Consider the following 60,948-nt stretch of genomic DNA (forward strand, 5'->3'; position numbering starts at 1 on the left):
TTTAAACTGTGCACCTGCAAGTGGCTATCAGGAACAGTTGCCTCACATTGTGAATGTACATTTAATGCCATCAAGTTGTGCACTTGGAAGTGATTAAAGATGGGGCCTGGCATTTGAGGCACACACAGGCAGTGCAGGACTAAGCAGCCCCATGTGAGATTTTTCCCAGGACAGCCTCCAGGGGGTGCCACCGTCAACGCTGATCTTCCTGTGCCCATGTCCTACCACCATGGAGGGCAGAGCCAGGGTTGCTCTGCAGATGGAGTCCTGGCAACCCTGGCCCACCACAGGGGGCCCTCGCCTTCCCCCTTACAAAGGGGATCTAACTTCCATGGACTGCAACCTAGTGCCTAGGGTGTCCGCCTGGACATCAGGCAGAATTCAGCGGCTCCCTGCAGCTCAGGGCTGGCAGCCTGGCTCCTCCCAGGAGGAAGCAGGGACTTGGGTGGTGGTGTTGTCCAGTTGAGGAGTGTTCACGCAGTGCTGACCGCTGCCCTCTGCCTGAGCCCCTGCCCAACAGGCAGCCCCTGGAGGCAGAGACTGGGGGCCCTGCTCCCCCAACCACCCACCCTTCAGTGCCAGGGAGCTTGCCTGCACCCTGGCCTCACTCTCTACCCCTGGCATTTAGGCGGCAGGGGGTGTCCCATCCCATGTCCCTCCCTTCACAGGACCCTGCACTCAGCGTTATCCTGCTCTGAGCCTCTGAGGACGGCTTAGGCGTGGGCTACACAGCAAAGTCTGAGCAGTATCCCAGGAGGCCCCCTTGACTCCCGGGTGGGCTGGCATCACCCAGTTCACTAGAGGACCTCTCTCTCTCTCACTCCTGCACTGGCAGTCTCACCTGTGCCCTCATACGGCATACAACTGAGGCAGGGTGGAAACATACTCGTGTCTTTATTGGGCTCTCTGAAGACGACCCCAGTGCCTGAACTGCCCCCAGCTCCTCAGGCCCTCCCAGCCCCTTGCACCCATACACACCAGCCCATGTTCTGGGAGGCTCTGGCTGGAAGATGCCCACTGCCCACCATTCTCTCCCAAAGTTTGATCACCACTGGGTCCCCAGTCCCTGAGACAGTCGGCTTTCCCACTGCCTCCCTGGGCACCAGGCCTTGGTTGCCCATCTCTGGCCATGTGGTGTGGCATGGCGGGCTCTGACCTACAGCTTGGTGTTGAGGTGGAAGAAGTGTGGTGCCGCATAGGTTGGCCCAGGTGGCACAGACCAGGCGGCTGAGGCTGGGTTGAGTCTGTGGTTGAAGGATGCAGGCGGCAGGTGCATCAAGCCGGTGGCTAGGGGTGCAGGACCTGTCGTGGTCAGGAAGTGGGCCGGGAAGGCCGGGATGACCAAGGGGCTGAAGGGGAAAGCGACCTGGCCCTTCAAGGGGTCTGGGGTGCAGGCCAGGTTGAGCGGGCAGCGCAGTGCAGTGGCAGCCCTGTAAGCTTCTGGGGGTGCAGGCCCCAGCAGGCAGGAGACAGCCACACCAGGGCCCGTGGCCTGGGCCCCGCCCTCTTTCGAGTCTGGCTCCTTCTGGAAGGGAGACACGGCCCGTAGTTTTTTGCCGCCATGGGCAAAGCCCTCTTCGCCCAGGGCGCGCTTGCTGCTGAGGCCGGGGCTGCTGCTGTGAGGGGCAGCAGGTGGGGGCACGGAGCTCTCGGGGGGCACCTTGGCCATGGGGGACACCCAGCAGGCCTTGGGCTTTGGGTAGAAGCCGCTCCTTTGGGAGCTGCTCCTGTGGAAGGCTGAGGGCCGGCTTGCTTCCCCACCCCACGTCAGGGGGGGCTCCTTGGCTGGTGGCCCCTCAAGCATCCTATTGTGGAGGCTGGAGAAGAAGTCCCGGGGGTGCTGGCTGATGGGCTTCAGTACTTCGGCAGGGTAGGCATGGAAGCAGCCTGTAAAGACAGGGGTCGCCAGGCCCCGAGCCTCATCCGGGGGGCTGCCCCTTGGGGTCTGTGGTCCCTCCTGAGGGGTGCTTAGCCTGGACCCGGAGCTCTCGGCTGGCCTGCTGGGGCTCCGGGGACTCTCTGAGAGATGGGTGGCTGCCGGGGTCCCCCGGGGCGCCCCGCTCGGTCCACCCGCGCCGTGCCGACAGCCTTCCTCCTGGCATTGCAAGGCCCCTGCCTTGCTCACGTGGGCCAGGAGCTTCTTTTTGGCTAGTGGCGACATGATGCCATGGGTCCCCTTGCAGTAGAAGCTGGACAGGAGCCGCTGGTAGGCCTCAGGGCAGCTGCCGGCGCCCACCATGGGCAGAGAGGGCCCTGAGGCTGGGTGCAGCTCTTGCATGTTGTCCCTGGGGGGCTCCTGGCTGGGGAAGCGTGCCAGGTCGGTGGCATCGGCCTTGGTGGTCTTGCCCGGCATCATCTGATGGGAAAATAGCCAGGTTAGAGCTGGGGGCTCAGAAAGGACAGCCAGGAGCCTGTGCTGGCTCTGGGAGCACCTGTGTGCCCTGTGACCATTGCCTGAGTGCACACAGCAGTGTTGGGGTTGGGAACACAGGGCTGGTGGGTGGGATGTGGGACGCAGTGCGCAGTGCCGGGGGCCACAGCTTCTGCAGGGGTTGCTGGGGTTCCTAGTAGGGTGCTTTGCACAGCTCCCTCCACTAGGAGGCGCTTTGGAAGCAGGGTTCTTGGGCCGCCAGTGCTGGCTCAGGGCTCACCTGGTCCACCTGCTGGTCCACTGCGGTGGCTGCTGCCACGGCCTTCTTAGGCCTCTCGGGGGCCCTGTCATCCCCCCGTGGCTCTTTGGCCAGCTTGTACTGCTTCCTGGGCTTGGAGGGGGGCAGAGGCTTGTCCTCCTCCCCTTTCAGATGCCTCACATAGGGGAGCACCAACCTGGGGGAGGAGCAAGAAGAGTCTACCAGGAGGCCAGGCCTCCCCTCGCCTGACCTCCCCGAAGACTCCTGGCAGAGGGTAGCACTTGCTCCCCAACTGCACACAGTTCCTCTAGAGCACCCGTTCACCTTGGGCAGCAGGCCCAAGAAGGGTGGGTGCACACGCAGCTGACACCCTGCCCTTGGGCAGGGGATGGTGGGTAGGGGCATGGCATCTCCACCCACTGCCCTTTCCCAGCCACTCGGCGCGCTCTGCCTGTTCTGGGGGTCCCACAGCAGCTGCCCCTGCCCACCTCTCGTAGTGGCGGCGTGTGCATGTGGCAGCGCTGGTGCTGCCCGGGCTGCCCCCCAGTTCATCATACACGTTCTTCCAGAGGCGGCGGCCGGTCACCTGCAAGGGCGCCTGGTCAGGGTGCGGGAGGCGAGCATGCTCTGGCAGTGTGGTGCTCACAGCTCTGGCAGTGTGGTGGGCAAGGGCTGCAGCTTTGCACCTGCTTCTCTTGGTGGCTGCCCTGCCCACTCCCAGGGCCACCCGACTGACTGCTGGCCCAAGCAGTTACCCACGCACAGGACAGCAGAGCAGATGGGCCAAGGAGGGAAACTGGCTTGGAGCAGCCAATGTCGGTGGCAATCCATCTCCCCCTAGCAAGCAGGGGCATGGTATCTGGGATCCTGGCTCCTTCCTCCTTCTGCAAGCGAGATCAGCTCTACCGCCCCCAGCCAGCCTCCTTCCCCAACTGCCTGGGATGCAGCACGGGGCGGGGGGAGGTGAGCTGTGAGGCGCTTTCCTTACCAGCTCGTAGGCCCCCAGCTTCTCCACTGCCTTGTAGATCTTCCACAGGTTAACTGGAGGGAAGAGAAGGCCAAGGCGGGTCGGTATCTGCTGCAGGTGGGGAACAGCCTGCAGCCGTCCCTGTGCCCAGGTCGGGTCAGGCGGGCTTCTGCAATGCAGGGCATGGCTGGCAGAGGGCGCACAGCCAGGCCCTCCCAGGGTATGTCCCTTCTTAGCTGCAATTCCTGCACCTGAGGCCACCCAGGGTAGAGTTGCCTGCCCCAAGGGCCCTGCCCTGCCTGCAACCGTAGGAGGGAGGGTCTCTCTGCTGGGCACCCCCTCCCTCCCTGCCTGCACCCCAGGGACGCACTCTGCTTGAAGCCGAGATGGGGCACCCTCTCGATGGGCGTGTGTCGCTCCTTCATGAACTTGTAGAGGCTGACCAGGAAGGCCTGCTCCTCCTCCCGCTCCCCGCCTGTCTCGGGGGAGTCCTGGGGAAAGAACAGGAGGCAACGGGGTGGGCCTCAGCGGAGGGGTGGCTGGGGACAGGCAGAAATCACAGGCAGGCGGGGGGAGCGGATATGGTGCCCAGCCCTCAACTCTAGCTCTGGTGGGCAGAGATGTCACCAGCCTGTGTCCAGGGCCCTAGGTCAAAGCCTCCACAGAGGCCTGGCGGCCCAGGGCACCCAGGAAGGCCACGGAGTGGTCCCTGCCTTGCCCTCCCTCTGCTGGCCAGGATGACGTGCCCTTCCTAGGCCACATGTGCGTCTCACGGTGAGGTCCCGTAGCACCTCGGTGCTCGGTGCTTCCTGGCCCTGTAGCCTCAGTCCGGTCAGCCTCCCTGAGCCAGCAGCAGCCAGGCCTCGGTTATGTTCACCTGCAGGACCCAGGTGCAGTTCTCTGCTCTGAGAGCAGATGAGGGTCCTGGCCTTTGCATCAGAATAAGGGGCTTGGCTACAAAGACTAAACTTGAAAGTGACGGCTAAGTCCATGCTTGCCTTCTGCTGCGGGTCCCAGGCTGGCCTTGTAAGGTGGGGGGCCCCGGACTCCCTTCTGGGCAGTAGGAAGACGTCCCGGGAAGTCGCCCGACTCACCTCCAGGCCCACCGGGCTGTGGCTCCTGCTCTGCTCAGGACAGGGTTGAGGTGATGCAGGTGGGTCTTGGGGATCCCCCTCCTCTGATTGTTTCCTTTTCCCTTTCACAGGTGGTGCTGTCGGGGAGAGAGGGGGACAGGGAAGAGGAAGGAGAGAGCACATGAGGTGCACGTGGGGGCACAGGTGGCCCAGGAGAGTCTCCCCCAGCCCCTGCTGGCTGGGATGAGGGGCAGCCTCGCAGGGTGAGCTGTGCCCATTGTCCCTGGCTGCACGTGGGCTGTGCCTCTGAACACCACACACAATACACACACAGAGATAATACACACACAGGCTCACATATACATAGGAGCTCACACACACAAGTACACACAGGCTCACACACGCAGAGACTTATACACAGATACACACAGGCTCACACACACACAGGAGCTCTCACACACAGGTACACACAAGCTCACACACAGAGACACACAGGCTCACACATACACAGGAGCTCACACACACAGGTACATAAGGCTCATTCACACACACACAGGTACACACAGGTTCACACACAGAAGCTCTCACACAGATACACACAGGCTCACACACATAGGAGCTCACACACACAGACACACGCAGGCTCACACACAGAGACACACAGACTCACACACAGGAGCTCACACACACAGATACACACAGCTCACACACATAGGAGCTCACACACACAGACACACGCAGGCTCACACACAGAGACACACAGACTCACACACAGGAGCTCACACACACAGATACACACAGCTCACACACATAGGAGCTCACACACACAGACACACACAGGCTCACACACACAGACACACACAGGCTCACACACACAGGAGCTCACACACATAGGAGCTCACACACACAGACACACACAGGAGCTCACACACACAGACACACACAGGCTCACACACATAGAAGCTCACACACAGGCTCACACACACAGACTCACACACAGGTACACACAGGCTCATTCACACACACACAGGTACACACATGCTCACACATAAAGGTACATGTGAGCATATTTGCTCATATACACTCTCATATACCTCATCATACACACACATGCATACACTCCCACACATCCTCACACATTCACACACTCACTTACACTCATATACTCTCACAGGCCCCCATGGCCAGGGCACTCCTCTCTCCTCACCTCTGATCCCACCTGTCCTGGGGCTCAGCCCTCTTCCCACATCTTTGAAAGAAACCCTAAACCACCCAGTGGTCAAGCAGGCAGGGGTAGGGATTGGCAGGGGTGTCCAGGGAATGCCTGTCCCAGGCTTAGGGGGGCAGGGAGGCAGCTCCTCCCACAACCGTGAATCCTGGCTGGCTGTCAAACACCTGGCCGAACCCAGCATCCAGAGTTCTACCGGGCCCTATTTAGGCGGCATGCTCCTGTTACCTGCAGGGGCCTCTGAAGTCTCCACCGACAAGTCCCTTCGCTGGGTGGCTTTCGCTAGCCCCTTCCCTTGTGCTCTGGGCTACTGCACTGCCTGCAGCTTGAGCAGCTCCCACCCACACCAGAGCAGTCAGGTGGGCCGGCAGCTCTCCACACCCCAGCCCTACCCCACCCCACCCCGCAGAAGGCAGGAGCAACCACGGGCTCCATCTGGCTGACAAATGGCCCAGGGCTGCACTGAGGTGGGCAGTACACCTGAAATGGGGAACCGACCTCCTTCCACAACCATTGTCCCTCCTACGGCTGGCACCATCCCACACAGGAAAGCCTCCTGGTTGGGAACCTCTGAGCTGTCCCGTCTCCTCCATTTCAGCCACAAAGAGATCTGGCATGGACAGTGTCCAGGGGCCACTGCACCCAGGAGCCCAGCACAGCCATAAGCAAGCCGTGCTGGGCTCCTCAACTGTCCCTTGGGCAGGCTCCTGGCCTGTGCCCGAGCTCTTTCATGTATGTTCTCTGATTAGAAGCTCACACAGGAGTTCACACACCTGTCGACCCCCCACCTGCCACAAGACCTGTCTCAGACTGTCCGGAGGCTGACCCCAGCAGCCCCAGCAGCCTGCTGGGAAACACACCCCTGGGCTGTCTCAGAGCAGAAGTGCACACAGGCCATGCCTGCGGCTGGCTTCTGGCTACTTGTGACCTAGCCAATCTCCAGAAATGCTGAGCACAACTGACCCATCTCACTTTCCAACCAAGCTGGCTGCCTCAGTCTTTCCTTCTGTGAAATGGGAAGTCCCTGGGTCTTGGTGAACTGTGAATTCCTGAATTTTCCTGCCCTTGCCAGCTCTCCTTTGCCTGCCTGCCGGCCTGCATAGCCACTTTCTGTTGTCCTTGGCTTCTCTTGCTTTGGGGACCAGGGCCACATGCAAGGGCTGCTCTCATGGGGAGCCTCTGGGCCAACAGCCGCCAGCTGCTGCCCCTCAGCTTCAGAAAAGTCAGGCAGTTGAAGCAGGACCCAAGAGGAACACCTGGGGGGCAGCCAGAGTGAGGGGCATAAGGCCAGAGGATCTGGGGTCCTCTGCCCTCAGCCCCCGCAGCGTGTGAGCTGTGCCTGGGCCACACTGCGGCAAGCCTCCCGGAGTCCCAGTGACCTGAACTGGAGGTTGCTGTTGAACCCCAGCTGGGACCAGGATTGAAGCGCCCCGAGCCACAGCTCTCTCGGAGTTCCCAGATGAACCTGGCCTCCATTGGCCTCCTGGCCAGGACCACAGCTCTCTGTGCTGGCCGGCTGCTGGGCCTCACTGCCACAGTCTGCGGTGAGGACCACCTACTCTCCTCTTCTTTGGGGTGTGGAGGGTCCTCCCTCCATTCTGTCCCTTGCTGCCCTCAACCCTGACACCAGGAGACTTCGGAAAAGTACATGGAAAAGGGAATTCAGAGATCCCTTTATTTTTGGTACCCCAACAACCCACTTCGAAACCTGTGCAGGGTTTTTTCAGAATGTACATTTTTTATGAACTCTGAAATGCAAGGATTCCAAACATTTTTTTTTTAACAACAGAATAGACTAAGTTTTTAATCCTGTTTTGCATGAACATTTTGACATGCCCCTTTATACATCAGGGCTCCAGGCAACTCCAGCGCTAGCCATAACCCCATATGCCAAAATCCAAAAATGTGGAAATCCCCCAAAGTCAAATCCTTAAGCCTAAATTCACAACCCCAAGTGATGAAATCCCAAATGCAGGAATCCCCAAAGTCAAATGATCTTTTTAGGGTGTTTCCTTTTTGCTCTTAAATCCCCACTGTGTTAACTTGCCAGCATTATTATTATTTGTTTAGCATTCACTATGCTATATATTCCATCTTTGCATCGCTTCCAATACTGGAGGGAGAATCCTAATGTGATTTATGCAGGTTTTCTTTTGTTTTTCCAAAGCACATTATCGCAACACTGATCATGACATCTGTGCGTGTGGTGAGCCTCGGGCCAGAGGCTTGGCTTGGGATGCCTGCAGCCACCATCGGAAGGCCTGAAAGTCCCACTCCACTGTCCACCCAGCTTCCTACCAACATACACCCTGGGAGGCAGAACAAGTGCTAGTTGAAGTCTTTGGGTCCCTGTCATTCCCCCGAGGCACCTGAGTTGAATGACTCCTGACTGCTTTCCCAGGTCATAAGCAGGGAGCTGGACCAGAAGTGGAGCACCCAGGTCACGAACCAGCGCCCATATTGGGATCTCGGCTCTTGCAACGTGAGGATTTAGCCATTGCAGCATCATGCCAGGCCCACATATTTTTTTTCTTACACTGAAAAACTATATGTATTTATTTACAGAGAACTTTTCATTTATTGCTTCACTCCCCCAGGGCCTGAAGCTGGGAGTTAGGGACTCAGTCCAGCTCTCCCACGCTGCTGGCAGGGACACAACCGTTTCAGCCATCATTTCTGCCCGCCGCCCCACTCCACCAGGGTCAGCATCCGCAGGCAGCTGGAGCCAGGAGTCAGTGCCAGGTGCCAAACCCAGGTACTCTGACCTGATGCGTGGCTACCTTTCAGCTAAGTCAGATGCCTACCCTAGACTGTCCTTTCTAACCTTTTTCATTATGAATACTGTTTGTCCTCTACTATGCCCAGGCAGCCGTTGCAAGTACACATGCTTATGTTTATAAAAATATTCTATTATTGCCTTTATTATTGTATACTGACCTATAAAGTATTCTGTCATTTTTCTGTTTCTCAAATCTGGTCTAAAACTTATAAATAAATGTTTTTAAATTTTTTTCTGGAACTCTATTTTCAGGATTTTGATTTTCAGAATATCAGTCCTTAGGGATCTTGACATGGGGGTTTTCCATATTTAGAATTGTTCTTCTTGGGATTGTGGCCCAATCCCCAGGTAAATCTTCATTAGTAAAAAAGTGGTCCAACCATGAACAACCAGCTTGCAGCAGTATATATGGGGATTGGTCTTCCTGCCTGCCCAGCTCCCAGCTCTGCTGCTTCTTGGTGTGGGGTCCAAGTGGAAGGTCGGGCCCCCTCTCCTGGCTCTTCAGGGGAGGGGCTCATGCAGCTGCCTACCCCAGTGTCCCCACACCTTGGTCCACCTGGTTACTGGGCCCTGAGTTGCTATCATGCTCTGGCTGTGGGTCGCAGCCTTCCCACACACTGCCTCTGAAGTCCTGAGTCCCACATACCCCTTCTCCCCCGAATATCACTCAGACATGGACATTCTCATCGAGGAACTAGCAGCGATGAAAAAGTTGGGTGCTGGCCGGCTGCTGATTTCCCATCCCCGCCATCTGTTCTGCAGGAAGGCCTGGACTAGGGATCACCCAGAGGGCTCCCTGCTGGCCGAGGTGGCCTCCGTGTTTGACAGGTGACGTGTCATGGGAGCACACGTGAGTTCACTTTGGGACATTCTGCTGTGTTTGCTGGTGGAAGGCTGGGATCCCCTCCCACTGTTCCCTGTGTGTCAAACAACCCACTATTCAGAGGGTAGGTGACACCACTACTCCTCTTATTAAATGATTCTGCCTGAATTATCCTATAACTTTGTCACATGCTCTTTAAAAAAAAAAGTATTACTTGGTTCTGACTGAACTGCCTGTAAATTTAGAAAAGGATTAATACATTGTGGCATAGTAGTTTAAGCCTCCATCTGCGGGGTGGGGGCAGGGGGCTGCTGGATTCTCATACAGGCATTGGTTCATGTTCCAGCTGCTCCACTTCCCAACCAGCTCCCTGCTTGTGGCCTGGAAAATCTGTGGAGGAAGGCTCAAAGCCTTAGGACCCCACAGTTTCTTCTAGGGAGACCTAGAAGAAACTGCAAGCTCCTGGCTTTGGACTAGCCCAGCTCTGGCTGTTGCAGCGACTTGGAGAGTGAACCAGTGGAGAGAAGATCTCTGTCTCTCCCTCTCTCTTTGTAAATCTGCTTTTCCAATAAAAGTAAATAAATAAACCTCACAAAATAAACAGTTACTTATTAAAAAGAAAGAAAGAAAAAGACTCGGAGAGAAACAGCACCTTTACAGCCCTGCCCCTGTGGGGCCAGCATCACCTGACCTCAAGGATTCTGGTCTACCCTGTGTCCTCTGAAGTGCCTTCTGGAAGCCCTGGCTGGGCCTTTCCTAGTGTGCTCCGGGAGTCCCTGTGATTTCCCTTCCATTGTCCACACTGCAGGCGCCAGCAGCGGCTCCTCCTCCCGCTTCCCCAACCTGCTCAAAGCTGTGCTCTGGCTGGCCTCAGCCTAGCAGCTCATCTGCAGCCACCCAGTGGGTGCTATGTCCCTTTTGAATGCATGTCATGCCTGAAACTAATAAAGGCTCAGTAACTCGCCTGAGGTCACACAGCCCACCAGCACAGGGCTGGGATTTAGAACTGGAGCAGTCTGATGGTTTCAAGATACTGAACCCTGAAACCCTGGGCTGGTTTGGCATTTTCAATAGGAACAGTGATACCCCAAAGCCCTCAGGTAGCTCAGAGGCCAGACCCTTGGCTGCTGTCCCCAAGTGGATCTATATGGCATCACCCCTGTTCCTCTGCCAGTGACAGCGGGTGCGTGTTGACTGCTAAATCAGCCACATCCTGGCTGCAGCCAGGCCAGGACCTGCTCCACCGAGCCCCTTGGCCCCTGCCACCTTTGCATCAGAGGGATTCCTAGCTGAGATGTCTTTAACCACCTATCACCCTAAAGAGTGGGGGGGAGGGAAAAGAGGGGAGTGGCTGCCCCTGGCCAGAACCTAGGAGGAACCTGGGAGGAAGCTAAAGGTAGTGCAGTGAGGAGCGGCCAGCAGAGGAGCTCAGCCAGGGATAAGATGGTCAACCCAGGGCATGGGCTGGCATGGGGAGATCCATGCCTCCTTCTAGGGTGCCACACAACAGCTGGCATCCAGCAAGAGCAGGAAGAGGGATGTAGCGAGGGTTCCAGCACCACAGGGCTGCAACTGTTGCCGAATCAGATATAACTGTTGTGCTTCAGTTTCCCCATCTGTAAGCTGGGTGTGCTAGACTCCACAGGCCAACGTTCCAAGCAGAAGGCTGGCTAGCAACAAGGCTTTCAGGCAAGCACAGCCCCGCCCCCAGCCTGCACACACACACAGCCTTGGGTGAGAAGTACACCTGCTGCCCTGCTCCCCCCACCCCATCACAAGCTTGGCAGGTGCTGCTGGCCTGTGCCCAAATATCCTGGGTACCAGATTACTCCAGTACCCAAGGGAGGGCCACGACACAGCCGAGGGGCTGACACACCCCTGTCTCCTCGCCCCGTCTCTTGCCCGCCCCACTCACCCTCTGTGTGATGGGAAGGAAGTGCCACTTCCTTTCATGAAAAGTCACTGACTGGGAACACGCGTCAGTTGCTACCCATCATGGTAACAGCAGCAGCCTGGGGAACGCCAGGCACGCCCTGCCCCCTCACCCAGCCGAGGTTGTTGGCTTAAGTTACTCCCAGCTGAAGTCTGAGCCTGAGCTGAAACAAAGACGGCCTTTGAAGCGGCCAGTCAGCCCCCGTCCATGGCTGGGAGCCTGCTGCCTGGCAGTTGTTGCTGCCCGTGGGACTTTGAGTCAGTCGTGGGACCCCTGAGGATGGAGGGTGCAGCCCTCCCTACCTCCCCCCGCTACAGTTCCAGGTCCCAGGTCAGTCCCTAGAGCCAGGATGGGGCTCTACCTCTCTGTTCCAGCGACCCCCAACCTTTCTCAGCCTTGGCACCACCTGTAGGCACAGAGTTTCCCATACGTGGATTGGTTCCTAACAGCGGGGGACTCAGATGGACACAAAAAGCACCTGTTACTCTTTCCCTGCTGGCCCAAGACTTCACAAAGAGGAGCTGGCCCGGCCAGTACTGCATCTCACAAGCCCCGGACCCCTCGGGAGGGATCTGCGCCCGGGTGACGCCTCTGTCACCAGGCTAAGGGGAACCCTCTCCATCCATCGCCCGTGCGCTCCGCAGCCTGCACACCAGCCCTCTGTGCCGCACGCCTGCCCCTTCTGGGGACCCAAGGAAAGAGAAGGGCTGGGAAGAGAGCCCGAAGTCCAGAAGAGATCAGTAGGGACGGGGCGGAAGGCGGCGGCGGCGGCGCGCCCCTCGAGCAAGTTCTTGAAAACCCGCGCGGCCACTTTCAGGAACCGGCGGCCGCGCAGGACGCGCCTTTCTCGGCGGCGCGGGCGGTTCTGAGAACCGCGGGTCGTCGCGGGGGCGGAGGCGAGGGGCCGCGACGGCGCTGCTGACAGCTGTCACAACAAATGAGCGGACCCGTTCGAGATTGAAACCGCAGCAGGAAGTGGGACAGCAGAGCCCTCCGCGGCTGGTACATTTCGGTCCCGGAGACGGCGAAAAGAGTTTCGAGATCAACGCCCGGGAAGCCCCGGGCCGCCAAACTTTCAGCCTTGCCCTTGGTTCCAAGAGCGCGGGCGCACACAGCCAGCTTGCCCGGTGCCTTGCCTTGCGGGTCGGACTGGGGACGCCGGCGCCCCAGGCGCCCCAGGCTCAGGCTTTGCTCCCCGCGCCCTCGGCCCCGCAGCCGCCTCAGGCCCCGTGGCTCCCCCCGCTCCCCTCAGCCAGGAGTGACCCCGGCGGCGTCCACGCGAGCCGGGGCACAGCTGGCATCCTCCCCGCGGGGCCGCAGAGCCCCATCCCGACCGGGTGGCAGAGCCGCTTACCCATGGCAGGGCGAGTTCCCCAGGCACCCGCCCGGGACCCTCGGTGTCCCGCGCGGCTCTCCGCACCCCGCGCTCCTGCTCGACTGCCCGCGGCGCCGCTCGCCCGCCGCCTCCCCGCAGCCCCGCCCCGCCCGGGCAGCGCCTCCGCCCCGCTCCGAGTCCCCATTGGCGGGTCTGGTTACCCCGCGACGGGCAGGGACCGCCCACAGAGCCCGAGGGTCTCTGGGAGTTGTAGTGCGCGTTTCCCTCTCCTGGGCTTAGGGACCAGGATGCCTAGAATGCGATTCAGGCAGTCTCCCCCTCCCCGCTCCACCCCAGAGGAGCTGGGGCAGGAAACACTGAAATCATTGCCGCCTTGCGCCTTAATTGGAGCCTTGGAAAATCCTCCTGACTCTCAGACTGGTTGAGTCCGACTTTGACTTAAAGGTGGCTTTGGGTATTACCCCTGTCTGGCACAGGAGGGGCAGTGATTGGCATCAGCTCACAAGCCCTTGGCCTAGGATCTGAGATGGTGCCAGAAATGCCCAATGCCCCCAGCCTGCGCGCCATGGCCAATATCCACACGTGTCTCATGGACAGGGCGACAGGTCCTGGCTGAGCAGTCCAGAGTTGAGGGTGAGGCTTAAGGGTGAGTGGGGGGGGGGGGCAGGAGGGGCCACCGAGGCAGCAATCACTTGGATCTGCATAGACCACAGAGAGTAGCTAGCTAGCGAGGAAGAGACAGAGAGAAAGAGATCGCCTATCCACCAGTTCACTGCCAGCCAGAGCTGGACCTAGGCTCAAGCCAGGAGCTTTGGAATTCCATCTGGTTCACCTGCATGGGTGGCAGGGGCCCAAGTACTTGGCCCATCTTCCTCTGCCCTCCCATGCACATTAGTGGGGGCAACCGGGTCAGAAGCAGAGCCGCCGAATTTTGAGCTTGTTGACTCCCATGTAGGATGCCAGCATTGCAGACAGAGGCTTAACCTACTTCACCACAGCACTTTTCCTCCCCCACCAAACAATGAGTGGCGATGAAAACAGTGCACCCCAGTATCAGGTTTACAAGCCACACTCCTACCACCTGCAAGTCTTGATGTCTCTACCTGTCTCAGTTCAGAAAACCGGATCACCAGCACCAAACAAACATGCTCTTCCTGGGAAAACATTACAAATCAATCGTCTTCTCCAACATCAGTCCAAAGTCAGCTCCATCTCTGACACAGAGGTAACGGCTACTATAAGACTGGGTAGGGCCCAGCGGCGTGGCCTAGTGGCTAAAGTCCTCGCCTTGAAAGCGCCGGGATACCATTTGGGCACCGGTTCTAATCCCAGCAGCTCTACTTCCCATCCAGCTCCCTGCTTGTGGCCTGGGAAAAGCAGCTGAGGTCAGCCCAAAGCTTTGGGACCCTGCACCTGCGTGGGAGACCCGGAGGAGGTTCCAGGTTCCTGGCTTTGGATCAGCACAGCACCGGCCATTGTGCTCAGTTGGGGAGTGAATCATCGGATGGAGGATCTTCCTCTCTGCCTCTCCTCCTCTCTGCATATCTGACTTTGTAATAAAAAATAAATAAATCTTAAAAATAAAAACAATGTTAAAAAAAAAAAGACTAGGTAAAGACTTCTAGCACTTTCCCTATGCAGTGTGTGTTAGGAAAATATGTGGCTTTGCCTTACTGTTTTATTTTTTTAAGCAAATGCCACAATAATGATTGGTCCATTCCACAAGTCGTTGTTTTGATGGACAGCAGGGTTTGGAAATCATTTCATTAGAGCAGAGATTGTGGACTGCCATGACATCTCAATTAGCTATTCCTCCTCCTTGCAGCACTGGTGTCCCACAAGGGTGTCAGTTCATGTCCCTGCTGCTCCACTTCCCATCCAGCTCCCTGCTTGTGGCCTGGCAAAGCAGTAGAGGATGGCCCAAGCCCTTGAGACGCTGTATCCACCTGGGAGACCCAGAAGAAGCTCCTGGCTCCTGGTTTCAGATCAGTTCAGTTCTGGCCTTTGTGGGCTTTTGGGGAGTGAACCAGCAGATGGAAGGTCCTTCTCTCTGTCTCTCCTTCTCTGTAACTCTGCTTTTCCAATAAAATAAATAAATCTTTTTTAGAAATAATTTTTTACTTGTTTGATAGGCAGAGAGAGGTCCTGTTCACTGGTTGCTTCCCCCCAGCGTCTTTAATTGCCTCACCATAGCTCTTCGTCTTTTTTGAGATTATGTGAGTCCTGTTGAGAACTTTCTAAGCCCCATTTAGAACGCTTTCAAGGCCCAGGAGTTCACAACAGCTCCTCTAGGACTGAACTGAAAGCTGCCTCCTAGTGCACAGCCTCGCTTCCTGTGGGTCCCCATTCTGACATGGCAGCGGGGCCATCTTCCACCAACATCTAGGAGTCCTTCAAGGGCCGCCCTTCCCTCCCTGTCCCCACACCCCTGCTACCTCGCTGAGGAGGCCATCAGGCCCAGAGAGGTTAAGCCAACTGCCCAAGGTCACACAGCAAAGTTAGAGCTGTTACTTCCTTTGGGACTGGCACATCCATCCAGCACGCTCAGGAAACAGAGCACAGCCTAGTGTTCTGTCGGGAGGAGCTCTGATCCCAGGCTCAGCAGTTGCAAAAGGCTCCCTGGGGCTTTGTTTTCGTAGGAGGAGCGGTCTTAGTGTTGGCTGGCTCTGCTTTGCTGCCTAGCTCCTCCCGGCCTCTCCCGGGCCCCCTCTCCAGCTCCATCCCACCCATTCACACCCGCTGTCCAGGAAAGGCCAGTTTCACAGTGGCATTTGGAACTCATGGAAAACAACAAGTGTCCGAAAATAGAAGACACCCCTGCTCAGGAATGGAAAAAATCGGCTCAGGCATTCAAATGCCTCTTTTAGAAAAAGACGAGAATAGCTCTGGTCTTCGGGAAGCTGCTGGGGGTGAGGGGCGTGGGGTAGTGGTGGTGCCAGCTCAGAGGCAGAGTTCCAGATGACCAAGGGCCAACTTCCTACAAACAAGGAGGCCCCACTGCTGCTCCCCCAACACCGGGCAGCTGAACCCCCAGCTCCAAAGCCTTGGCCACGCTTGGCCCTGCATCTACGCTGGCTCAAGGAGGTTCTCTCTGAGACCACCCCCCTGCCTTGGTCTTGCCCTCCAGTGCACCTGGAGAGCTTCCTTATCTGGACTCGGGCTAGGTTGGCACCCTTTCCTACACCCCACTTCCCAGACAGCTGCAGCAGGTGCAGGTCCATGGATGCTGAGCTTGCTGAACTATAAGGGTGAGAGAAGGACTCCCCTGGAAAGGGCCAGGAGGTGATCAAGTTTGGGTTGTCACCTGCACTTGGACCAACCCAGCTTGTGGCCTTGGCTCCAGTGCCTTGACTGGACAACAGTCAAAGCTTTCTTTATTCACCTTGCATGCAATTTACGCAGTCTTACTGCATGCCAATGCCAAGCTGGACACTGGGACATAGCCAGTGCCAGAGCACCATCTGAAAGCTTAGGGAACAGGAGTTTGAGACCTTGCCAGTGTCAAAGGGTGCTGAGAAACACACTCTGTTGGAAGAAAGGAAGGAAGGAAGGAAGAGAAAACGAAACACATTCTGTTATGTGTTATGAAGCCAAGGTCAGGGCTGAGGGTTGACCATGCCTGTCATGGTCCATCATACACCGCCCAAGCCTCTCACATAGATTAGCTAACTTAATGCCACCCCAGGGTAAACACTGAAACCCATATACAGCAAAGAACACTGAGGATCAAGGAGTGAATACTGGGTAGGTGCACACAGTAGGGCCTAGGAAGGAATGCCTGTGGGCCAGGGTGTTGGTGAGTTCAAGATAAACACAGATTGAAAGAAGCTTAGACTTGGGGGTTCAGTGGGGAGGGCGGGTCTCCCAAGGCCAGCCCCGAACTACATCTCCCAGGTTGCTGTGCGGAGGGGGGTGTGTAGGGGCGGGCTGCTGCATAAGCCAGGCGGTAATTTCTTGGTATTAGAAAAAAAGAAAGAGAGCCTCGAGCGTCACATCTAGGAATAGCCTTGGAGCCCAGCCAAGTCATTATAGACGATGAGTAATCCGGTTAAGTCATTTCTCTAAACACCATTCCTTGTAAGAGAATTAAAATATCAGCTTACATCAAAGGGGGAGGCAGGCTCCAGGGACTGGGCAGGACTGGACCAGGAGGGGTGGGGGTGGGGAGAGGTTGGCAGTTGGCCAACAAAGGAAGAGTTGCAGCTCCTGGGCCACAGTTTACCCAGTTATTAGGGGTCTCCCCGGGTGCGGCAGTTTTGGCGCTGCCTCCTTTGGGGACGATCCGTGTCCCATGTGAGGGTGGAGGGTTCACCCCCTGGAGCCCAAGAAGCGGGAGGGCCCTTCTCTTGGTGTCAGCCAGGGAAGGCAGGGCTAAGAACACAGGGAGGGTAGAGGGGTCCCCAAACCTTCACCGAGGTGTTGATTTCCCTCTAGATGTTTCTAGACAGACAGGAGAGGGAGTTCTCAATTTCCATTCACTTTTTGAGTCCTTTAGCTGCTGTGTTGTTGAGATGGCGTGCAGCCAGCCATGTGGAGTGGGACGGGGCGGGTAGGAGGGGGGTGATGCCAGCACTTGTGTTACTTTGCAAAGGGCAAGACTGAGAGGACATGGCGGAAAGTAGGTTGGACAAGAAGTGGACCCTTGCTCGTCCAAGGAGGGGTGGGGACATCTCCTAACCTGGACCCTTGGTAGGTAAGGCTGCACAAGGCGGGGGCTGGACCCCCTGTGGCAGGCCAGGGACACTCCAGGCCTGAATTGCTATGTTGACATTTCCCCCAACCCCTAAGCTTGGAGATGCAGGCTGCTGCTCACAGGCACAGCAGTGTGCCAGAACAAAAGACTCCCCGGGCTCTGGAACCACTTCCCAGTCTTCCCTGGGACCTTGGACCAACAAGCCACTTTCTCCAGGCCTCAGTCTTTCCATGGGTTAAAATGGACTCGGTCAGATCCAGCGTACCGCATTCCTGGGGGGGTTAAGCAGCCTGTAACAAAGGCTTGCTCCCTGGAGGTGGTGTCTGGAGGAGAGTGAAAAAGCAAGGATGAGGCTCAGCATGATGGCTCGACTGGCTAAATCCTTGCATTGCAAGCTTTGGGATCCCACAGGGGCACCAGTTTGTGTCCTGGCTGCTCTGCTTCCCACCTAGATCCCTGCCTATGGCCTGGGAAAGCAGTGCAGGATGGCCTAAAGCCTTGGGACCCTGTATCCACCTGGGAGACCTGGAGGAAGTTCCTGACTCCTGTCTTAGGATCAGCTCAGCTCCAGCTGTTGAGGCAATTTGAGGAGTGAAGCAGCAGACAGACCTCTCTGTCTCTCCTTCTGTTCGTAAATCTGCCTTTCCAATCAAAATAAATTCAAAAAAGGACATAGACCCTCCATGGGGCCCCCAAATGTCTTACCCAGTGGGCCTCTTGCAGATACCAAAGTGGCCAACCGGGGCTGTATTACTGACCCTTCTGCACCAAGACCTGGCGTTGCTGACCTGGGTCTGGAATCTGGGACCACCGCTCCCTGTCTCCCAGCTTTTCCAGGTTTCAGATGGTATTTCTAGTCCACAGTCCCCTCTTTGGGAGATTCAGGCCAGGTTGTAGGAGTGCATGGTGAAGGTTCTGGAAAGAACCTTGACGGTCTGCATTAACCTCTTCAATCCTGGAAGCCTGGGTGCTGGTGGAGGGGCTGCTCTCATTCCCAAGAGCTTTAGGCTTGTGGGGCCTAAGAACTTAGCCTCCTGCACTCCCCCTACCCTCCCCAGAGCTAGAGGCCAGACCCACCTTCTTCCCCTCAGTCAGGGGCAGTCCCCCTCCCGCCACTGCTGTGAGGTTTGCTTGAGACAGAACTTAGCAGAAAGAGCCCACTGTGGCAAACCCAGACCCTCACAGCGCCCTGTACACCCAGATCCTGCTTCCTTCCCATGCTGACCCTGAAGCACTCCCACAGACCCCACACTGCTATAGTGTGCCTACCCAGGGGCACATCTATGTGCTCACACACGGGTCTCGCATCACAGCTTGCACACAGAATCACACACACACAGACACACTTGTTGTCACAAGTCAGTTGCTCGTCAGCCCCCCAAAATTTCCTTTACATCCAGAGCCTCACCCATCCAGCTGATGTATGGGAGTCATCACCACCCTGATGCCATCCAGCTGCCCACTCATGCTGTGGGATCTTCAGCCATGGCCTCGGTCTAGGGGTGGCAGCTGTCACCCCATTGACCCACACTCCACTCTTCACACTACGCATCTGTACTTTTCTGTGCCTGGCTCAGTAGTCCCTACCGTGTATACCTGGAGTACTTCTCCCCATCCGTCAAGGCTCCGCCTGATACCAGCCTGTGTCTCAGCCCTCCCAGCAGACACCTCTGATGTGCCATGGAACATACCAGTTTCCCTGAGGTCTGTCCCAAACCATAAGTGACTGGCTGATGGTTCCTGAGCCTCTGTCCCTTGCTGCCCCACCCCCAGGCTGGAGGTGGCCCTTCCTCACTGCTTCCCTCCTGCCACGGGTTGGCAGCTTGGGTCACAGGCTCTTTGCTGGGCGTACCTGCCATTGCCACTGCCGCCACTGTTGCTCCTGCATCCTGCCTGGGAGCCAGGGCAGGAGCTGGAGCTGTACTACTGAACTGCGCACAAGGCTGCTCACGAGGGAGGTGGTGAGCACAGCTTGGGGACTTGCCTTGGCAGAGCAAGCAAGCGATTGGGCATCTTTGTGAGAAAACCTGCCCTAGATCAGGGCAGGTTGTCCGTGCACCTGCTCCTCACCTGTAACATGGGAGAACAGCAGCTCCCAGCTTTTCCAGTGCAGCTTCATGCATTAAGTGCAGTAGCCCAACTGCTGCTATTAGCTTCTGTCCCTAGTTCAGGGCAAAGCAGGGGGCATGCAGGGAGCACAGCCCGGGGCAGAGGGCAGGGATGCAGACCCTAGTCCAGCAGTTAGACCCTTTGCCGGGGGTAGGCCCCTCCCCACGCCACCACCTCCCTCCTGCGGCCGGTAGCATGTGTCATGTTTTGTTGGCTCTGGGGCTTTTTAAATTTTAAATAAACAGAGCTGCCTGAAAGCCCTCATATTCTGGGTAAGTTCTGAAACAGCTCAGAAATTCCCACCTCCCCGTTGTGAGTCAGTGGCAGGGGCGACAAGCATAACCGCTTTGGCCCCCAGCCAGAGCAAGCAGAGTAGCAGCTGGGCAGCCCGGGGTGACCCCAGGGAATCGGGGTACGGGGGGATGGGAGTTGTCAGAAATATAAGGCTGTTTCGGGGAGCTCATGGGGCCCAGGGCCCCAGGGATCTGGGCGGAAGAGGAGCAAATAACCTCCACTTAAAAAAAAAAAGAACATAACGACCACGATGTCCTCCCTCCCACCAACTCTGCATCACTGGAAATAAAAAGCGCATGCACGAGACCTGCGCGCTTCCCGTAATGCACATCCGAAGGCCAATGGGAAAATTGGCTTTCCAAGCATTTTGCTGTTTTCCTTTGGGCTGTCTGAAGTCCGCGCTCGGTGGGCTGATCACCCTCCATCCGCCGGCCCTGCCCAGGCCTCAGCGACCCCCTTGTGGGTGCTCGCGGCAGGGCTGGTGCAGTGGGGAGCTGGCTGCGCCCCTCCTGACGCCTCCAAGCCCCGCACCCCCTGGCTCCGGCTCTGGCTGCGACTGGCACAGGGGCACGACGCGCTCACCTGCCGGCCCCAGCGTCTGCTCGCCCGGTCTCTCCCACCCTCCGCGGGGAGGACTAGGTGAGGGTTTCGGCAAGCGCTTTCCTCGCCCAACCGGATCTGAGTCAAAAAAACGGGAGCTGAGTCAAACCGAAAGAAAAATTCGGTTAGCCAACTCTGCTGATATTTCTCCGGGACCCAAGCGACTGCCAGGCAGGGAGCACCAGGGCCAGAGCATCGGCTGCCCCTCGGGCCCCTAGCAAAAGCCCCCCTTCCCTCCCCTTCCTCTCACCTCAAAAAGGGGGAGGGGGAAGGGACGGAGGGAGCTGATGGAGAGGAGGAGTCCTCTGCTAGCCGCGTAGCATCTGCTGGCTGCCCAGGGTGGTCCCTGCCCCTTGTCCTACTCAGCCCTCTGTCCCCACTTCTATCCCACAGCATAGGGATTCTTGAAGGGGCAGGGAAAGCTTTTCCAGAAATCTGGAGGTTCCACTCTGGGAACTGGCTTGGTGGATGGGGTGGGGACCAACTGCAACCAACTTGACCTAGTCCTAGGGTGCCCCACTTCTCAGGGTTCTCTAGAACTGGCATTCCTGCAGTTAAACACCCATCCATGCTTTTCACTTTTTAAGCTCAGCATTCTTGGAGCCTGACCTGCCAGGGTAGAGGAAGGGTGGAGTGGACTAGTTGAGGAACCCCACCCCCCAAGGGGAGGGAAAGGGTTTCCCCTGACCAGATCATCCAGCTTGAGATCACCTGAGTGGGATTCTAATCCTCAGCTGTGGACTGCAGGCCCCTAGACTCTGTAGATAACTTTCTGGCCCCGCTGGACTCAAGTTCATCCTGACCTCAGGACAGGTGTGGGGAAGGAGTGCTGGCTCATCTCCCTGAGCTGCCCAGAACACCTGGCCTGGGTCTGCTGGGTGGCTGCCCGGTGCCCAGCTTGCCGCTTCAGCACAAAATCTGCCCTGTAAGCAAGGCCGGGCACCCAGCTACTCGCACAGGGGCAAGTCCTACAGACGGCAAGATGGAGTATTGCCTACAGGGCCTGGCTAGTGCACACCACACACACGGGGTGAGGGGGACAAGGTCAGGGTCCAAGGAGTGTGTGAGGAGGACACCTGCCTTCAACCCATGCCCCCACACAGGACTGCAGGGCTGGGCAGCATAGTCACTGACCTTTTGGAAGAGCTGACATCAACCCCCTGCGAGTTGCTGTGTTATAGGGAGGAGTGGGCACCGAGGTGTAAGACCGTTCCGGGGATTTACTGATACTAAAATCTGCTCATATAGTGAGTGGCCGGGAGCAGGGTGGGGAGAGGGGAGGCCGGCCTCCTGGGAGGCCAAGCGCTTCTCTGCTTCTCCATCGTGGGATGCTAGATGTCAGCCTGCAGGGGGTGGGAGGAACAGGTGCTTGTGCCTCATCCTGTGGTACACTTGGGGGGTGGAACCTCTCCTAGACATGGGTCTGTCACAGAGGGTAGGTGACAAGCACTGTTCTAAACCTGGCCCCTGCAGGGTAGACACCTGGGGCGGGGGTTCTTGGAGCACATGCCGGTGGCTGGAGGAGGGGTGCACTTAACACGCTAGCAGGCGCACACACAAGTGCCGGCTGGCTTCTCCTCCATGTGAAAGAGCATCCTGTCTCTTTGCAGTTTTCGAATGACCTTCAACACCTCCCGCTTTTAAAGAAAAGTAAGGGAAACAAGGGGTGGCTGCCGCCTCAGGGAAGCCTTTCCGCTTCACCTGAATGCCACCACCTGGGGTTCCAGGGTCCAGAAGCCTCCAAGAGACAGTATGTTCTGGTGTCAACCAAAAGGATATCTCTTGCTGTCCCCCGTTACAGGGGAGAGTGGCCAGCTCCGGGCTCCCCTGCACTTGGCAGGTTCCTGGGCACCTTCTGAGGTTACACTGTTGCCTGGGTCTCCTTCAGTGCTGCAGGCAGTGGTGGGGAGGTGGGGAAACAAGGTTGGTTGACCCCAGGGGCCAGCTCCCCACAAGAGCCAGGGGTTGGCGGGGGATGCACTGCGCGGCCAGTTGGCCTGAACATTTGTTTTTGCTGTGTGGGGATCTCCAAGCACGCAGTAAATTCAGAGAAGAAGGTTGCTGATTTCTGTACACTCCCCCCCCCCCTTTTTCCTTCCTGTGATCTGGCTTGTTTATCAAGAGCTCTGTGAATGAAATCCTCAAGTGCGCACGTGCGCACGCGCACACACACACACACACACACACACACACACACAGGACGTTCTGGGGAATTCTCTTTTCTGAGTAATGGAGGCTTAACTGGAAGCCCGGGTTCTGAGGCCTTTCTTGAAAACTTATCTCCAAATGGTGAGCATTTCCCCGACTTAGTATTTTGCAAAGTTCCACCACTTTCTAAATATGTGATCTTGGTCAATGTCGCTAACCTCAGTAACCTCAGTTTCCTTATCTGTGAAATGTGCACAGCGATGCCTCTCTTTAGGGCGAGAAAAGAAACAGACTGGAGCGCTACCCAGCACACACAGGGGTGTCAGTGGCACTTCGGAAGCATCGCCGTGATGCCGCGTTCCCAGGTGCTGAGTGGACCCAGAAAGCAGGCAGGGTTCTAGGACGGTGGTTGGGAAGGCATCGCTGATTCTGCTGATGCTGTTGTGGGGCTTGGGCAGGACAGCCTCCATCCGCAGCCCTCTGTCCTGGTTAGGTCCTTCCAGGAGAGTTTGCTTGTGATTTGTTGCGATCTTGCTTGCTTGCAGCCCCTGGGTCTTCAGCCCTTGAATTTTCTGCTCAATCTCCCTGGGGAAATGCATGAGGACAGGGCTTGGGCTCTGCCTCCGGGCCCTGCAGGCCCACCCAAACCCAGGGTTGAGCTGTGCTGTAGCTTTGGTTGCTGGGATGCAGGACGGTGGTTTTCTCAAGTCTTCATCCTTAGCTGTCTCTTCTCAATCCCCCGCCACATCAGCCTGTCGCTCCTTCCTTCTCTCCTTCCCGCCCCCTGGCAACCCACCCCAGGCACCCCTAGTCTTCAGAGTTCTGTCAGCTGGGCCTGGGTGGGCCACGCAGCGAGATGAAGAAGTGCTTGTTAGGGGGGTCCCACCACCCCCTTCCACCCCTTCCACTTACTTGCATCTGCTAGGCACCAGGAGGCTCACTCTGGTGCCCAAGCTCTTTCACACGCAGCAGGAGCTGGAGGGGGCCGCTGCAGCCGTGTGGAGCACACGCAGAACACGTATGCGCTGAGCAGTGCTGTGCACAGAGCCCGTGCTGCAGGTGTGGAGGGCACAGGGGTAAGATTGCTCTAAAAGCCTTCTGGCTGTTGATAACAAAACTCCCACTTGGCATAGACAGGGTGTCCGCAGTCTCACAAGGCCGCTCCTGTGCTGCCTCGTGCTCATCCCAGCCACCAACGTGACCGATTTTAAACAGCTAATACTTTAGTCACTGGAGAAAGTTGTTGAAGGGCTGTGTGTGACTCAGGGCAGTGAAGGCGAGGGGAGCGGGGGAAATCCCCGACCTGGAGCTGGCCAGAGGTGCGGGTGCATGACAGGGCCCTGAAACCAGCTGCAGGCGCTTAACAGAGGTTAGTGGCTCTGAATGGAGTGGATGGCGGGACTCTATCTGGATGGGGTTAGCAAAAAAAAAAGAAAAAAAGATTTCCCAGCATCCCTTACAGCCACAGGGTGTCAACAGAAGCGGGCTGGTAACCTGGGAGAGTTGGACTTTCCTGTTACAAGCCCTGCCCCTTACTCTGTTTCAGTTTCTCCTTTCTTCCTGTTTGGGAAGTGCCATGAGGTTGAGGTAGAGTCAGAGTGCCAGGACTGAGAGTTTAAGGCTCTGGGAAACTCCTTTTTCTTCTCTAGATGTTTCCTTAGCTGTTAGCCAGAGGCTGAAGGAAACATCTTGGAAGTTTGTCTTGCTTTTAAAGATTGTTTTTATTTATTTGAAAGACAGAGTTACAAAGAGAGAGAATCTTCCATCTGCTGGTTCACCTGTCGAATCGCCGTGACGGCTGGAGTGAGAGATTCATCTGGGTCTCCCATGTGGCTGCAGGGGCCAAGGACTTGGGCCATCTTCCACTGTTCTTCCAGGCCGCAGCAGTGTGATGGAAGGGAAACAGAGCAGCTGGGATATGAACCGGTGTCCACATGGGATGCTGGCACAAGAGACCACAGTGTTCCCATGTCAGCACTTCTCCCCAGCCCCCAGGTTGTTTTGAAAATCCCAGTGGTCGTTATTGCTCTTCTCCCTAGGATTAATCAGTGATGACCTGGATTCATACCAAGATAAATTCTCCATTTCCTGTGGCAGGCCCAATAAAATATGTCTTTTTATAGGCAGAAATAATGGGGCCCGGTGCGGTAGCCTAGTGGCTGAAGTCCTCGCCTTGCGTGTACCAGAATCCCATATGGGTGTCAGTTCATGTCCTGGCTACTCCACTTCCATCCAGCTCCCTGCTTGTGGTCTGGGAAAGTGGTCGAGGACGGCCCAAAGCCTTGGGTCCCTGCACCCAAGTGGGAGACCCAGAAGAAGCTCCTGGCTTCAACTTAGCTCAGCTCCTGCCATTGCGACTATTTGGGGAGTGAACCAGTGGGTGGAAAATCTTTCTCTCTGTATCTCCTTTTCTCTGTAAATATGACTTACCAGTAAAAATAAACAAATAAATAAACCTTTATAAAACTTTATTAACTTTTTAAATAAGATTTATTTTATTTTTATCGCAAAGTCAGATGTACAGAGAGGAAGAGAGACAGAGAGGAAGATCTTCCATCCGATGATTCACTTTCCAAGTGACTGCAACGGCAGGTGCTTCTCTTATCCGAAGCCAGGAGCCAGGAATCTCTTCCAGGTCTCCCACGCAGGTGCAGGGTCCCAAGGCTTTGAGCCGTCCTTGACTGCTGTCCCAGGCCACAAGCAGGGAGCTGGATGGGAAGTGGAGCTGCTGGGATTGGAACCGGTGCCCATATGGAGCGTTCAAGGCCAGGACTTTAGCCATCAGGCCACAGCGCCGGACCCATGACTTAACCTTTAAAAAAAGTAAGAGGGCCGCTTTTCAGCAACTCCTTTAAAGAAAGACTTCATTTCTCAGATTCTATGACAACCAGCTGTGGCCATGTTATGTAATTTCAGTAAAGAAGTTGTAAATGAAGATGTTGCCTAAGCCTTCCAGCAAATTAGCTCCATAGGGCGACCAGTTGAGCTGAAACATGGGCCCTGTAAGTCTCTTCCTTCCTTATTCCCAACATTGTGATGTGCCAAGTGGGGCTTGCACAGCCCTTTGGGTGCATAAAGTGGCTGAGTATACAGGCCAGTGCTGGAGCTGGGCAACGGCCAGCCTAGGTGCCCCTGTGGCCATGGCTGCCTTGTTTGGCTTACCTCAGCTGAGTTTATGTGGAAAGTGAAATAATATCTGTCCCCTCCCAAACTGCTGTTCTCTGGAGTATCCTCTTGTGTGCAGCAGGGAGGTTCTGATACCACTGCACAGTGTGGCAGAAGACATGTGCGTGCCTGTCTTCGCATGCGCTGGCCCAGCTTCCTGGAATGCTTTCCTTTCCAAAGATTTTTTTTTCTTTCCAAAGATTTTTAAAAAATCTATTTGAAAGGTAGAGTTACACACACACACACACACACACACACACACACACAGATCTACCACCTGTTGGTTTTGTCCTCAAATGGCCACAATAACCAGGGATGAACTAACCTGAAGCTAGGAGCCTGGCACTCCATCTGGGTCTCCTATATAATTGTCAGGAGTCCAAACACAGATGAGATGCTAGTGTTGTGGTGGCAGTTTGATCTGCTACACCACAAACTGGCCCCTTTCTTGTCTGTTCGAATCCTAATTGTTTGTTTTTTAGTTTTCATTTTATTTGAGAGAGAGAAAATGAGACCATTTTCATCCATGGATTTAGTTCCACAAATGTATGCAAAACTGGGAGCTGGGAACTCAACTGAGGCATCCTACATGGGTTGAGGGGACCCAATCTCTTAAGCCATCACCACTGCCTCCCAGGGTCTCCGTCAGGTTAGCAGGAGTCAGGAGCCAGGGCTGGGTCTGGACGAGCCAGGACTATCCTTGCCTGAGAGGTGATCAGACTCACAGTCAGCTCTGCTTCCTGCCACTAGGGGGCAGTGCTAGCACAGCCCTGTGGGCTCCAGGATTGCCTCTCAGCGCCCTTTTGGCCGTGACAAGCCCTTGCTAGCTATGGACTGTACCTGCAGTCCTAGTCCCTCAAGGGACCTCGATGGACCTTCTGAAATTTCCTCACGATGGGGAACAGATACAATAGGGTCCCATCCCGGCATCCTGCAGTACTGACCGCAGTCAGCAGGGGCCGCCCCACCGCTTGCCACAGGCTGGAAACTGCACCTGTCTTGAGGGACCGGTCCTTTTTTTCCTGGAAGGAACATTAGCAACCTCAGTTGGCCAGTTACCAGCCAGGTATTGAATCATGTAATCTTCCCACGACATGGGAGCCCTCGGAAATGAAGACTGCAAGAAACAGGGAAGCATTTTCCTTCCTTTGGTTTGCTTGAAGAGCAGATAGCAGTGTGGACGGGTGATGGGATACAGGGCCCGGGGTAAAGGGTAGCGAGGGTGGGCACAGCTTGCCTGTTCAGTTTCTCTCTGTCTCCGTGTCTGAGTGTGGGCTTCTTGCTTCTGTTGTCTTCTCACACACCAAGAAGGTGCCTTCTTTGGGGGTGATACATCACATGAAACTCGGGAGTTGTAGAAGGAGGTCTTGCCCGCTAGTGCTTAGTTTCTGGGGAGCCTACCCCTGCTAGTTGAGATCTGCAGGAGGGCCCGGCCCACCTGGCCTCCTGGCCTTGGGCAGTTTGCTGGTCAGGTGGCCAGGAGGTAGCGACAGCATCTGGGAGCTGCTGTACATATCTCTGGGTTGGGAATATGGTTTATCCACAAAACACTGTGGGCTCAGCCTTCCAGAATCCACCTGAAATGACCAGCGCTGCAGGTAGAGCCAAAGGCTGGGAAACGTGAGGAGGAACTCACAGGTCCTGCAGCTCCCAGAGTCCAGGGAGACCTTTGGGGCACTGTGTAGGGTGCCGAGTTCCGTTTCTTCACCCTAAGAGGTCCTTTGCTGCAGTTCGGGTCAGCTGGAGCTGCTGACCCTGTGTTGATCCTCACACAGGGTTACTGGCCTTTGGAGCCTGAGTCTGGTGGAGACGCCGAGGCAGCCCAGCCAGGGGCTGTATTGGGAGCGCGGGAAGGTTCAGGCTTGCAGGAATGCCTTTGCCCATCAGCCAGGGAATGGCTATTACCCTCACTATCTGATCCAAGCCATGGAACATGAGGCCCCTCCCTTGGGCTTCCTGTGCCACACACTGAGGTGGGGGGCCTCTGGGGAAGGTAGGGGAGCCATCCCAGGTAACCTGAGGCAGAAACTGGGCCTCCAAACTGCCCGTCCTCTGCCACCCCAGCCAGAGCCCATGCATGAAGGCCAGCCCTCCCTGAGCTGCACCCAGGGCAGTAGCTGACAGTGACCTTGATCTGGGATTGTGGGAGGGACTCAGTCAGGAGGTTGACTTAGGGACCACAAGACCCTCATATCAGCCTCAGGCCTTGACACCCCCATGGGTGCGGGGAGGCTCCTGGAGCCACCCGCTCGGCCCATGCCTGTAGCACCTAGGTGGGGTCTATGACCTTGTCGCCATGTGAGAGCCAGATGGGTGCTGGTCATGACAGGCTAGGCCATGATACCTGCAGGGTCACATGAGAGCTAGGTCTGGAGGTAGACTAGGCTGGGCTAAGTTGTGGCACTCATCAGTAAGAGCTGGAATGCAGGCCAGTCTGACTAGGCTGCAGTACCTGCTAGTAAGTGACATGACTGGGAGCTGGCCATGTTAGGCTGGGCCACAGCACCTGCCAGCATGCACAAGACCTAAGCTGGGAGTTGGCCTGATAGGGGAACCTTGTGGACCTCCCTGCTGGGCTACTGCTTCCTGAGGTGAGTGTGAGAGCTGAGACTGGGGATAGGCTGGGCTGGGCAGAGTTACAACACCCATCAGCTGGCATTTGGGTTGGCCTGCTGATGTGAGAGAGAGAGCCATAAAAGAGGCGGGCCAGCAGCTCCAACTGGCAAGTTCCAGGACTGGGTGCAAGTCATGTAAGGTTGGACTACAGTACTCCCTGGCAGGTGCAAGGTCTGGGACTGGGTGCAGCCCTGTTAGGGGAACTGTGGGCACTACCCTGTGAGCAGCTGCAGCTCTGGTAAGTTGAGCTCACAGATGAGCATGAGAGCTGGGTCTGGAGGTGGGCCAGGCTGATCAAGACAGCAGCATCCATTGTCGTATGTGTGAGCTGGATCTGGGAGCATGTTAGGCTGATCTAAGCCGCAGCACCCATGAGTGTGCACAAGAGCCAGATGGGATATGAGATGGACTGGGCTAGGTCACATCAGAGGTTGGCATGCACAAAAATGGGGGCTGAAGGCAGGCCTGGCAAGAGTTATTGAGGGATACCCCAAATAGACCATGGCACTCATTGTTGTGGGTGAAGACTAGGTCTGTGGTGGACTGACCGGGGCTAGGCTGCAGCACCCATCAGTTGGCATGAGAGATGGGACTGGGGGCGGGGACAGAACTGACCAGGAAGATGCATCCACTGGTATGTGCATTAGCTGGTGCAGGTGATGAACTGAACCTAACCCTGCACTGACTGACACACAGGAATTAAGTCTGAAGTCACCCCAGGTGAGGGTTCCTGTGGGACTCCCCAAATAGATCACTGGATTCAAACCCTGGCCACAGGGAAAATCACAATATATGTGGTTCAGCCTTGGAGTACATGTACCAGCCTTGGGCCACCTCAGTTGCTGATGGACAGAGTGCCCTGGTGCACGTGGGGGACATCATAGCTAACTAACCTAGGGCAGCAGGGGATGTGGAGTTCCTTGTTGGAGGATGGAAAGCAGAACAGGTTGGACAACTCTCCTGGCCAAGTTTTACAACATGTTCCTGGGCTTTGTGGATACACTAAGGTGGACTTGGTCAGCCAATAGATCTTGGAAGGATTTTTCTCAGCCCTAGTGCTATAAGTCAGCAACATCTCAGAACTATTAAAACCACTTAAGTAACATCCTTGGAACATTCTTCCCCCACATAGGGGTCTCTAAGATGACATCAAATGTCTGTCCCTCATCCTTGGTGCTGATGTGGCTTGACAGTAAGGAACAGCCCCTTCCGCTTTTGCCCCAGCAGACCAGGAATAAAAAGAACTGCAACATTTGTCCCCCCACCGCTTCCTCCATAACTCAACCCTCCCCACTTTAATCGGAGGCCTACATGCTGTGTATCCCTCTCAACTATGCACACAATACTAAAAATAAAACTAAAAATTAAAAAAAGAAATTGGAGCAGTCAGGACTTGAACTGGTACCCATATGGATGACGGATGATGCTGTCATGGGTAGAGGCTTAACCTTACGATGGCACGGTGCCATCCCCAGATGCTTCTATTTTTAAAAAAAAAAAGATTTATTTATTTTATTACAAAGTCAGATGTACAGAGAGGAGGAGAGACAGAGAGGAAGATCTTCTGTCCGATGATTCACTCCCCAAGTGAGCCGCAATGGGCCGGTGCACGCCGATCTGAAGCCGGGAACCAGGAACCTCCTCCAGGTCTCCCACGCAGGTGCAGGGTCCCAATGCATTGGGCCGTCCTGCTTTCCCAGGCCACAAGCAGGGAGCTGGATGGGAAGTGGAGCTGCAGGACATGAACCGGCGCCCATATGGGATCCCGGGGTGTTCAAGGCGAGGACTTTAGCCACTAGGCCACGCCGCCGGACCCCCAGATGCTTCTTAAAATCACCAGGGCCCAACGTTGTGGCATAACAAGTTAGGTAGCTGCCTGTGGTGATGCCACTCACAAGGGTGCTGGTTCATTTCCTTGCTGCTCTGTTTGGGAGAGCAGAAAACGATGGCCTAAGTGCTTGGGAACCCCTGTGACCTCTAGCAGAAACCCAGATGAGAACTCCTGCCTTCAGCCTGGCCCAGCTCTGGCCATTTAGGGATTGAGCCAGCAGTTGAATGATCGCTCTTTCTCTTTCTCTACCTCTCACTGTAGCTCTACGTTTCAAATACAGAAAAATAAATCCAGAAAAACAAACAAACCACTGATGCCTGGGTTCCCCCCCCCCCTCGCAAGCCAATGGAAGCTTTGGGGGGACAGGGGACAGGGCTGGGCATGGCTACATATTAACATGCTTTTGGTAATTCCAAGGTGCAGCCCAGTTGGCCTTGGTCACCCAGGAGTGAAGGCTGCCCTGGAATCATCTCTGGCCTTGGATCGCAGTTTCCTCCTTGCAGGCTAGCCAGCTGCCACAGGGCGGGTCAGCGACAAGCTGTGAGAACTCATCAGGAAATTCCCTGGATATTGTAACTCGTGACAGCAACATCTCATTAATCATCAACCCTGTAACATGATCCTGGGACCATAAAAAAGAAACCTGCGGAATCTCTGGAAACCTGGTCACTGGCCCTCAACACACTTTTCCTCCCAGACCCAGACACCTGAGTCCAGATCCCAGGCTGATGGGCGCCCGAATCTGCACCCAGATCAGTGAGTAGAGCTGAATTGCTGCTTCCACCTCAAGGTGCATGCAGTGGGGGTGGGGAGTGGAGGGTGGGTATCACTGCCTGCTAGGGAGGGATGGGATGGGATGGGATGGGATGGGATGGGTTGGAGGTGTGGTAGGTGTCGTCTCACCCTGGTCTGGCTGCCCTACACAGGAGTCCAGCTGGGGCTAGGGACCTGGATCCAGGATCCTTGCAATGATAAAATGACTTGCACAATCCATTTGCGTTTCACATCCTTGTGGCTGGGTGGGTAACAGGGAAGATGGGAGGCTTGGAGAAAACAAGTGATCCCAGCTCCGCTGAGTTAAGCTGGGGATGAGGGAATGTCATGGGTCAGACACCTCTTGTTGGGCCCTCAGTCTCCTTATCTGTAGGGTGGGGTTAATGCAGCCCACCTGGGCAGCAGGCAGGGCTGCAGACGCACGGATCAAAAAGGCAATAGATGCCAAGGAAGTTCCCCAGGAGCCATGCCTGCGGCTGCTGCGATCCTCAATGCAAGACCCCCTGGCCCTGAGGGGCCCCTAAGTTTCAAACACTAGCTTGCACACTGAATTCCAGGCATGGCCATGGTGGGTCCTAAAGCAGCAGCCTGCCGGTACGTGAAGGGCGAAAAGCTGACCGGGACCACTCCTCACCACTTCTGGCCAAGAGAATGTGAACTACTCATGTCTGAGTGTCTGCCTACAAGGTGAGGGCGAGTACAAGACTGTGAGGAGGGCTTAGCAGGTGCCTGGTACCCCCCAAGCCTTGATAGCTGAAGGGGTGGTGATGATGATGATGCTCCAGCCAGGCCTTTGCCAAGCAGGAGGCTGGCCCCATGTCACCCCTATTCCCAGAATGTCACCACAAAGATCCTACAGCTTGGATGGGTCTATCTGTCCAGGGATAGAGATACACAAAAATCGGCACCAGCCTTCCCTAACACCTGGCAGTGAAGGTGTTATTATCCAGCTGGGCACATGGCCTCGCCGCAGCTGTAGCTGGAGCGCTGTAGGCAATGAGCTCATGAGGGAAGGTCCTCTGCGGACAGCCACTGTGCTTGTCTGCTGGGAAATGGGCCAGTGGTAGGAACTGCATCCATGGGTGTGAGGGTGCTCTGGCACCTGGCCCTCCTACCCCAGGGGCGGCCCCCTGAGCTGTACCTACTCCACCACTCCCCAGCCAAGGAGTCAGGTGTTCTGAGTTGACTGGGACAAAGGGTAAGGGGCCCTGAGGGAGTAGCAGGCCTTCAAGCAGGGTGGAGGAGGCAGATGTCCACACCTTTCACGCCACTGTGACCCAGCTCACAGCTCAGGTGCCAGCGCCCTGGGAGTGGGGCATGCTCGTGCGGGCTTGTTCAGGCCTGCAGGAGGAGGGAGGCTTCCAGACTCACTGGCCCTGGACCTTGTACAGTGACCAATCAACTCAACCATACAAGAAGATGTGGGTCCCTGGAGAGCGGACTTCCAGGAGCCTTGCAAGGCCATCTTCAGGCCTTGCTCAGGGGCCAGCTTGAGGCAGGAAGTAGAGTCCGGCTGGGCAATACAAGGAAGCTGCAAGAATGCCCTGACCGTTAGGAATCTGCACATTTATCCGTGTTCTCTTGACCCCCTCTGCTCCTCGCTGGGGTCATGGGGAACCAGCTCCCAGGGGCTGCTGGGATCACCAGCAATGGGGTGAGCTTTGTACATGCCCAAACTCCCATCCAGGGTCCCCTGGGGGTCTTGGGTCCTGCCAAGAGACTCATGTGCCTACTGGGGTCCTTCCCAGGGAGTTCCCCTCCTCCCCAGACCTCCTGGGAGCTATGTCTGCTCCTAGCAACTTCCTGTCCCCAAAATGGGTCCTTCCAGGAGTCAGCCTGTGTCCCAAGCACCTGCCCAGGGGACAGGCTGGAAAGCCCATCTATAGCCAGGCCAGGCTCATCTCTGCTGGCCCCTCTTCTAGGCCTCAGCAGCTGAGCATGGCCTGTCTCTGGTTGTCCAGGCCCTGGGAGACCCCTTTTTCTGTATGGGCTGCCCCCAGGGATGCGGAGGCAGCCCCTATTTGACCCCTAGGTCTGCCCCTGCTTGTGGTGGGATACGAGCCGGTTGCCTGCCTGCTGTCAAGAGGGGGTCTCTGCTACCTCTTGGATAGTGGTGGGGGTGCGAGAGGGCTTTGATATCATTACTGTCTCCAGGATCAGCTGCTCCACCACAGCCACTGCGCTGGTTCCTTGCCAGTCCTGCCCCCACTGTTTTTACCCAGTGACCCAGCCGAGGGAGGGGGTGGTCTCCCCGTCCCAGGGTTTGCTGGGCTATAGCCACCTGCCTTCAAGAAACCCCTGGCCTTGCATCCAGGACCCCAGGGCTACAGGCAGATCCTGCCATTGCTTTTTGTGGGTAAGGACAGGGTGAGCCTTTGCGGGCAGCAGCCAGATCAGGAGCAGGTGACACTGGGGTCAGGGGCATGAGCAAGGGGGCAGCCAGTGGACACGCCAGGCTTTGTAAGGGACCTATTCAGAGACCCCAAGACTGGGGCGCCATTTCAGGAAGTTGATGTACCCAGGGTCTGTGCTCCTGTGCCAGAACAGAGCCAGCCTGTCCCGGGGGGGAGGGGTGGTGGTGGTGGTGGTTGGTGTCTGGAGGGATGTGGCAGCCATGTGCAAAGTCAGGGGCTGTGCCAGTGGTGAATGACCAGGTCTGGGATAAGAGACATGCCTCACCCTTTGCAGCCTGGGGTCTGGCTCAAGTTTTGGATGAATTTCCCTGACTTTATTTTCAGCAGGAAACAGTCGGCCAGCTTCCGTCCCCTGACCCAGAAAGTACAGGACCTGAGGGGGTAGGGAGAGGCAGGGATGGGAGCTGAGGCCCAGAGCTTGCTCGGCTGGAGGCAGTTCTGGGCAAGGAAGCTGAACCTGCTTCCTCCAGTCCCTAGGGGGTAGGGTGGGGCAGAAAATACTGCCCAATTAGGAATTGCCCTGGTGACAGCTAACTGCAGGCATGGGGGAAGTTCCCTGCTCTCAAAGCCCACTCCAGCCCAAGACCCAACCCAGGCTTTTAAGGAGCTCATGTGGGACCCCCCCTTTCTTCCAGCCTATGAGGGAAGGTTGACAAGCTTTATTTTGCTCCCCATAATCAGGCTGTGACCATCATGGGGTGGTACAGGGGGACATCAGCATTGCAAGCATAGTGGGAGGAACATGGCCCCCAGTCAGGAACCGCTGGGGTGGGATGGACCACAGCCTGCGTGGAGGCCCTTCCACTCCCAGGCTGTGTTGGGGTGCATAGAGAGTGAGTGATATAACAGACATCGCATTTAAGTCCCCCCAAGCTGTTACTGGGAGCTAGGCGTGAGCAAAGCCAGAACAGTCACTGGAATCCCTAGGGAGGGATTCCCAAACACGATAATGTCCTCCTGGCTCCAAGCGAAGGTGGGGTAATTGCGGGGCGTAGGGATGGAGTGTTGTTGAGGTAGAAGCTGGGGAACATAGAAATGGTTCTCCCAGGGGAGGGCAAAATGAATGAACTAGGGTGCTAAGGAGTGTTGAGGGGGCTCCTGGGATACATGAAGACCCTAAGGTGCCAGGGTCCCTAGGCAGGTGGGAGTTCCCTGAGGAAATGGCGTCTTGCTTTCCCTGTCCCTGTCCCACAGGTGTCCCAGAACCCCAAGAGGCTCTTCGCTTCCACGACCAGGCCAAGGGCGAGCAGGTGTGTCTGGACGCGCAGGGCTGCACAGCGAGCAGGTGCGCCACGTTCCACGATGGCATCGTGTTCAGCCAGCGACCCGTGCGACCCGGCAAGTGCGTCGCGTTGCGTGTGCTGCAGCGCGAGGAAGGCTGGTACGGCGGCCTCCGCGTGGGCTTCACGCGCCTGGATCCCGCGTGCATCTCCTCCTCCAACCTGCCACCCTTCGTGTGCCCGGACCTGGTGGAGCAGAGCCCCACATGGGCGGCCATGCTGCCTGAAGGCAGCGCGCTAGTAGGGGACTTGATCCGCTTCTGGGTGGACCATCGGGGGCGGCTGTACGCCAAAATCAACAGGAGCCCGCGATTCCTGCTGCGCAGGGACGTGCTCCTGGGCGCGCCCCTCTGGGCTGTGATGGACATCTATGGGACCACCAAAGCCATCGAGATGCTGGGTGAGGCGGCTGCGGGGACCCAGACGGTTGAGGGTCAGGATTAGAGATGGAGGCTGGGGTGGCCCCCTCATGCACTCAGAGCCATGGGGAGACGCTTCATTTGTTTGTCAGTCCTTGCCCAGTGCCAGGAATGAGGATGGTGCTGGAGATATCAGCCCCGCCAGATCTGGTCATAGGGAGGACAGACTAGTTAGTCCCCTAAGAATTTATGAAGGGACCAGGGCATGGCAGGCTGGTACAGGTTAAGCCACGGCTTGCAACTCCAGCATCTGTTATTGGAGAGCTGATTGGAGTCCCAGTTGTTCTGCTTCCCACCCAGCTTCTGGGATAACAGCGGAGGTTGGTTCAAGTGTATGGACCCCTGCCACCCACACAGGAACTTCCAGCTTCCAGCTGCTAGCTTCAGCCTGGCCCTGGCCATTTGGGGAGTGAACCAGCAGATGGACAAGGTCTCTCTGCCTCTATTTCTGTTTCTTTCTTTATTCTGTTCTAATTTTCAAATGAATAAATTATCAATTTAAAAAGACATATTTGAAAGGCAGAATTAGCAGAGAGATCTTCCATCCGCTGGTTCACTCCCCAAATGGCCACAATGGCCAGCACTGTGCCAGGCCAAAGCCAGGAACTTCTCCTGTGATTCCCATGTGGACGCAGAGGCCCAAGCCCCTGGGCCATCTTCATCTGCTTTCCCAGGTGTGTTGGCAGGGCGCTGGATCAGAAGTGCAGCAGCCAGGTTTCAAACAACTGCCCACCTGGCCTACGGGCATCACCTGAGACATGACCAGCTGCCCCAGCAACTCTCAAAAGGCTGGTCATGTTTCACAGAGAGCAAAATATTTGGGCTAGGCTTTGCAGTCTTCATAGGAGTTCACTGGAGACAAAGGCAGTGATCTAGGGACCACAGGAGTCATTGTGAGGGCTACAGGTACACACCACGCCTGTCAATATAACAGCCCCGGGGCAACTAACCTGGGGAAAACGAGGGGCTCTGTTTGGAGGGCAGGGAGACCAGAGCCTTCTCTGGAGACAAGTGGGAGTACTGTTGCAGGGTGCAAGATGTATTAAAGTCCAGGATGTATTAGAGATTTTTTTTTATTAACCAAGTGTGGTGATGGCAGTGCCCACTAGAAATTGACAAATGAAAAGTCCATGTGGCAATCCAGTCTGAATCGAAACCCTGAGAGGAACAAGTGGTCATTACTGTGAAATCATCAGTTAAACTGAAGACCTACGTTCCAGCTTCCCCAACAATATAAATTATCCTAAGAGACGTGTTGCAAACAGGCTGGACACATTACAGAACTGCCAACATTCACCTTTCCCTGGCTTCTCTGCCCACATTCCATCACTGCTAGGCCTCACCTCTCCTGGAACTCTCAAAAGTACACACATTAGAAATACAAAGCATCATAACATTTGCATCTTCACTGTCTCACCCAAGCAGTGAACAGAGGGTAAGGAATATAGACAGACATTCAGGGGCCATGCTCAGGGAATACCTGTCCTTGGAGTCTGTCCGTGGGAAGCTGGAGAGCAAAGAGGTACTGGAGAGGCCAAGAGTCAGTGGCAGAGTGAAGCACATGACCAAGAGAGAGCCCCTCCCCCACCATGGGCACTTATGGGGGCTTGTGAGGGGAGTGGTTACCCAACAAAGCAATACTGCCCGCTCTCAGGTACCAGGTGATGCTAGGAGAACATTGCAGGTGGGCAGAACGGTGGCATAGTGGCTAAAGTCCTCGGCTTGAACACACCAGGATACCGGGTGCCAGTTCTAATCCTGGCAGCTCTACTTCCCATCCAGCTCTCTGCTTGTGGCTTGGGAAAGCAGTTGAGGACGGCCCAAAGCTTTGGGACCCCGCACCCGCATGGGAAACCTGAAAGAGATTCCTGGCTCCTGGCTTTGGATCGGCGCAGCACCAGCTGTTGTGGTCACTTGGGGAGTGAATCAATGGACGGAAGATCTTCCTCTCTGTCTCTCCTCCTCTCTGTATATATGACTTTGCAATAAAAATAAATCTGTTTAAAGAAAGCAGGAAAGAAAGAAGAAAGAAAAGAAAGAAAAGAAAGAAAAGAAAGAAAGAAAGAAAAAAAGAAAGAAAGAAAGAAAGAAAAGAACGGACCCTGTAAGTGGAGGAGGTGTGGTTTTCAAGCTCTTGACCCTGAACTAGCTGCCTAAGACCACCACAGTCCTGAGGAGACAGCAGTGTGCCCTGGTTCTGTTAGTCTATTCCCCCTTTCTGGTTCTGTAAATTTTATTTTCAGATGTGAATTAATTAACTATTTATTTGAGAGGCAGAGAAACAGACCGGAATCTCCCACCTACTGGGATTCACATCCGCAAATGGCTAGTACCTGGGCCGTCTGGAATTGAGACCCGGGAATGCCTCACAGGTGCCCCACACGGATGCAGGGGCCTGGCTATCTGAGCTGTCACCACCGTGGCCTTCCAGGGGTGTAGAGCAGGAGGCTGGTGTTGACATGGAGCCTGGACCCGAAGCCAGGCACCTTGAGATGGCAGACGCCAGCATCCCAAGTCATATCTCCTGTGAATTTATTTCTATGCAATGTTCTAAAAACATCCCTTAGGTGGTATGCAAGGTTTTTTTCTATATTTTTATTTATTAGTTTTAAAAAATATTTATTTTTATTGAAAAATCAAACATACAGAGAGGAAACTCTTCTGTCTGCTGGCTCATTCTCTAAGTGGCCGCAACAGCCAAAACTGAGCCATTTCAAAGCCAGGAGCCAGGAACTTCCTCTGGGTCTCCCATGCAGGTGCAGGGTCCCAAAGCTTTGGGTTTTCCTCGACTGCTTTCCCAGGCCACAAGTAGGGAGCTGGATGGAATTGAGGCTGTCAGAACACAAACTAGCGCCCACATGGGATCCCAGTGCTTGCAAGGCAAGGGCTTTAGCCACTAGGCTACTGTGCTGGGCCCTTTTCTTTCATTTTTATCTGAAATCTTTTTTATTATTTATTTATTTATTGGTTAAAAAAGGTGAAAGAAAGTAAAAATGTCATGGCCAGAAAGAGGACAGGATGGAGGGAAAAAAAGGCAAAAATAAAGAAAACATCAAATATGAAAATTCTCAGATAATGCATTTATAAACATAGAAATGGTTACAATGAAGATGGCTGTGATGAATGGGTATGAATATATGGGTGTGTGTATATATATATACTTATTTGTGTCCAGCGTCTGACCATGGCAGCTAGGGAGCTCAGTTTAGTCCTTGCTTGCCCTGATTCTTTCTCTGCAGCACTTTCTGGGCTTTGAGAGCACAACCCCTCAACGGTTCCTTGAAGGTCAGGATGGGGAGACTGAGTGTAGAGGGCTTTGGCTGGTACAGAAGGTGGAGAGGCTCCAAGGGACCCCCTAACCCACAGTTCTGTAAGCCACCCTTGACCAGCTCTGGCCCCTTGGGAACCACATCTCAGCCCCATCTCCTTTTACCAGAGGTAGGAAGTGTAACAAGGTCATGGACGGCAAAGGATGGCTCTCAGGGATTAGGGCCCGTGAGAAGCAGCTGTGCTTTTTGCTGGGAAGAATAGAACAGGAGACTGGCTGCAGTTTGGGCTCCCACATCTGTTAACAGAAAGGGCTGGTCTCTAGTCTACATCAGCCCACATTCTGAGGGTGAGGAGGGTGAGGAGAGGGCGTGTCCCATGACGGGCAGTTTCTTTGAGGTCATAGCAGATCCTTCCTGTGAGCTCCAACCCCCAATTTAGAAGCTGTGCCTGGGCAGGGGAGGCAGCTGGGTTCACCGTCAATTCAGTGTCCTTGGCCAGTTGGGAAGACTGACGTTCCTCCTGAAGAGGAGCCGAGAGTAAGAATGGCATCTCAGTGATGGAAAACCGCACCTGAGACCCAAGGAGGGGGGAGCTGAGGCTTGCCAAGGGACACTTAACCCCTGTGTCGAAATCCCCAGCCCTGGGCAGTTTGCACAGTCCTTCGGCACACAGTCCAGTCCTGGAGCACTGAGTGGGCTCAGCCCGGGTCTGTCCAGCCCACCGCAGCCTTGTACCTCTGGCTCCGGATGCAGGTGAGGCTGAGAGCCTGCCTTTGGGTGGTGGCAAGGAGAGGAAGGACTGAAGGCGGTGGGTGTAGGAGGAAGGTGGGCGTAAGAGGAAGGTCACACCGCAAGGTGTAACTGCCAGGGGGGATGGCCAGAAGCCCAGGCATCATGCTGCAGATGGAGAAGGAGATAGGCGCTTGGCTGCTGGCCTCAGGCTGCAAAGGGAGAGGGGAGGGCGAGTTCTCTCAGGGCTCTGAATTTTCCTTTCTGTCTTAGATCCCACAGCCAGCTGGTACCCCATAGCCATGCCACAGGCCCCGTGGGAGAAGGTGCTGCCTGAGCAATCAGGTAAGTAGCAGACGTTCCTAATGGCAGCCTCCCAGCTGTGTGGAGCAGGACCCTGGGCCGATTTCACAAGTGACCAGAGCACATGCATGAGCAGATAATGTGACTGTGTTCTTGCTTGCAAGAACAATCTCTATTCATTGGAAACGCTTTGCCAAATAGAAATAAAGATGAAACGATAAAGAAGTTTTTTTTTAAAAAAAAAACCATTACCTCTTGGATGGATTTTTTTTTCCCCTAGTGTTTTTGTGATTTCTTTTGTTTTTAAAGATTAATTTTTGTGGCAGGCAGAGTGACAGAGCAAGAGCAATCTTCAGTCTCTTGGCTCACTGGCCAAAGAGCCGAGCCAGGATCCAGGAACTCTGTCCAAGTCTCCCTCGTGGGTGCAAGGGCCCAAGCCTTTGGGCCAGATCAGAAGTAGAACAGCTGGGACACAAGCCATCCCCCCATATGGGATGATGTGTTGCGGGCAGTGGCTTAACACACTGTGCCACAAGGCTGGGCCTAGGGTTTTGTGTTTCTGTTTTTAGACAAAGAGACAAAAAGAGAGACAGAGAGAGCACTTCCATATTCTTGCTCATATCCAACATGCATGTGATGGCCAGGGTTAGTCCAGGAAGCCAAAGCTGAGAGCTTGCAACTCAACCCGGGTCTCCCGTACAGGTGACAGGGACCCAAGGCCTTGAGCCTTTACCTGCTGCCTGCCAAGGGTCTGCTTAGCAGGAAGCTGGCGTCAGGAGGTGGCGCTGGGGACAGGACCCAGGTGCTCTGACATGCGGTGTAGACGGTTCACCAGGTAGACCAAGGGCAGCGCCAATCCCTGTCCACACTGCGCTTCCATCCTATTTATCCAAACCTGCACCTGTGATCACTCACGCTATATCCAGGGCACAAGAAAGAGAAATAGTAGTTAAGAACCCGGAAAACAATTCCAACAGTATAGCCTGTCATTAAGAATGATTAGTTATTTCTAGAATGGGGGGGTTCACTGCCACTGTGGAAAGTGAAGGTGGGAGAAGGCTATAAAGGTAACGTCAAGAAGTTCATGGAAAGTGTAAACTGTGAATTAAAACAAATCAAAAGAGATATAAATTATTTTGAAATGCACGCAGATGGTATTTTTTCCCCATACATTTCCCCTGAACTGTTTGAAGACCCCCTAGCAGATACATCATGGATGTGACACTTGGTGACATCTTCAGGGTGTCTTTGAGGTCATGATTTTCGCGGGACTGCTCAGCGCTCTGCCCTGTGGCTGCATTCTGACCCCCAGTGTCTCTTCTTTCCCCCAGTCACACAGGCCGAGGAGTGTGTCATCTGCTTTCACCACGCCGTCAACAGCTGTCTGGTCCCCTGCGGACACACACACTTCTGCAGCCACTGTGCCTGGAAGGTCTTCAGAGACACAGCCAAGTGCCCCATGTGTCGCTGGCAGATCAGGGAAGTGGCCCCAGTGAGGGCCGTTCCTGCTCCTGGGACAGGGGAAGGCTCGTGAGAGAGAGAAGAAAGCTAGTGCCAACAGCCAGATGGGCCTAGCTTGAGCAGGGGTACCCTGCAGAGGGCCCAGCAGGGGCCTGCCCTGGCCAGCAGTGGGCAGTAGAGAGAGGAGTAGTGGGCCTAGCGGCTTCCCTGGGCCTTTCCCCAGCAGGGCTGGGGCCTGCTCACATGCCGAGCCTTGGGAAGGTGTGGCCTGGTCCCTGGTCTGGCTGCCTCCAGGAAGGCGTCCTTGAGTTGGCTGGCAGCCCTGCGTCTCTGTCTAGCCGTGAGGTTTACAGTCGATGAGGGCCAAGGCAGTGGTTGTGTGTCCGCCTCGTCCACCAGGCCTCCATCTGCAACTGAGTCAGCCCGGAAATTCAGCGCTATTGTTGCCGGTATTTTCTTTTCCGCTTCCGGGATGTGAAAATAAAGCTTATCCTTCAAGGAGGTTATTTTGTATACTACACTCTTCTCACTGTGGTTGCTGGGAGCAGGCAGTAGCAGGTTGGTCAGGATACCTGGGTGTTTGAGCACTTGTCTTCTTTCTTCCTCTGATCTTCCGTGCCTCCCAGGGGACTGGGTGAGGCTGTCCCCCATCCTCCACGCCTCGCAGGGGACTGGGTGGGGCTGTCTGGATGAACAGCAGGGAGGGTCCCCCTGTTCCCAGCCCTCATGACCCTCAAGTCAGAACCTGCCTTGCCCACAAGCTCTGGCAGGGATCCAGTGGGAGTCACACCTGTGACTTTGCTGTTGTCCCTGGCTTCATGACAAGGTTGAGGATTTATTAGCTTGAGGCATCTCCTTAGAGCAAGTTTAAACTGACTGTGCTTTGGGGTGTGACTGTGACCTCTATGCCTGGCCCACGGCCAACCAGGGGCCAGCAGGTCGGTCTGATGACAGTAGGGGGACACCCAGGTGTCGTGTACTCGGCAGTAGATTCTCCCCTCCACTACCCATATGTGCTGTGACTCTGGGCTCTGATCTCTCTCCGCTCCTGGCAGAGACACAAGGTCAAGGTAAGGTCAAGGTCATTCTCTTGCCAGGGTTGAAAGACCTTTTTCTAGAACATGGACCCAAGAGGGTGCCTAGACAGCTATCAGGGGCTTAGCTTGAGTCCTGGCAGCAGCTCACCAACCCAACACCGCTCCTTAAAATATATATATATTTGAAAGGTAGAATGACAGAGATCCTTCATCTGCTGGTTCATTCCCCAACGAGCTCAATGGCAGGGGCTGATTAGGCTGAAGCAAGGAGCCTGGGATTCCATCCATGTTTTCCAAGTATGTGCAGGGGCCCGAGCAAGCACTTGGGCCATTTTCCACTGCCTTCCCAGGCACAGGAGCAGGGAGCTGGATGAACTGTGAACAGCCAGGATTCAAACCAGCACTCGTATTGGCATCCGGCGTTGCAAGGCTGGCCCCATCCCACTGACGTTTGCCAGGAACCCTATATATCCAAAACACCTTGGAAGGATTTCTGTGACTCCTGAAATAGACTTTTTCATTCTCTAAGTGTCTTCTTGCTGTTGTCAGATTTCACAGTAACCCCCAGCCGGAGGTGGGGCTTCTGGAATGGGACAAAAGATGGGGTGGGGGAAGGGTCTCTGTGAACCATTCTTCTAAAACAGCAACAGGAAACTTGGAAATGAAACAAAGACTAATAGCAACCTGCAGAATGTTTATCCAAGAGGAAGTGCCCAGTGCCGGTTAGGACCACGGAAACTGCTAACTATGGTGCTCCTTCATGCTCCGCAGGTGCCTTACAGCCCCTGGGGTGGGGTGGAAGGGTAGGGAACAGATCCAAGCAAGGTCCCCACCTGGCCGGCCCCTCACGCGCCTTTGAGAGCTTCCTCTCGGGGTGGTATTACATAACCAGGTGTGCAGCTCTCCCCAGGGGAACACTCGACTTTCCCAGGACCCCTGTCAGGCATAATCAGATGCAACTATTCCGCATCACAGGTGTTGAAGGCGGTGAGATCACCTGTGATCCACGAGCTTAGGTAAACTTAAAAAAGGAAAAAAAGATGTCCACAGAGGGCTAAAAAGGCTCTGGATGTTCCTGTTTTGTTGATCTAAAAAAGCTGGGCTCATGCCCAGGCAAGAACTGAGAGCCCCAGTCTCACTTGTGACCCTTCTCGAGGCCCTGTGCAAGCAGGAAGTGGAGAGCAGGACAGAGGCGGTAAGCTGCCTACCAGAGACAGGCAAAGGGTGGGCAGTTCACCCGCTCAAGGTGCTGAAGGAAGCCTCTGGTGAGCCCCAGCTGACCGTTTCACTGAGCAGAAGTTTCATCCATCTGCATGTTACCAGGAATATACATGAACAGGGTTAGCCCCAGAAAGTCCCTAAACATAGCAACAACAACAAAAGCAAAACAATAACAAAGGGGCTGGTGTAGTGGCACAGAGGCTCAGCCTCTGCCTGCAGTGCTGGCATCCTACATGGGCATCCATTTGAGCCCTGGCTTCCCCACCTTCAATCCAGGCTCTCTGATAATGTCCCAGAGGAAGCAGTGGAGGATGGCTGGTTCAAATGCTGGGGTCCCTGGCACTCATACACAGGATGCAGATGAGATTCCAGGCTCCTGGCTTCAGCTTGGCCTACGCTGGCTGGTCTGGCCAGCAGGTGGAAGATCTTTCTGCCTCTCTCTTTTCTAGTCGCTTTGCCTTTCAAATAAATATTTCTTCTCCTTTTTTCTCCTTCTTCTTTCACTAAGGAAAGAAAGCAGATGTCTTCTTGGGCTTTATTGCTAAAATGTCTACAGATGGTTCAGTGAGAAATAGAAGACACAGAATTCAGTGTGTAATGTGCTACCATTTTGCACAGGAGTGAGAAATACTAAGATATGCTTCCATGTGGTTGACCTTTCATGCAGACTGTTTCGTGGGGATGCCCTGATGGTAGTGGGGGCAGGCGGCTCAGCGGACAAAGTGGTGCACTGGTCAGAGCCCAGGGAGCACTGCGCTACACTGCACGCCTTCTCTATCCCTATTTGAGTTTGAACCCTAAAATCTGTTTTTTTTTCCAAAGATTTATTTATTATCATTGAAGACTATTTATTTTCATTGGAGAAACAGATTTATAGAGAGAAGGAGAGACCGAGAGAAAGATCTTTCATCTGCTGGTTTACTCCCCAAATGTCCTCAATGGCCGGAGCTGAGCCCATGAGAAAACAGAAACTTCTTCCATGTCTCCCACATGGATACAGCGGCCCAAGGCTTTAGGCCATTCTTCAGTGCTTTCTCAGGTCACAAGCAGGAAAGCTGACTGGGAAGTGGAGCAGCTGGGACATGAACCAGCACCCATATGGGATCCTGGCGTTTGCAAGGGGGAGACTTAGCTAATTGAGCCATTGTGCTAGGCCCAAGATTTATTTATTATTAAGCTAGAATTACAGAGACAGAAGGACACACACACACCCCCCAATAAGAGATTTTCCATCTGCTGGTTCGCTCTCTAAATAGCTACAATAGCCTGGACTGGGCCAGGCTGAAGCTGGGTTTCCCACATAGCTGCAGGGGCGGCCCAAGTTTTTGTACCATCTTCTGATAACTTTCCACATGCATTAGCTGGGTGGTGTATTGGACATAGAGAAACCAGGATTCGAACTGGTGCCCACATAGGATGCTGCCATCTCCCCTTCCCACCTTTCAAAAGGAACACAGGTAATGCCTATTAAGAATTATTTAATACATTAATTCTGTACATATTTTTTTTAAAGATTTATTCATTTTATTACAAAGTCAGATATACAGAGAGGAAGAGAGACAGAGAGGAAGATCTTCCGTCCGATGATTCACTCCCCAAGTGAGCCGCAACGGCTGGTGCGCGCCGATCCGATGCCGGGAACCTGGAATCTCTTCTGGGTCTCCCACGCGGGTGCAGGTTCCCAAATCTTTGGGCCATCCTCGACTGCTTTCCCAGGCCACAGGCAGGGAGCTGAATGGGAAGTGGAGCCTCCAGGATTAGAACCGGCGCCCACATGGGATCCCGGGGCGTTCAAGGCGAGGACTTTAGCCGCTAGGCCATGCCGCCGGGCCCAGGCAAAGCAATCTTGAACAAGAAGAATAAAACTGTACTGTAGGTAACATACTTCCTGATTTCAAAATAGATTAAAATTGCTATAGTAATTAAAACAGTTTGGCAGTGGCATAAAAACAGACCAATAGGGGCCATCACGGTGGCACAGCACAATAATCCTCTGCCTGCAGTGCCAGCAATCCTAATGGGTGTCAATTTAAATCCCCAGCTGCTCCACTCCCCACCCAGCTCCTTCTCTCTGAGAAGGCAGTAGAGGATGGCCAAAGTCCTTGAGCCCCTGCACCCATGTGGGAGATCTGGCAAAAGCTCCTGGCCCTTGGCTCCTTGCTTCAAACCAGCCCAGCTCTGGCCGGCATGGCTATTTGGGGAGTGAACCCACAGATGGAAGATGTCTCTGTCTCTGTCTCTCCTTCTCTTTCTTTGTAACTCTGACTTTCAAGTTAAAAAAAAAAAAAGCAAAATACCTACTAGACCAATGGATCAGAGTAGAAAACCAAGAAATAAACTCTTGCAGCCAACTAATCTTCAACAAAAACAGCAAGAAAACACATGAGGCTAAAGATAATCTCTTCAATAAAGGATAGGGCAGGAAGTGGATACTGGCATGCAAATGAATTAAATTGAGCACGTATCTTATGCTACACAGCAACATCAAGGAAACATGCGTTAGACTTAAATGACTTGAAACTATAAAACCCCTAGATGAAATCATTTCTTTGGCAATGACCTCGGCAATGATATACTTGGATGTGGCACTAAACACACAGGCAATCAAAGCAACAATAAACCAGAGGTATGGCATCAAATTAAAAAGCTGCACAGTCAACCAAACGAAGATAACCTTTGAATAAAAGAAAGTGCTGACAAACCACACCTCCAGTAATGGGCTCCTGGATGATAAACTCACACTACTCAGTGGCAGGAAAAACTGTCTTATTTTAAAATGGGCAAGGATCCTGTTTTAGTTTAGTTTCTGTGGTTGTAACTGATTGTTCGAGACTGAGTAGTTTAGAAAAAATGGACAATCCAGAGACTAACAAGTTCAAGAGCATGGGGCCATGCCCTGGCAAGACCCTTCTTGGTGCATGCTGTCCTGGCAGGCAGTGTGCTTCCTGTGGCAAGGCAGCCAGTGTGCCAGTCAGGCCCCTCTGTTCTGGCAAGGCCACTAGCACCAGTCAGGGACATGGGTAGGACAAGAGGATGTCCCACTCCACGAGCTTATTTAGTGCTAGGCACTGCCTGCCAATACCACAAACATGCAACCTGAAATTCTGGGGAAAGACACTCAAACCCGAGTAGACCTGAGTAGACATTTTTCCAAAGAAAACTTACATATGGCCAACAGGGAGGCTACAGTTAAAACATCAGAAGGAGGAGTGGGTGTGTAGCCCAGTAGTTGAGATGTCCATGTCCCATATCAGAGTGCCTGGGTTTGACTCCAGCCCCTACCAATGCAGGTGCTGTGGTGGGAGAGGCAGCAGTGGTGGATCCAACGACTGGGTCACGTGGGGGATCTGGATGGCTGTCTGCACCCTGGTCCAACCCCAGCTCACTCCTTCAATGTGGTGAGCTTTGGGCTTTGGGAAACAAACCAGCATGTGGGAGCACTCTATCTCTGTCTCTACATCTCAAATCAATAAAATTCTGTTGAGATTATTCTTAATTTGAAAGGCAAAGCTACAGTGGCTAGAGTTGAGTCAGGATAGAAACCAGGTCTCTCATAAGAGTGGCAGGGGGCCCTAGTACTTGGACCATCTTCTGCTGCCTTCCCAGGCGTATTAGCAGGGATCTGGATTATAAGTGAGCCAGCTGAGACAGTCATATGGGATGTTGGCGTTGCAGGTGGCAGCTTAAAGTACTGTGCCACAACACCAGTCCCAAATAAATAAATTATTGAAAAATAATGTCTCCTTTATCTAAAAACAAAACCAAAAACAGTCAAAAGATAGCAAACATTTGTGAGAATGTAACATATCTTTGCTGGCAACGTAACCTGATACAGTCATTGTGGAAAACAGAACGGAAGTTCTTCAGAAATAGAACTAGTGCTGTCGTATAATCTTTTGATCTCATTTTTGGTGATTCAGAAAATCAGTGTAAGTACCATGCTCATTGCAGCACTGACCACAGTGTGGAAACAATTCAAGTATCTACCAGTGATGAATGGGTAAAGAAACTATAAGATATACTTAAAGCTACTTTGTATATATGTATATACTAGGACATTGTTCAGGGATTCAGGTGGAAGACATTACTCCAAGTGAAATAAACCAGACAGAGAAAGGAAATGCTACATGATTTCATTTCTTGGTGGAATCTAAAAAAAGTCAAATTCGAAGAAACAGAGAGCAGAGTGTATAGCAGGTGCTCACAGGTGGGGGAATGGGAGATGCTGGCCACAGGGCATGCACACACTTTCAGTTACAAGATGAATGAGCTCTGCAGAGATAATGACCCACAAAGAGATGATGGTTTATCGCAGTATGCTGCATGCTTGAAATTTGCCAAGAAAACAGATTTTTAAAAAAATTTTTAATGAAGCTGTCATTGCGGCATTGCAGGTAAATTCACTGCCCTGGGATGACAGCAACATTCTGCATGGGCACCGGTTCACGTTCCTGCTGCTCCGCTCTGTGTCCAGCTCTGCTCATATGCCTGAGAAGGCAGTGGAAGAAGGAACCAGTGCCTGGGCCCCTGCACCCACGGGGGAGACCCCGAAGGAGTGCTTGGCTCTCACCTTCAGCCTGACTATTGCCGTTATTTCGGGAGTAAACCAGCAGATGGAAGATTCTGTCTCTCCCTCTCTCTTTGCAACTCTTCCTTCAAATAAATAAATATATACATCTTTTTTAAAAAGCTACAGTAAATGGAAAAACAAACACCAAAACTAGAAAACACAGAATGTAACAAAGCAAAATAAAACAACATCTAGTCCTTTTGGAGGCTTTATTATACTTAGGCATTTAGTTTTGGGTATTTTCTTCAGCTTTTCCACGTTTCCCTGAGTTCTTATATTCTGTGGCTTTTTTTTTTTCTTCAAGTTTTTGTTTTTTTTTTTAATGTATTTGTGGGGCCGGTGCTATGGTTCAATGGCTAATCCTCCAACTTCAAGTGCTGGGATCCCCAGTGGGCACCAGTTCTTGTCCCGGCTGCTCCATTTCCAATCCTGCTCACTGCTGGTGGCCTGGGAAAGCAGCAGAGGAAGGCCCAAAGCCTTGGGAGCTGCATCTGAATAGCACACCTAGAAAGAAGTTCCTGGCTTCGGATCAGCTCTGACTTTTATAGTCATTTGGGGAGTAAACCAGATCTTCCCCTCTCTGTCAATTTGCCTTTCAAATAAAAACAAGTAAATATTTTATAGCAAGTATGTTTGTAGGACAGGGAGTCAGAGAAAGATCTTCCAACATCTGGTTCACTCCTCAACGACCAAAGCTGGCCCGATCTGAAGCCAGGAGCCCAAAACTGAACCTGGCTCTCTCATGTGCGTATCTGGGACTCATGCACATAGACTGCCTCCTGCTGCCTCCCATGGTTCACATCAGCAGGAGGCTGGATTGGAAGCAGAGGGGAGCCAGGACACAGACCAGGCACTCTGATACGGGATGTACTGTCCCACGCGGCAACTTCACTCCTGCCCCAAACATCTGCTCTCTTCCCAAGCTCTCCCTCATTCTCCATGAAGGTATTCCTTTGAGGAAGGAAGAAATTTGTTGAAGAAAAAATGGAGGAATCATCTGTTAAAATCGTTAATTATTCAGGGGACTGTATTGTGGTATAGTGGATTAAGCCACTGCCTGATTCAAGACCTAGCTGTTCCACTTACAATTCAGCTTCTGCTAATTTGCTTGAGAAAATCAGTGCATGACAGTAAAAGTACTTGCGCCCCTGTACCCATGTGGGAGACCTGGGTGAAGAAGGTTCAGGCTCTGTCTTTGTTCTGGCCCAGCTCTGACTGTTGTGATCATTTGAGGAGATAGCAGATCTCTCACTTCCAGCAGGCAGAAGTTCTCTCTCTCTCTCTCTCTCTCTCTCCTCCCTCCCTCTGTCTTTGTAACTGTCTTTCAAATAAATAAATAGGCCAGGCACAATGGCTCATTGGCTAACTTTGTGCCTTGTATCCACATGGATCCCATTTGAGGGTTAGTTTGTGTCCTGGCTTTTCCACTTCCCTTCCAGCTCCCTGCTTGTAGCCTGAGGCAGAGGAAGGACAGGAGAGGTTACCCTGGAGAGGACTGAGGTGGGGTTGGGGTGACCGGGTGAGCAAGAACCCTTACATGGAGTTGGGAGTGCTCTGCAATGAAAAACAGTTTTTTAATATTTGATTTAGAAAAAAAAATTGTTGCTTCGGAAAATAGTGTTGGTTGATCAAAGAGTTGAGTAGAGTTCATGAATGATTAGCAATTCCACTTTGTCTCTCTACTCAAGGCAACTGAAAGCATATGTTCATACTAAGCTGCTCTGTTGTTAGATTGTTCATAACAGCTCCAAAGAGGAAGCAACTCAAATGTGCACCAATTCAGGAATGGATAAAGAAACTATGGGGCCCTGTGTGGTAGCCTAGTGGCTAAAGTCTTCACCTTGCATGCCCGGGATCCCATATGGACACTGGTTTGTATCCTGGCTGCTCTGCTTCCCTTCCAGCTCCCTGCTTGTGGCTTGGAAAAGCAGTAGAGGACGGCCGAAAGCTTTGGTGTCCTGTACCCATATGGGAGACCCAGAAGAGGCTCCTGGCTCTGGCTTAGGAGCAGCTCAGTTACAGTGGTTGTGCTGCCTGGGGAGTGAATAAGCAGATGGAATGAAGGTCTTCCTCTGTCTCTCCTCCTCTCTGTATATCTGACTTTCCAATAAAAATAAATAGATCTTAAAAAACAAGAGAGACAGAAAGTATGGTATGTCCTTGCAATGCAGTATTATTTGATCATATAAAGGGAATAAAGCGGCAATACAGGTGGATTTTGAAAGCATTATGACAGCAGGCATTTGGCTTAGCAGTCAACACACCAGTGAAGACGCCTGCACTTCCCATCAGCCACTTGGCTCTAGCTCCTGATTCCAGCTTCATGTTGATGGGCATCCCTGGGGCAGCAGTGATGGTTCAGATATTGGATTCTAGCCACTCCCTCGGGCGACCTGGATTAAGCTCCTGGCTCCCAGCTTGGACTCAGCCCGCTCCTGGCTGCTGAGGGCAAGGGAATGGGAATGTTCTGTCTCAAATGAAAAGCAAACAAAAGACAAAGAAAGCAATAATGTTCAGGGAAGGAAGTGTGTTGTAAATAGCCACACTGCATGACTCATTCATATGAAATGTTCAAACAGACACATACAGAGAGATGGAAAGTAGATTAGCAGGTTTGGGGGCTGGGCAAGGGAGAAATGGAAAGTGGCAACTAAAGGATAAGGGATCTCCTTTTAGGGTGTGGAAAATTTTCTAGTGATGTCTGCACACCTTTGTGAATAGCCTAAAACCAGTGACCTGACATTACAAAAGATGAATACATCAGGTGTGTTTTACATCTCAGAAAAAATACACATTTTTAAGAAAATTCCAAAATCGATAAATAAAAAGGAGAAAGTGGGGAATGCGAGAGGAAGATGACCCTGGGAGCAGGGAAGAGAGAGGTGACATTTGCGCTGGACTTTTGGGCCAGCAGAGAAGAGGAAGATCACTTCAGAGAGCAGGCACAGAGTGCTCAAGGTGAAACAGCTGAGAGTGCGGTGGGGGTAGTCATGAGGCCAGAGAGGCAGGGCAGAGCGGCAAGTGGTGGGGCTGGATGGCGGGTGTGGCTGGCTGCTGGAGGACGAATGTGCCGGGGTGCCGACCCAGCCCGGCCCCTGCATCGGCTCACAAGTTTCCCTTTCCTGGAAGTCTGAGTTTGTAGGCTCACCACGAAGGTCTCAAGATGAAAATCAGCAGATCCCATGCCATGAATCACCTTCACGTGGCGCTCCCCGGCTGGGTAAAGGGAAAGCAAAACTGCAACCGGGGGTTGACAGAGGTTGTTATCAGCGGGAAGCTAGCCTGGACCGTGTCCAGCTAATGGGACTTTCCTGAAGGAGCTAAAATTCCCCGCATCCAGGTGACTTTAGATGAAGCTTCCGGTTAGGACGGCTTAGCCGATGACTCAAGTCTGGGGGATAAGGAGTTCTCTTCCAGGGAGCAGGTCCGCTTGGGCACCTGTCGGCCCCTCTTGATGCTTCTCACTTAGGGTCAGGCACCCAGCCCTGCGGGGCCATAAAGCGTAAAGGCTACCCGCCCCCCTGAAGCTCCCTGGCTCACAAGCTCTGGAAATTCCGCTTGGCAGAAGATGTGCAGCAAAGGTGACAAGCACAGTTCCCAAGGCGGGCGGCTGAGGAACTCCAGGGGCGGCTCTCCTGCTCGGCAGCCCCTTCCTCTAGAAGAGGAGCCTGTGGGGGGTCTCCTGCTCTGTGCTCCTCAGGGACAACCTGGGACAACACTTCCATTTAAGGCCAGAAACTCTGACCTTACAGCAGTGCTCACAGCAGGCATGCTGTTGTCAGGATTAGGTGTACAATCCTCGAATCCCGCAAGCTGAACTTTATGCCCACCCCCATCCTTCTCAAAGTTCCCAATCTACAGCCCATTTTATTTTTATTTATTTATTTAGAAAAGTTTTTAAAAATTTTAGTTGATTTTTACATAGTCCATCAGGGTGGGAAGGCTCTAAGGTTAGGGAGAAGCGGGTATGACTATTGTTTCCAAGCTTTCTATTTCTTCTTCCCATTTCTGGGGAGAGGAGGGAGATAGGGGATAGGCCATACCCAGGCTCCCAATCATCCCAGTACCCAAGGATGGGGAAGGGCCATCCGATATCAACCCAGAGTCACAATGGCGCATGTTCAGAAGGTTCTGCCCAGGTGGATGTGATAGTTTCAAAATGTTGTCGATTTTGCCGATCTATGGATGAGGAAACCCTTCCGATGTCCTTTGGCTGACACCATCAACCTTATAGCCTCCATTCGCCCAGATCATTGCTGTCATGGTTTGCCTGGGGTAGTTGTCCATGTTCTGTTCTCCATTCTCTGCTATGGCACCAGATGTCCTACAGATTGCCTCGACCAAGATGGCAGTGGTGGGCAGAACCAGGATCCTGCATTTACCCAGATCTGCCCACAGTGTAATTACTAGGCTGCCCTGTGAGAGGCTATTTTTAAAATAAGAGGGATGGGCCTGGTGCGATAACCTAGGTGGCTAAAGTCCTTCCCTTGCATTTGTCAGGATCCCATATGGGCACTGGTTTGTATCCTGGCTGACCCGCTTCCCATCCAGCTCCCTGCTTGTGGCTTCGGAAAGCAGAAGAGGATGGCCCAAAGCCTTGGGACCCTGCGTCTGTGTGTAAGAACTGGAAGAACTCCTGGCTCCTGGCTTCAGATTGGCTCAGTTCCAGCCATTGTAGCCATTTGAGGAGGAATCCAGCAGATAGAAAACCATCTCTCACTGTCTCTCCTTCTCTTTGTAAATCTACTTTTTCAATTAAAGAATATTAAAAAAAATAAATCTTTAAATGCAAACAATAAAATAAGAGCATCATTTGCTTAATGTCCTAACGCTAACCCTAACCCTAACACAGGCTAGTAGTGTGGCTCAGAGGGTTAAAGCTGTCTCCTACAACTTGATATCCATCAGGGCCCAGCTCTAGCCGCTCCGTGTCAGAGCCAGCTCCCTGCACATGTGCTGGGAAAGATTAGCTTATTTAAAAAGAATAAGATGCAAATGTTAATATTCACAGAATCAGAAAGTATCAAGGACATAACCAACAATATATGAGACCTGGATAGAAAATATTTTAAAATTTTATTTATTTACTTATTTTTGGAGACAATATTTTTTAAAAATATATTTATTTATTTTTGTTGGAAAGGTAGATTTACAAAGAGAAGGAAAGTCTGAGAGAAAATTCTCCCATCTGCATGCAAGGTGAGGTCTTTCACTACTAGGCTAACGTGCCGGGCCCGGCAGATCAGATTTTTAACAGAGAGAGGGAGACTCAGAGAAAGATCTTCCTTCCATCCAGTAGTTTACTGCCCAGGCAGCTACAACAACCAGAGCTGAGCTGATCCAAAGTGCGAAGCCTGTTGTTCTAATTCATGCCAGTTGTTGACCTTGTTTCATGACTTCTCATTTATGGAAATGTAAGTGATGGAGTACTGGGGTCTACCATATCCAGATGTGAGGGTACTACGCAACATGCATTCCTGCTTCCAAACAAAAGATAGACTCCCAATGAAACAGTTGGAAATGTGTAAACAATGGGAAGCTGGACTGTCTGACACTGTCTGTACCAGCAATATTGGGGCACACTTAAATAAGAGACGGGTGGAATTGTGACTTCTTATGAAGGACTATACAATTGTAGCAACATGGGGAAAATCTGTCGGGGGATGGGAGTTTGAGGGGAAACCCAAATAAAATAAAAACAAAGCAAAAACGAACAAACCAAAAAACAAAGTGAGGAGCCTGGAGCCTCTTCCTGGTCTCCCACATGCATGCAGGGTCCCAAGGCTTTGGGCCATCCTCTACTGCTTTCCCAGGCCACAGGCAGGGAGCTGGAAGGGAAGCAGAGCAGGCAGGATATGAACTGGCGCCCAAATGGGATCCCAGTAGGTTCAAGGTGAAGATTTGCGCCACTAAGCCATTGTATCAGGCCCATATATTACAACTGTAGTAATGGTCCAGTGTGGTAGCCTAGTGGTTAAAGTCATTGCCATGCATGTGCTGGGATTTCGTATGGGATTTAGGACCCTGCATCTGTGTGGGAGACCTGGAATAAACTCCTGGCTCCTGGGTTCAGATCAGCACAGCTCTGGGTGTTGTGGTCACTTGGGGAGTGAACCAGCAAGTGAAAGATCTGTCTCTCCTTTTCTCTGTGAATCTGACTTTCCAATAAAAATAAATAAATATTTTAAAAATCTTTAATAAAAACATATACGATAAGGATTATCTATGAAAAGACAGGCAATCTCTTACATGTAATGGTTTAATGTTATAATCAACTTTCATAAATTAATACATAACTTCACTATAATATCAATATAAATTATATTTATTGAAAATTTGATTAACTTTCCTGAGTTAAATAATATTCCCTCCAAATATCAGGTCCACCCAGAACTTCAAAGTGTGACTTTTCTAACGTAGCTGCAGGTGTCATTAGCCAAGATGAGGTCATATTGGGCTGGGTTAGGCTCTCAGCCCGTAACCAACATCCTCACGGGAAGTCATGTGAAGGCTAGGCATTCCAGCAGCCACTGGCTAGGATTCCAGCAGCCACAGGGGGCCGGAAGGAGGGCAGCCCCTACTCCTCCTAAGAGACTTTGGAGGGCACACAGCCCTGCCAGCAGCTTGATCATGGACTTCTGGCTGTTGTGACCATTTGGAGAGTCAATCAATGGATGGAAGATTCTCTCTCTGTGTCTGTCTCTCTGCTTTTCAGATAAATAAATAAATAAATCCTCAAAAACATCACCAGGGACTGATACCATAATATAGTAGGTTAGGCCTCTGCCTATGGTGCCAGAAACTCATATGGACACTAATTATTGTCCTGGCTGCTCCACTTCTGATCCAGCTTCCTGCTTATGGGCCTGGGAAGGCAGCAGAGGATGATCCAAGGCCTTGGGACCCTGCACCCATGTGGGAGACCCAGAAGAAGCCCCTGGTTCTTGGCTTTGGATTGGCTCAAAGTCAGTTGTGGACATTTGGGGAATGAGCCAGTGGATAAAAGATCTCTGTCTCTCCTCTCTCTGTGTTTTCCTTTTTCTTTTTGTTTAAAGGTTTATTTATTTTTACTGGAAAGCCAGACATCTACAGAGGAGGAGTGACAGAGAGGATGATCTTCCATCTGGTGATTCACTCCCCAAGGGGTTGCAATGGTTGGAGCTGCACCAAACAGGAGCCAGGAGCCTCTTATGAATCTCCCACATGCATGCAGGGTCCCAAAGCTTTGGGCCATGCTCCACAGCTTTCCCAGGCCACAAGCAGGGTGCTGGATGGGAAGTGGGGCTCCTGGGATTAGAACCGGCGCTCATATGGGATCTTGGCACATTCAAGGCGAGGACTTTAGCCACTAGGCCATTGTGCCAGGCCCCAGAAAAAGATTTCTTATTAATCTCTTAGCTAATATAACCCATAGCCCTCGACAGTGATTTCAATGTGTTTAAAATGAAGGCTTTGCCTAGGAAATCATGCTGGTTGATAGGCTGCAGAAAACTCTGTAATTTACAATTTAAATTAAGATGGTTATAGTTCATACTATTTAATCTACTGATTAGGCTATCAGTGAATTTCTGTAATGAACTCAACCAATGTCAAACCAGATAGGCACTATAGAAGTAGGGAAATAATTTCTTCCTTGCAGAAGTTCATGCAAACTTTCAAAATAAGTTACCCATAATGCAAAAAGTTGTTTCATGACACACAAAAAAGCAATAGAAATGGATTTTTCATAGTTAATATTCTTTTAAATGGTCGATTTTGGCTTTTAACATGTTAAAACATACCTCATAAGTTTACAATTAAAAAAAAAAGATTTATTTATCTTTATTGGAAAGGCAGACCGAGAGAAGAAGAGACAAAGATCCGTCATCCACGCCTCAGTGGGCGGAACTGAACCAATCCTAAAGCAGGAGCCAGGAGCTTCCTCCAGGTCTTGTTTGTGAACACAGGGTCCCAAGGTCTTGGGTGAGCCTCCTCCTTTTCCCTCCTAGGCCATTCACAGGGAGCTGGAAGGGAAGTGGAGCAGCCAGAACATGAACTAGTGCACACATGGGATACGGCGCTGGCAGGTGGAGGATTAGCCAGTTGAGCTGTCACACTGACTCCCAAAACTTACCATTTTAATACATTTATTTATTCACTTGAAAAGCAGAGTGACAGAGAGGGAGAGGGAGAGAAAGAGAGGTATTTTTCATTCATTGTTTCACTTCTTCAATGCTCACAGCGCTTGGAAGTGTGCGAAGCCGAAACCAGGAGGCTGAAACCCCATCAGGGTCTCACTCATGGGTAGTAGAGACCTAAGTACTCGTGCCACCATCTACTGCTTTCCTGGGTGCATCAGCAAGGTAGGTTGGGGCTTAGCATGGTGGCCAATGACCAAAGTCCTCACGTTGAACACACTGGGATCCCATGGTTCTAATCCCCGGCAGCCCTGCTTCCCATCCAGTTCCCTTTTTGGCTGGGAAAGCAGTTGAGGATGGCCCAATGCCTTGGGACCCTGCATCCGCGTGGGAGACCTGGAAGAAGCTCCTGACCCCTGGGGTTGGAGTGGCTCAGCTTGGGAAGTAAACCATTGGACAGAAGATCTTCCTCTCTGTCTCTCCTCCTCTCTGTATATCTGCCTTTCCAATAAAAATAAATATATCAGAAAGAAAGAGAATGAGAAAGAAAGAAAGAAAGAAAGAAAGAAAGAAAGAAAGAGAAAGAAAGAAAGAAAAAAGAAAGAAAGAAAGGCTTTAGAGGATGGACATGCACCTGCCACCCACTCTAGGAGGCAGTGACCTTGCACCTCCTCCTGGTGGTGGAAGGCAGGGCGGCAGGCAGCCTCAGTCTCCGCCAGCGTGCAGGCCCCTCCCTGCTCTAAATGCAGAAATGGAAACCGGTAACTGGCACCTACCTATTCATGCTCTCTCAACACTCATTGAGCTGGTTACAGGAAAGAAGTGACACACAAGGGACATTTTTTAAAAGGGAGAGGCTGCAGGAGGAAAGTTATAAAACCAGTCTTAGTATATACCAGAACATCTGAATCGAAGGAAGGCATATCACATTCTTTCATAGTAATAGACTTACAACTTACACGGATGAATAAATGACCAAGAGCTATAAGATAACAAAACAGAGCAGAGAGGTGGATCTTGTCTTATGGAAGCTGATTCTGGAGAGAACATTTTAAAATCCATCAGCACTATATTTGCATGTGAAGAGGGCACTAGGTTGCCAGAACTAATGAGATAATTCAGAATCAGAATCCAACACATGAGAAGTTAACATATTTAATTCCTCTGTCAGGACGCAGACCCTGAAAATACGTACAAGAACCGAGGCTGGGAGCAGCCCAAACCAGGCCAGGTTACACTAGTTGCTGTCATACATACATATATATATATATATATATATATATATGTGTGTGTGTGTGTGTGTGTGTGTGTATGTGGGTCAGGTCTGGGGGCGGGCTAAGTCAGGCCAGTTCTTAGCACCCACTGGCAAATGCAAGAACCAGGATGGGGTGCAGAACAGGCCGAACTGGGCCACAACAGTAGCCAGTTCACATTAGGGCTGAGACTGGGGGCAGTCCAGGCTGGGCTAGATTGCAGCACCCACCAACGTGAGCTGGATCTGTAGACAGTTGAGTCAAGCCAAACTTCAGCACCCACTGGCAAATGCTGAGGTGCGGCAAGCCATGCCACACTGGGTTGTGGCATGTACATGTAATACCCTGGGGTAGGGGGGCAGCTAGCCCAATAGAGAAGCCATGGGGGACACCCATGTTGGGCCATTGCTCCCACTGGTGAGAGTGAGAGTTGGGAGTGGGGCAGATCAGGTTGGGAAGGGCTATAACACCTGTTGGTCTACATGTGAGCTGGGTAAGGGGGAGAGTCGGACTGGGATAAGCAACTATATCCACTGGTACAGGCATGAGTCAGAGTAAAGGCAAGCTGACTGGGCTTTGCCTCAGCATCAGCTGGCAAGTGCTGGGAATTGGGGGCAAATCCTGTCAAGTTAGACTGCAGAACTACTTGTAGAGTACAAGATCCAGGAATGGGAGGTGGCCCAGTAAGTAAACTGTGGGCACCTCTCTGATGGACTGCAGCTCCCACTGGTGAGCATGAGAAACAGGTCTGGGGACAGGCCTCACTGGATAGGTGGTGGCATCCACCAGCATAAGTGTGGGCTGGATAATGGAGCCAGTCAAGCTGAGTTAGGCTGCAGCACCCATTGATGTGTATGGGAGTCAGATGGGATGCGGGACAGACTGTGCTAGTCTGCTGCACATATTGGCATGCTCAGAAACTATGGCTGGGGGTTATTGGAGTTTGCTATGACTGGGGTGCAGTTCCCCCTGGTCTACATGAGGGCCAAGTGTGTGTTGGGCAGGGTTGGCCTGGGACCGAGCATCCACTGGTTTGTCTACGAGATGGGGATAGGAACAGAACTGACGAGGTGGCTGCAACCACCGGTGTGTGTGTGGTGGGGAGGTGAGGCTGATGTGGGTGATAGACTGAGCTGGACCCTGAACTGGCTGGAACATGCAGGAGTCAGGTCTGGGGTCACCTCTGGCAGGGTTTCTTTGGAGATCCCTACAACTAGATCACTGGATTTAGAACTCCAACCATGGGGAGAGTCACAGGACCTGTGGTCTGACCATGGAGTGCGTGTGCCAGAATCAGACCTCACAGGATCGGGCTGGGCTCCAACACCTATTGGGTTTTGTAAAATATGGAGCTGGAGACAGAACTGACCCAGCAACTGCAGCTACCAGTGTGTGCGTAGGCTGATCTGGGTGACAGACTGTGCTGGACCCTGTATTGGCAAACACACACAAGAATCAGCTCTGGCATGACCTCATATGAGGTTTCTTGGGTGATTCCCTACCAACTGAACTTCTGGACTCAGAACCCTCACCATGGAGAGAATTGCAGGTACTATGGTCTGACCGTGGAGTGCATGTGTCAGAGCTGGGCCTCCTCACTGGCTCAGACAGAGCAGAACAGCATATCCAAATGTACGTGGAAGATATGGCAGTACATCAGAACCTCCAGAGGACACCTGGTACCATGACAGAGGACAGAGGACAGAGGACAGAACAAATTGATCAACTTCCCTGGCCAATCATTGGTGCTGAAGATCTGGGCAGATGGGGACAGTAAGGTGGACTATAGCAGCCAGTGGATTCAGGAGAGATTTCATCGTGATTGGAGTGATGGGTTCGCCAGCAGTTCAGGACTGTTGAACTTTCAAAACCTCTTGAAAAATTCATGGTGTTGTATATTTCTATTTTTCTTGCTGTTGTTGATTTTTTGTTGTGGCTTTCCATTTAAGAGGGATGTGAGGTGACTGTAATGGAGACTGTCATGTCCAGAGGAGGATGCAGTGCAGTGTGCATCTCTACTTCCAGATCAAAGATGGACTACTAACGAAACTATTAGCTGTACCTGGACAATGGGAGGCTGGACTCTGCCATTGTCCATGTCTGCAATGATGAACATGTGACTGTTTATAAAGAGCTGTGCTATAGTAATGATGTGGAGGAATTAAGTGGGGGGGAGGGGATTCAGGGATGGGGCAGGGGAAATAAATAAATAAGTAAATAAATAAAATAAATTTAAAAAAAAGAGAGAGAGAGAGAATCCGGCCTCAGTTGCTGAAGCCTGTGTAGTGGACAGCGTGCCCAGTTGGGGGACATGACAGATCATTGAGGCCTGCAGAGGATGTCTAGCACCACGGAGGGCAGATCAAAATGGACAATATTCTTGGCCAAGCTTCGACAGCTGGTATCTGGGTGAGTTGACTCTGAGGTGGACTATATCAGTCAATGGACTTTGGAGGAATTTCCTCAGCCTTGGAGCAATGCAATCAATAGCATCTCAGAACCATCAAAACCACGTAAGCAATCCCCTCAGAACATGCTCCCCACAGGGGACCCTAGGATGACACTGAGTGGCTGTCCCACATCCTTGGGTATTGGTGTGATTAAGCTGCTGGGGGCGGCCCTCTCCTCCTCTCCCTCTCCTCTTGCCCCAGAAGCAGAAAGAATAGAAAAGAAGTTTGGAAGCAGTTGTCTCATCCACTTTCCCCCATTCCTGAACCCTTTGCATCCTAATTGGTGGTTCAAATGGGTATGCATCCTTCTCAACTATGTAAACATCATCAAAAGCAAATATGTTATGAGGAAAAAAAAAAGAAGTTAACATATTAAAAAGGTATGGGTTGGGCCTGGCGGCATGGCCTAGCGGCTAAAGTCCTCACCTTGAATGCACCGGGATCCCATATGGGCACTGGTTCTAACCCCAGCAGCTCCACTTCCCATCCAGCTCCCTGCTTGTGGCCTGGGAAAGCAGCAGAGGATGGCCCAAAGCCTTGGGACCCTGCACCTGTGTGGGAGACCTGTAGTTGGTTCCTGGCTCTTGGCTCCGGATTGGCACAGCACCGCCGTTGCGGTCACTTGGGGAGTGAATCAATGGACGGAAGATCTTCCTCTCTGTCTCTCCTCCTCTGTGTATATCTGACTTTGTAATAAAAATAAATAAATCTTAAAAAAAAAAAAAGGTATGGGCTAGGCCCCCAATGTTGGCATCCCATATGGACCCCAGTTGGAGTCCCAGCTGCTCTACTTCCAATCCCACCCCCTGCTAATGCAGCTAGGAGAGCAGCAGAGGATGGCCCAAGTGCTTGGCCCCTGCCATCCACATGAGAGACCCACATAGTTTCAAGCTCCTAGCTTTGGCCTGGTCCAGCACTGGCTATTGTGGCCATTTCTGGAATGAACCAGAGGATGGAAAAAGCTCCCTCTCTGTCACCCTGCCTTTCACATAAATAAATCTAGAAATTAAAAAAAAAAAAAAGTGTATCTCAGGCCCCAAACTCTGCCTCCTGCCAACTTCTGTCATCACCTCCCCTTCACAGCCACACACACCCACCATTCCACACAAGCCACCCCCCCCCCCCGCTGGTGGTAAATAAAACCATTTGTTTAAAAATAATATACAAAATACAATGGCCCTTAAGTACAGTGCCAAGGTGTTTTATAGTATTCCTAAATGCAAGATGGTTACAACTGAATGTTAAATACATTTCGTTTAGTCCTGAGCTATAGTGCTTTGGCCATGAGGTCAATTTAATAAATCAATAATACAGTATAACACAGGAAAGAGGAAATTTACCACTGTATATATAAAGCCATTCCAGAAAACGGTAACACCTATTACATATTTTTTAAAAGCCCTGGGATTGAAAAAGTAGCTGCATT

The 60,948-nt window shown here is 52.9% G+C and overlaps 2 protein-coding genes across 2 annotated transcripts; one reads left to right on the forward strand and one right to left on the reverse strand.

Moving 5' to 3' along the window:
* Positions 1 to 751: 751 nt before the first annotated feature.
* Positions 752 to 12,908, reverse strand: ARID5A (AT-rich interaction domain 5A). The gene is made up of 7 exons (XM_004590846.3): positions 12,788 to 12,908; positions 4,692 to 4,807; positions 3,968 to 4,088; positions 3,619 to 3,671; positions 3,119 to 3,216; positions 2,652 to 2,826; positions 752 to 2,356 (listed from the first exon to the last, which is right to left on the reverse strand). Exons 1-7 carry the CDS (start codon positions 12,789 to 12,791, stop codon positions 1,157 to 1,159), a joined length of 1,767 nt encoding a protein of 588 aa, XP_004590903.3. The 5' UTR covers positions 12,792 to 12,908; the 3' UTR covers positions 752 to 1,156.
* Positions 12,909 to 30,715: 17,807 nt separating this feature from the next.
* Positions 30,716 to 39,101, forward strand: NEURL3 (neuralized E3 ubiquitin protein ligase 3). Its single transcript, XM_058667389.1, has 3 exons — positions 30,716 to 30,981; positions 34,608 to 35,093; positions 39,021 to 39,101. Exons 1-3 carry the CDS (start codon positions 30,954 to 30,956, stop codon positions 39,071 to 39,073), a joined length of 567 nt encoding a protein of 188 aa, XP_058523372.1. The 5' UTR covers positions 30,716 to 30,953; the 3' UTR covers positions 39,074 to 39,101.
* Positions 39,102 to 60,948: the final 21,847 nt, after the last annotated feature.

This window comes from Ochotona princeps, chromosome 8 (assembly GCF_030435755.1).
Source record: "Ochotona princeps isolate mOchPri1 chromosome 8, mOchPri1.hap1, whole genome shotgun sequence".
Classification (NCBI taxonomy): Eukaryota; Metazoa; Chordata; class Mammalia; order Lagomorpha; family Ochotonidae; genus Ochotona; species Ochotona princeps.

What these genes read in the sequence shown, in the direction of transcription:
- ARID5A (XM_004590846.3), bottom strand. An exon ending in AGCTGGGGGCCTACGAGCTG is followed by an intron (nt 3,217 to 3,618) that starts GTAAGGAAAGCG and finishes GCGCCCTTGCAG; the next exon opens with GTGACCGGCCGCCGCCTCTG. An exon ending in TGGACCAGCAGGTGGACCAG is followed by an intron (nt 2,357 to 2,651) that starts GTGAGCCCTGAG and finishes TTTTCCCATCAG; the next exon opens with ATGATGCCGGGCAAGACCAC.
- NEURL3 (XM_058667389.1), top strand. Translation starts at nt 30,954, where the DNA reads ATGGGCGCCCGAATCTGCACCCAGATCA. An exon ending in CCGAATCTGCACCCAGATCA is followed by an intron (nt 30,982 to 34,607) that starts GTGAGTAGAGCT and finishes CCTGTCCCACAG; the next exon opens with GTGTCCCAGAACCCCAAGAG. An exon ending in CAAAGCCATCGAGATGCTGG is followed by an intron (nt 35,094 to 39,020) that starts GTGAGGCGGCTG and finishes CGAAATCCCCAG; the next exon opens with CCCTGGGCAGTTTGCACAGT.